A 56,472-nucleotide genomic window follows, 5' to 3' on the forward strand; every position below is an offset into this window, starting at 1 on the left:
AAGCCAGTGAGGAGCAGGGTCCATGCAGGTGAGTTTGGAGGCAGATCCCCCCCTCACCCCACAGTTGAGCCTTCAGGTAAGACCACAGCCATGGTCATGTTCTGACTCCTGGCCCACAGAATCCATGAGCTAATAAATGCTTATTGTTTTAAGTTGTTAAATTTTGGGAAGTTACAGGTTAATATCATTCGTGAATAGAAATGCAAATGTCTTAAACGAAAATTAGTAAACTGGATTGAGGAATGTGTGAAGAACCCATGATTCAGTTAGATCTATTCTAGGTGTGCAAGGCTGAATCGGCATTAGAAAATAGACAGAAAATAGATCATATTAACAGCTTTGAGGACACTGTGAGACTTTGGAGGGCACTTGTGGGGAGAAGCACTGGGTGTTATATGGAAACCAATTTGACAATAAGCTATTAAAAAAATAAATAAATAAATAAAAAATAAAAATAAAAATAAAAAACCTTTATCACAAACAAAAAAAAGGACACAAACCAGATGATCATCTCAGTATGTGCCAAAAAGCATTGATCAAATTCAATTTATGGCAGAAGCTGTCAGCAGCTATGAAGAGAATTTCCTGAAGTTGACAAGGAGTATTTGCCCAAAACCTGTACCAAATATTTTATTTAATGGTGAAATGTCACATCTTTCCCTTTTCTAAAAAAATTTTAATGTTGATCTATTTTTGAGAGAGAGAGAGAGAGAGAGAGAGTGAGCATGAGTCAGGGAGGGGCAGAGAGAGGGGGAGACAGAGGATCCCAAGCAGGCCCCATGCCATTAGCAAGAAACCCAATGTGGGGCATGAGCCCACGAACCCCAAGATCATGACCTGAGCTGAAGTCAGACACTTAACCAACTGAGCCCCCAGGCGCCCCAATAAGACAAACAGTGTTAATCACTGTTTTTATCTAACACTTTTCTGGATGTCTCAGTCAACAGAGAAAGTAAAAAAATAAATAAAAGATGTAAATTTTAGAAAGAAAGGAATAGGAGTGTTCTTGTTCACTAATGATATTCTGGTCCACACAGAAAACCTAAAAGAATCTGTGGATGAAATTATAATTTAGAAGTTTTCAGATTTAATAAGGGAGTTTAGCAATTCTGCTAGATGTTATGGACTGAATTGTGTGTCTCCCCCCGGCACCTGCTAATTCCCATGTTCAAGTCCTAACGCCCAACGTGATCATATTTTGGAGACAGAGCCTTTAAGGAGGTAATTTGCGTTAATTGAGACATGAGGGTGGATCCTGATCTTGTGTCCTTATGAGAAAAGGAAGAGACCCCAGAGATCTCTGCACGTGTGCACAGACAAAAGGCAATTTGAGCACATCGTGAGAAAGCATCTATATGGAATCAAGAAACCGTGGCCGCCGGCACCATGATCTTGGACTTCCATCTCCAGAACTGTAAGGATATGACTTCGCATCGTTCTAAGCCCCCGAGTTATGGCCGGCTGCAACGACAGGCCCGAGCAGCCTGATACACTAGGTGTCAGAGCAACATGTACATATATTCATCGCATTTCTACACATGAACAATGAACAGTTAGGAAACGCAACAAAAAACTACCATTTGCAGCTACAATGAAAATTAGGGTATCTTGAAACAATTCAAGCAAAATAGAGCAAGTCAAAGTAGGAAAACTTTAAAAATGTGTAGAAAGGCATTAAAAATATCTAAATAAATGATATATAACATTTGCATGGCTAGGAAGACAATATTTTATAGATGTCCATTCTTTCCAAACTGATTTATTCAATGCCATTTCTATTAAATTTCCAGGGGTTTTATTTTTCCTTATTTTTTAAAGTTTATTTATTTCGAGAGGGGGGTACGGGGAGGAGCAGGGGTGGGGAGAGAATCCACAAGCAGGCTCCATGCTCAGTGCAGAGCCTGACATGGGGCTCCACCCCACGAACCATGAGATCATGACCTGAGCCAAAATCAAGAGTAGGACACTTAACCCATGGAGCCAGCCAGGTGCGTCTTCCCCTATTTTTTGGGAGGAAAGTTGACAGCTGATTTAAAATGTATACAAAATACCCCAAGGCCAAGAATAGCAGAGACCCTCCTTAAGAAGAAACAGGAGTTGGGATGACTTGCCCCGGCAGGGACTGAGAATTTAAAAGTGAGTGTGATTAAGACACTGTGCTGTCTGTACAAGGACAGAAGAACAGGAACAGACCAGATATTCAGAGATATGTTGTGCAGACCCCGTATGGGACAAGTTGGCAGACAGATAGATGGAAAGAATGGCTGGGGTGCTCAATAAGTCAGGCTAGAATGGCTGCTCATTTATATCAGGGAAAAAGAGACAGATTCCTACCTGAGGCCATGAAAACAAGAAATGTCCGTTGGATCAAGGACTTGAACGTGACAGCAAAAATTCTAACATCTGGCCTCGGCTGCATCAGTTTCTTGCTCAACACATCTCCGGAGGCAAGGGAAACAAAAGCAAAAATGAACTATTGGGACCTCATCAAAATAAAAAGCTTCTGCACAGCGAAGGAAACAATCATCAAAACTAAAAGGCAACTGACAGAATAGGAGAAGATATTTGCAAATGACATATCAGATAAAGGGTTATTATCCAAAATCTATAAAGAACTTATCAAACTCAACACCCAACAAACAAATAATCCAGTGAAGAAATGGGCAAAAGACATGAACAGACACTTCTCCAAAGAGGACATCCAGATGGCCAACTGACACATGAAAAGATGTTCAACATCACTCATCATCAGGGAAATGCAAATCAAAGCCACATGAGATGCCACCTCACACCCAACAGAGTGGCTAACATCAACAACTCAGGCAACAACAGAGGCTGGCGAGGATACAGAGAAAGAGGATTTCTTTTGCACTGCTGGTGGGAATGCAAACTGGTGCAGCCACTGTGGAAAACAGTATGGCGGTTCCTCAAAAAATTAAAAATAGAACTACCGTATGACCCAGCAATCACACTACTAGATATTTATCCACGGGATACAGGTGTGCTGTGTCAAAGGGGCACATGCACCCCAATGTTTATAGCAATGTTTACACACACACACACACACACACACACACACACACATACACACACACACACAATGGAGTATTACTCGGCAATCAGAAAGAATGAAATCTTGCCATTTGCAATTATATGGACGGAACTAAGGGTATTATGCTAAGCGAAATTAGTCAGTCAGAGAAAGACAAATATCATATAACTTCACTCATATGAGGACTTTAAGATACAAAACAGATGAACATAATGGAAGGGAAGCAAAAATAATATAAAACAGGGAGGGAGACAAAACATAAGAGACTTAAATATGGAGAACAAACAGCATTACTGGAGGGGTGGGGGAAGGGGGGAGGGGCTGAATGGGGGAGCGGCGTTAAGGAATCTACTCCTGAAATCATCGTTGCACTATATGCTGACTAACTTGATCGAAATTTAAAGAAATTAAATGAATGTATAAAGAAAAAAAATTCTAACATCTGGAATAAAATTTAAGATATAATTTTGGTGAAGTCACAGTTACTAATATTTCCTTTTAAGGCTAGTGATTTTTGGGGGGTCATCTTTAAGAAATCTGTCCTTACCAAAAATCCATAAAGATAAGAGAAGTTCTCATTATCAAAACACTCCATGAAAAGTGAAAAGAAAAGCCTCAAATTATAAAAGATATTTTGTAAAAGATAATGGATGAAAGAGTAACATTTATAACAGTCCAAAGAAACATAATGGAAGACGCATATGCAGCTATAATTTTTGGTAGTTCCAATAAAAAAGGATACACTTAGTTTTAATTAATGTTAATAATATGTAATGGCTGAGAAGGTGCTCAATGGAGTATCATTCACGCTGCCTCAGTTTAATTAAAATTAAATAAAATTAGGGACATCTGGGTGGCTCAGATGGCCTAGTCCTGATTTCCACTCAGGCCATGACCCCAGGGTCATGGATCGAGCTCCCCAGCATGGAGCCTGCTTAAGATTCTCTCCCTCTCCCTCTGCCACTCTCCCAGGCCCCTTCTCTCTCTGTTTCTCTCTCTGTCTCTCTCTCAAATAAAAAAAGTAATAAATTAAATTAGAAATTCAGTTATTTGGTAGGCATTCCCCCCTTTGCTCTCCATTGTCTAAATGTCTGGCTTTGGGAACAAAGATTACATTAAAAATTTTTTTTAAATATTTTTTATTTATTTTTGAGAGAGACACACACACAGCATGAGCAGGAAAAGGTAAGAGAGAGAGGGAGACACAGAATCTGAAGCAGGCTCCAGGCTCTGAGCTAGCTGTCAGCACAGAGCCCGACGCGGGACTCGAACCCACAAACCGTGAGATCATGACCTGAGCTGAAGTTGGACTTAACCGACTGAGCCACGCAGGTGCCCCCGAAGATTACATTTTTAGCGATTCAGACACATATCCTTTCTCAGTTTCCTGTGCTTTGAGAAGAACAGGGTGATTTTACTTCTGGAAGTTCAAAATTGTATTGTTTTAAAGCAATATAGCCACTATCAGAAAAACTTGAACAGAGAAAAAAATATGACCTGTAATCCTCCCTGTCCTGTATGCACCCTCCACACCACACACACGGCACGGGGCCCACCAGGTGCACGTGGACGCACACACACAGCCCCACCGCTGTGTTGGCTGAGCTTACACCCAGCACTTGCCTTCCCGGAGCCCCACACTCATCCTGCTCAGCATCACGCACACAGTAGGTGCTCCATAAATGCTATTATATAAATAAGTTTCCTACGTAGCCCCGTAGATTCTCCTCTTTAACATCTATTGGGTTTTTTAAGGTTTATTTATTTATTTTGAGAGAGAGACAGAGAGAGAGAGTCGGGAGGCACAGAGAGAGAGGGAGAGAGAGAGAATTTCAAGCGGTGCTGACAGTGCATAGCCCAATGTGGGGCTCGAACTCACGAACTGAGCTGAAGTCAGACACTTAGCCAACTGAGCCACCCAAGGCACCCCAACACCTACTGTTCTAGTAAACCACATTTCCAGTTTGTGGCATTGACTTCCCGCCTGGGGACTGAAGCGCACCCAGTGGGGCATTTACTGCACATACTCTCCGCAAGGAGATTCACGCGTGTCGTGCTCACAGACGGCACCGCGGGGAACATCTCTCTGCGTACGGATTTGCCTTCTGCTGAGTTAGGCTGCCAGCATCCATCGCCAGGGTGGCCATCCGGGGCCAGAACCTGGGGTCATCTTTGCAGCTCTTGGGATAACATTGCCCAACTGCTTTCCAAAAGGGTCATGCCAAGTCCCTTTGCCAGCAAGCCCCGGGTTACACCAGAGCGTTGCCAGCAATCTGGGTCCTGTTAAAACGATTTCTTTTGCTAAATAGAGTGTACTGGTTGTAGATTGCGTTGGGCCGAGCGTTGATATTTGAGTTCATCAGACTCACCTGGCTTTTCCTTTGCAATTTTCCCTTTGGTTGCCACGGCTTAGAAAATAGCTTCCCCTCCAGGAGCCTGACACACATTTCACTGTAGCTTCTGCTAGGCTTTTCGGATCATTTAACGTTTTTCTTTTTTTTTTTTTAAATGTAGGCTCCACGCCAAGTGCGGAGCCCAATGTGGGGCTTGAACCCACGACCCTGAGATCAAGATCTGAGATGAAATCAAGAGTCATGTCTAACCGACTGAGCCGGCCAGGCACCTCTGGATCATTTAATGTCTTACGCACAACTCTTTTGTTGGGAAAAAAAAAGTAATCTAACAATATTGCGTACAATTGAAATAAAGCAAAAAATGTTCATACACGATGCCGCCGCCACCCCGTCAGAGCTACTAGCATTTTCTCGTAGCCCTTTTTAGTACTTTTTCCACAGGCGGACATATTTTACATAGTGTTAGTCATGAGCAGGGGCGAAGTTACATTCTGCTTTTGCACTTAACAGCGGAGCGGAAGCTTTCCCATGTCTCCTCCTACTCTCCTGAAGAGAGGTCTTGTTGGCTGCGGAGTGTTTTATCCAGTGAATGTAACCTATACCTTGACTAACCAATCTCTTCTTTTGGGATCCTTCAGTTGCTTTCTACTTTTTGCTGTTAAAAATAATTCAGCAGTAGGTGCTTTTACATCTGAAGGCTTTCTGGAAAGAGTTTGGAGCCACGTTCTTGGTAAAGGATATCAGCCCCCAGCTGCCTTCACCCCTCCTCTCCCGCCCTTATCCACAGAACCTCAGGTACCTCTCAGGGTAGCAGTGTTCTGGCTTAAAAATACTTTTCCCAGGGCACCTGGGCGGCTCAGTCGGTTGAGCGTCTGACTGCGGCTCAGGCCATGAGCTCACATTTCGTGGGTTCGAGCCCTCTGACAGACAGCTCAGAGCCTGGAGCCTGCTTTGGATTCTGTGTCTCCCTCTCTCTCCACTCCTCCCCCACTCACGCTCTGTCTCTTTGTCTCTCAAAAACAAACAAAACTTAAAAAAACAAAAACATGTCTCCCAGATTCCCTTGCAGCTGGAGCAGCCCTTTGACGCCACAACGAGTAAACAGCAGCATGTAACTCGAGGTCCACGGGAAAACTATGGCTTTCCAGTTTACAAAAGGGCCCGGAGAAGAGAAGCCGCTTTTTAAGCAGGTAGAGCAGATGGAGAGAAGCGTCCTGGCCGTTGGGGACAGCATGGTTGTGGTGCATCAGCCCCAGCTCCTGCCTCTGGGCTCCTGGAATATTTCCCACTAGTCTATCGATGAGAAGATATTTTAGAACAGCATATCAGAATTCCTGGTATTTCCCAGACCGGGTAGAAGATGGGGGATATTTAAGGGAAAAAAATAGGAAGAGCTAAACACCTCGTGGGCATGTGCCAGGTGCCCTGCCTGCAGTATATTCATCCTTTCCTCATTATGGGCAGCTGATGACCTACGTTTATTATCCCCATTTTACAGATCAAGAAGTACGGGCCCAGGCAGCTTAAATAACTTTTTTCCAGGTCTCCTCACTATTCTGTGGCAGAGTTGGGACCGGAATGCAGATCTGTTTAACTAGAAGTCTCGCGACCTTTCTGTTTTGAAGGGAAAACTCTCTGGAGAGTGGGAGGGAAGGTGAACCCCTCTCATCCAGAAAGCAGATGCCGTTGGGATCAGAAGGAAGGCGAGCCGAGCAGGGGCTGGCTGGCTTTGGAGCCAGGGGACCCTGTTTTCATCTGGGGTCCCTGTCCCGTACAGTAGGTTCTCATGTTCGCAACTGCGTTCCGCTTCTGGTCTGAACAATGCCCTTCTATTTGGCTTCTCCCTCCCTGATTTCAAGAGCAATAAATGTTTGCTCCAAAAAATGTGGACAATATAAAGAAAAAAATTAAAATCATCGCAAATCCCATTCCTGGAGTTAATCACCATGAACATTTTAGTGCATTTTTCTTTCCATTGTTTCTTCCACATTGGTATTATTTACCTACTTACAGGCAATTTGGCTTCCTAATGCCTATCATATTGCCTGGACTGCAAGCCTTCAACAAACACATATTCGGAGAATGGATATGAAAACAGATGATTTTGCCTCCCAAATCTTAGCAAAGTGCCAACCTACCAGGCCATCAGTAAATCTTTGCTGGTGAACGCATAGGGAAACAAAGCAATACTTTTAATCTCTGCTCCTAGCCTGGCACACAGTAGCTTCGCATTAAAATTGAAGTAATAGGGGCACCTGGGTGGCTCAGTTCAGTTGAGCATCCGACTTCAGCTGAGGTCATGATCTCCTGGTTCGTGAGTTTGAGCCCCACGTTGGGCTCTGTGCTGACAGCTCAGAGCCTGGAGCCTGCTTCCGATTCTGTGTCTCCCTCTCTTTCTGCTCCCACCCCACCCATGTTCTCTCTCTCACTCTCTCTCAAAACTTAATAAACATTTAAAAATTTTTTAATTAAAAAAAGCTAGCCAGCAATATGGAGTGACTGCCTCTTCCTTCAGTCTCTCCCTGCCCTCCAAGTCTGGGGGCCAGTTTTGGACTATACTTAGGAAGCTCCTGGGGAGATTTTCAAACCAAGAACCACTTTGTCTTGACTGGTTCCCTACTGTTGGATATTTAAAGAGTTTACATTTTTTCACTATTGTATATAAAACACAATGGTTAACATCTACGTGCATACCTTCCTGAACATATTTTAAGTAGATGCCTCAAGGTGGAATTATTGGGTCAAGGGTTTCTGATACATTCATACTGGTGTGATTCTGTTCACAGATATTGTTCTGATCTGTGTCCACATGAACAAGGCGTGTGCATGTCTGTCTCGCTTTATGCTCAAAAGCCCTGGAGACCGCCATCAGTGCTGTTTTCATCACAGTTCCATTTTGCTCACAGCTAAGCGTTATGAGAAGTTCCAGGATGAGCAAGATAGGGAAAACCCACGTGATTCTTTCAACAATGGGGTTAATTGAATCCTCATAAGCAAGTGATGGTATGTTTGGTTCAAGGGTTCAGTATCCTCTACACAATTAGAATCACAAAGGAGAGAGTCTTTGTAGTTCTTTCCAGTTCTGGTGGGCTACAGTTCTAGAACTTTCTTGGGCATCCACCGGAATGCGGATTCCTTTCCTGTTCTGCACTGGTTCTTTCTGTCCAGCACAGACTTGTTTGAGAGTTAATTACATGGTTTCATTAGGCTTAACACTCCCCTGGCTCAGCTCTGACAAGGAGAACAAATAAATAACATTCAAAGACTTCATTATAATTTTCAAATCAATGTCACATGCCTCAGTTCCTTTGAACCTCAAAACACTGCTGAGAGAAGGAAGGTATTCCTATTCCACCCATGTTTGGGAGAAACGTGAGGTTTAAGGTGCTCTTGAGATCACATGGTCACAAACTGGGAAAGCCAGAGCTTGAACTCAGGTTTTGTGTCTCTGGATCCCAAGATTTTTCTACTGTCCCAAGGATTGACTAAAATTTCACAGCCGTTCAGAATGAGCAGTCCCTATGCCAATATCTGGTTCTTTTTTCTTTGTGGGCATATGGAGATCATGGAGACAGAGTCACATGACTAGTGTTGGACAACGAAGTGTGAGCAGAAGTGATGTGTGTCATTTCCAGGCTGAGAGGCAAGGAAGTCCTTCCTCTCTGGACTGAGGTGATAATGGAGGGGACCTATGTTGAGATGACAGGGCCACCCAGAAGAAGCATCCAGAATCCAGAGTCACCACATGGAGGATGGCTGCCCTGGAGGATCACCCAGAGCTGTATTGTGTGGGTGAGACCAAGTTCTGGGTTAAGCTACTTGTTGGGAGCCGTTTTCTGAACTCACTAAGTTGGGAAAACTCCTCGTGAGGTAAGGAGGGTTTGCAAGGCCTCTTGCCATCAGGTGTGACTGATATCCACCCCCCACTCAATTATTTTTGCTCCAGCACCGACCCCCAAGGCGCCTTGTTGACTGGTATCAGGAATGACTAGCCCCCTTATCCTAAAATATGCTGATTGGACCTTGTGAAGGAACTTATTGTGAGAACTTCTTCTTTTGTGATTATGGGAGCAAATGCTACATTTCCTGAGAAACCTGTTTTACGTCCCCTCAAGAAAACAGGCTATTGACCCCTGCTCATAAAGAACTAACTCTTGCCTTTGCTATGCTATGTCTTGTATTTGAATGCTGAAGATACCTTCCTTCCCCAGATGATAAGCATCTAAATCACCTTCATCAATCACTATTGATAAAGATTATGCATGAGTCTTCTACCAATCTATGTTCTGGGAAATTTTTACATGCCAAAGAAGTTGGTCATCAGAAATCATTGTCTAAGGCAAATGCCACTTTTGTGCTGGCCCCATACATTTTTTTCCATAAATAAAGCTGACTCTCTGGTCAGTGCAGAGATGTCTGCCTAGTGATCAGAAAGAAACTTGAGGCTCTCTCACTCCCCTTTCGCCAACACTGTCCATCCTTTAGGGAGCCCTGGACCTGCTGGAGCTGGACTCTGGCAGCTACTGAGACTTGGGGGACTATTTGTTACTGCAGCTTATTCTAGCCTCTCATGACTACTACAAAGAATTCATACTTAAATGGATATACTCAATGAGGACCATCCCGTTGTGTGGTGGAAATTGGCTTCTAAGCTGAAGTCTGTCCCTTTCTTGCTTTGTGACCTGGGTCAAGTCACTTTCCCTTTCTGATTCCGTTTTCTTCTCTCCAGGGTTAAGTGATTGGATATCAGCAATATGCAAGTGTGTTTTGTTTATTTGTTTGTTTGCTTATTAAGCAAAGAGGCCATTTTGGTTTAATAATACGTACCTTGTATAATTTAATGAATAATCTGATAAAATTACAGCTTTACTGCCTGGCTGGTGGTGGACACTAAGGGGGGTGTCCTGTTTGGCTTTCCTTCTGCTTGACTCTCCCCCCCAGTTCCCTGAGGCCACTTGACACCCCCCTGCGATGTCTTGGGGCTCTTCAGAGCCCAGGACCAGAGAAAAGTCTGGGTTATTTTCTAGTCTCCAACTAGCTTTGGAGACACTGGGCGTAGATGCCAGACTGGGGGCTGTGCAAATGTATTCACATCAAAGCAACCCTTCCCTTCAGAAGCCAAGTGACGGTCTTCACAAAATCCAAGCTCATTTTCTGCTTTTGGGAAATGTTTCCTGAGTGTCTGCTAAGTGCTAGGTCTTGTTCTGAGCCCTGGGGTTCCAGAAATGACTAAGATATGGTTTCTGTTCTGAGGAGTTATTACATAGTGAGAAGAAGGGGGAAGAATTGGAGGTAAAAGCATATTTTATTTGTGATGACCACACTTATAATCACTAGTTTCAAGTTCTATTATGTTCTAAGCACTTAGGATAAGTTTTTTTTGGATCTTCATAGTCACCCAGGATGTCCCAAGTATAGTAGAACCTTCAATTGTGAATAACTTATTCTGTGAGTGTTCTGCAAGATGAGCAAATGTTTCTAATAAATTTTAAGTTGATAAACAAGTGATGTGTTGCAATATGAGTAGTCTGTGACACCAAATGTCACATGATCACAACTGAGCCCATGATTCTCTCTCTCTCTCTCTCTCTCTCTCTCTCTCTCTCTCTCTGCGGGATTGTGGGTGATCGTCAATGCAATGTCACATTTCCACAAAATCTTCAAAAGGAGGCAAAAGCAAGTGTCATTGGATAGGTTCCTTGTTCACGTTGCATGAAAAGAAAAAGATTCCACTGAGCCGATAGATCACAGCGCTTCCGTTAGTGATCGTGCAAGTCGTCCTACACAAGAACGCTCCTCTCTCGTCCCCTTCACACCGGCCACGGAGGTGTCAAACGTAAGTGCAGGTTAATTTATTTTTCTTTATATTTTCTACTTCCTTTATTATTTTTGTATTCTATTATAGTAGTGTAATCATTTTTACGTGAATATCTTTGGGTTATGGGATGAATCATCTGAGTTTCCATTTTTTTTCTTGGGGGGAAATTTGCTTTGATATGCAAGGGCTTTGGATTACAAGCCTGTTTCCAGAATGCATTATGCTCGCAAACCAAGGTTTTACCGTGTTAGACTCCCAGGTGTCCCTTAGTCCTGTGCTTGGGTTGCTGTCCCTGTTAATAGTTACAGGAGGAAGCATCGAACCTCTTACCCCATGTGTGACGGGGCCTCGTCTTCAGCCTCCACCCACTTTCTCTGGACTCTCTTGCAGATGGAGTCCCTTCTCCTCACCTCCACCAGCTAGCTGTAAGATCTGTTTCCACCCCATTCTCCATGTTGCCTCCCTCTCTCCTCCTGGGGTCTGGCCCATTCTCTGTGGTCCACTTCTTGACCTGTGTTTCCCCAAACACCCCCAGAAAAGCAGGTGCGGGAGCTTGGGTACTTGGAGGTTTGGCCCTGGCAGCACAGTGATGCCCCAGGTAAGATGGGGCATCAGACCCGGGGGGAGCAGATGCCCCCCCGTGAGCCCCCTCGGGCCACTCACAGCAGCCCTCCTCCATCTGGAGCTCGGTGAGGGCCCCAGAAGCCCCAGATTATCTTAGGTTCAATTTCAATCTCTTTCTAGAACTTCTTCCCTCCTCCCCACTTTGTGGACGAAGCCTCTCGGCCCATCGTTGTATTCGGGTAAACAAAGTGCGAGAGACGGTATCTTAAAATTCATTTTCCTCGCATCTAGATCAAACTCTTTGTCATGCCTTTGGTCCCTCCTGTCTCTGTGGGTGACAGGGAGCAGTACTTGACATTTCTTTCCCTGATTCAAATGGGACTGAGCCGCCCACCATTTCCACTCCCTTCCCTGAAACCCCAGTTTAGAAGGTAAAGTAGAGATTGTCAGTTTTGTATTATTTAAAAAAATTTTTTTTAATGTTTATTTGTTTTTGAGAGAGAGCGAGACAGAAAGTGAGCAGGGGAGGGGCAGAGAGAGAGGGAGACACAGACTCCAAAGCAGGCTCCAGGCTCTGAGCTGCCAGCACAGAGCCTGACGCGAGTCTTAAACCCATGAACTGCGAGATCATGACCTGAGCTGAAGTCGGATGCTCAACCGACTGAGCCACCCAGGTGCCCCTGTTTCGTTTTATTTTAAAAACAACCCCTTGTCATGCCTGTAGAGTTGACCCTCATTGTTCACAGATTCCGTATTCATTGACTCTCCTCCTCACTAAGATTTGTTTCTAACCCCAAATCAGCACTCCTGGAGGTTTTTTGTTTTTGTTTTTGAAGTCACTCACGCACACGCCCAGAACAGGAGCACTTGGGATGTGCATGTTCCCACCTGAGGTCAAGAGCAGGGGGACGCTGTGCCTTCCAGTGTCCACTCGCAAGCCAAACAAGGGTCCTTGATGCACTGTGGTCTATTTCATACTAATTTTTGTTTTTGCATTTGTGCACTTTTTGTTGGTGATTCTCTGTTATCAGGGCCCCCAAGCTTAATGCTGTCTGGCTCAAGAGGCTGTTCCGTGTCTTATGGTGAAGATGTGTGTGTGCTCTCCAGCCAGAGTCTCGGGGCGGTGGCCTGGAAGTTCCCTGTTGATGAATCAAAGTCATGTATTCAACAAGATGTCTCTAAGCGGAAACGCACACCCAACAAGCTTACGTATTGATCAGTCGATGAAAATGTGATCAGAGAGGCTCACATGTGCTCCCCTTGTGTTTCTCCAGGCACAGCCACTCTGCTCGGGCCAACTCGGTGTTCTTGGTGACTTTCTAGGACACAGCGTCCCTTTTGTGCACAAGGAGAGGGGCTCAGACAAGCCAGATGCCAGCTCCGTGCCCAGTTTGGCCCTGAGCCCTCTGCTCTCTCCACCCACGTTCTTGTTCCCTGGTCTCCCAGCTAAAACCTTTGAAACGTGAGGTTTATTTTCTATCCCTTAAGGGGTCATGGAAAAATTGCCCATCCCCGCTTGTCCCCTGCATTTTAATTGTCCCAGGAGGGTCTGGGGGCTCTGAGTGGTAACCCGCTCCCCCCAACCCACACACTGGATTCTCCCACTCCCAACTTTGAAGCTTAATGGCCTTAAAATCTTACAAGTTGTAAAAACAATTAAAGCAATAATCTTAAAAAGAAGCAGAATGCTGCCTTCAAAGGAATGTGAGCCATTCACACTTCGTGGTTAAATGCAGCCTGTGGCCGGCCCGGGCCTGAGAAAACGCAGAGACGCCCTGTGAATTTGTTGATGCCAGTTTGGACAGACTGTTTATTTTCATGATTTCATGGAAGAATTTTAATTTAATGAGTGTTTTATACTCTAATGTAAAGCATCGTTCGAGCCCTGTAATTACTGTGTCAAAATAAGCCTCCTTAAGCGGCAGCAGCTTGAAGCCCAGGATTGTGACTCGAATCCGAATCAGTCCGATGGAAGGCGGGGAGGGGGTTGCTCCGAGCTGATGGGCTTCTTGATGGAATCGGAAATGAGCGCCACGAAGGGCGAGGGGTGGTGAGTTGATTCTCCCCATTGCGCAGCCTCAGTGCTCAGCCGATGGGCCTGGAGACCAGTACCTTCTCCTCCCTGGTCCGCCAGAGCCTTCCCCTAACTGAGAAATAGCTTGTTTCACACAACCTGTCTCCACGGGCCGTGTGGGCAGCAAACTTCAGACACCGTGTTTCATCATTGCAGCCCCTGAGGACTCCCCGTTTTTTTCCCAAAGGAGGATGTTTTGCTTTTTGGCTTTATGCACGAACCTACAAAATGTACTCTTCCTCCCATGTATTTTAGAGCATGGAAGAGATTTTCAGGCAGCCTCACAGAGGAAAGGCTGGGGCTCCTGGTCCTCCAGCTCCAAGTTTAAGGCCAAGGGGAAACCTCTGGTTTTAGTAAATCGCCTGTCCCTGTCTGCGGCCCGAGGTTTCTCTCTCCCCGTCCGCTCTCGCCGGGACCAACATTCCCGGGCCTAGCAGGCTTTTCCCGAACGCGGCACAAAATGGCCTTTCCAGACGCAGACTGAGAACCTCATCTTCCATCACAATCCCCTCCTCCCTCAACAAGCCACTGGAGCGTCTTCTTGGGGAATTTTTTTCATGCTGAGCTGCCCAGATCTGTGCTGGTTGTTTCCATTCCAAGAATCCGACGACGCAATCCAATGACTTCCTGCTTCCACAGCTGCTAAGAAGTCCATGTGTAGTTGAGATGCTGCATTCTTTCCTTAGCACGGGAGGAAGGGCCTTCTCTCCCTCTCGTGATGGAACAGTCCCTGGCCCTTTGCACTTGACAGCCATCGACAGTTATGACTCCACAGCAGCGGTTCGGGGTTCGCAGCGTCCCCAGCCCCGTGGGGGTCCTCAAGAGGGTTCCTCCCCTCCTCTGTGACTCAGGCCTGGCCTTGTGTCACTGCAGGGCAACCGGAGGCTCCGGGAGGTGAAGTGCGTTACTAAGGTCAAGGAGGACCTCACCTCGGGTCTTTTTTGATTCTCAGTTTTAGGCTCTTCCTAGTGAGGATTGCCAGATTTAACAGAAGAGGGGGAAGAATGATACCCGGCTAAGTTTCAATTCAGATAAACAATGAGTACTTTTAAAATACGCCCATATGATCACTAGGGCATTCATGTGCTAAAACAATGACTCCTCCGAAGTTCAAAGTCACCCCGTCTTCTATCTGCCCACCCACTTTCCAGTTCATCAGCTGCCTTCCTTGAAATGTATGAAAACTGCTGGCCCCCGGCTGAATCCCCCGGCGGCTCAGTGTGTTTTTGACTGATGGGTTGGAAGTTTTGAACTGGGGGGATTTTTAGGTGGACCAGATGCTCTTCGGCCACCGTGAGCCCCAGCCCCCCTCATGCGGCGCCGGCAGCTTCCCGCGTGAGGGCGGACCAGTGTTCTGGGCTCTGGAGTCTGCACCCCGTTCCGGCCTTCCCGGGCCTGGCTTCAGTGTGGAGCTCCCCAGCGGCTTCAGGAAACCCTGGTGTGAATCATCTTTTGAAGAAAGGAAAGGAAATGTATCAATCCATCACAGGGTAGAGACACTACTTTACTAACTGTGGTCTCGGTTGGTTCTCGGGACACCGGCATGGTCACCCCTGGGGCTGCCAACAAGGATTTGGAAGATCAGAAAAGAGAGGGAGGAGATTCAAGCCGGGCTACCTGACCCGACGCCACTCTCCGACCTTTCTACCCTCCGTCCGTCTGCCTGAAAATTCACTCATGCATTTCCATGGCCACATTTGTCGAGTGACAGTCGTGTGCCTGGCAGTGCTGGGGGGATGGCCCGGCCGGCTCTTCTTACTCTGGGAAGAACTAGGTCTGAAATCGAGACGCATCTGAGAAGTTCTTGGGCCGTTTTAATCCTGCGATACAGGGACGGGTCTGGGGTTTTTATGTCTTAAGAACACCGCATCTTGGTGGAAAACGCTCCTCTCGTTTTGCGCCTGTGATGCCGCTAAATTGTCCCCTGGATTTATTTCAAAGCGAAAAGAAGCAGCAAAGATTTTGCACTCTTATTGCTGTAGTTGCTCTTTTTAACTCAATTACGTTTTGACAATTCGGAATGAAACTTGGGGGCATGTCTTTGTTTAAGCCATGGGCCCTGCATTAGAATAGTCAGCTCAAGGTATATGGCTAGTGTCAGGACTAACGATCTTTGACAAGGGCATTTAGCGGTTGTAATTCAAATCTAATTCAGAACATCTTAGCACCGGACCTGTCAGGCCCTTAAAATGCACTGTAACTACAAAACCAAGGGCAGGCGTCCCAAAGCCAGCTCTGTGCGGCCTCAAGCCAGTATGTCAACAAGCGCGGTTATAATTAAGGGTTCTTTCAAGCATACTAAACTAATTTACAGTACTCTGGAAAAGTGGGAAAAGGACCTGAGGCTTAAAATCCCAGGACTTCTAGATTTCAAATCCACAGCACATAAAAACACAATTAGAGTTCAGCACCGAAAAGCGTAGGCTGGAGTCTGCCCCTTGGTTCCATGTGTACTTTCTGCTCTTAAAAATAGATACGCTTAAAAATGCACGCATGTGTGTCGTTAAAACTAAATAATACGAGTTGACTCTCAACCACTTAAAAAAAAGAAAAGAAAAGAAGAAGAAGAAGAAAAAAAAAAGCAACCCTTGTCAGGTCTTATTAGGGTCATGTTGAGGGTTTGTTGGGCCCTAAATTGGCAATGCACCTATTTATTATTTGTGGATGTCGCTTGTAATTGAATCTGGCTTAATTGGGGAGTGTTTCTTCTCCATGGGGATCCGCGTTGGGCCACAAAGCACCCAAAGTCAGTGTGGCCTGGATAAGCCTGAACAGGGACAAGAAGCCAGGCGGAAGGGAACAGGATTCAGAGCATGGCCAGTCCCTTGGACACAGACGGGATTATGGTGACCAACGTGTAATTTTACCATCAAGATAAAATGGGGCCCGATGTTAAAGCACCCTGGTGATTCCGGGCAGCTGTGCGCTTTTAAGAGGCACGGCCTCCAGGCAAGGACAGAGGCTAATGGGAATGTTTGCAGATTTTTACTTTTATGATTTATCTACTTTTTATGCACAACAATATAGACCCTTCCCTCGGGGGACTCATAAATGTGATTTTACTTCCCAAATTACAAAGCTGCTCAATTATTCGGGAATGAGTCATTCATTCAAAAGTGTCAGTAGTGTGATGTGTTAACCATCAGGAAATTTTACACCAATTGGAATTATAAACACCAGATTTAAAAAAAAGAAGAAGAAGAAGAAGAAGAAAAAGAACAAGAGAAAATCTTAGCCAGCGGTCAACTCTCTTTGTGAATGGAAACTTCTGTTAGCTACTATGCATTTGGGGGAAGGCAGAGCTGGGGAACATAAAGGTGGATTTTCTTCCCCTCTTGTCTCTTCATCCCTCCTCCCAAAGCTGACGTTCCTTGAATACCTGTCTGCGAGAGAGAGATGGCTGGCACCATGCCCTGGGACAGAAGGGAGGCCGACAGAGGTGGCCGGGGGCGGCGGACTGGCGCTCGGGCTCTGGGCGAGCCTTGCTGGCTGTGGGAAGGGCTGGGACCCTGCAGTGGAGGGACCAGGGCATGGGCTGAGCTGTTTCCGTGGAGCTGGGTGAGCTGCCCACACCACCCGCTAGGACTCCCCCCTTGGGTCTGGAGGTGGCCGTGCTGGTGCTGACCCCCGCAGCTTTGGGTTTGATCTCCACGTCTGTAAAGCCCCAGTGGGTGGGCCTCTTGGAAGATGGCAGTGTGGCATCCTTGGGGGAAGTGTAATCAGGAAAGATTTCGTTTCCACTGACCATAGTGGAAAGTCGACCAGGATGCTTGGGCGGTCCCATTCTGAAGCTGTTTCCTAGAACACTAGGATGAGTCAGGGCTGGGCAGCCACGGCGTCAGGGCTGGGCACGGCCCTAGGACCATCTCACCCTGGTGTCCCGGAGGCCCTTGGGGCTGTGTGTGCCCACGTGACCCACTCACCCTCTCTGATGCCTCGTCCAACCCCCATAGCCCAAGCACTTGCCTCCTTAGAGGCTGAGCAAACAACTCTGCTTCGAGGTCTGTTTCTGGCTGTAGAGTTTCTGGATTTCTCCCGAAACGACCTTCACTGTTTCCCCCAGGGAGCAGTGAATGTCAATTCCTGCCCCCACAGTCTCTTCCTCTTCTGCCCCCAAACCGGGGGTAACATCTGAGGCCCACGGACTTTCATCATTGACTCAGTGATGGCCTCTGTCTTGTGCCTTGGGGAGGAGAGGAAAAGCCAAGTCTCACCCCGGCTTGCCCAGTCAGCTGAGGACTGGGTCAGGATTCGAACAGCATGTGAGTTACTTACCCCTTCACTTCTTCCCAAGGGATTGAGGCAGCTTGGAGCAAAGGAGTCTGGTCAATTCATTATTTCAATAGCAAGTTGCGGTGCTAGTTTCTGGGTCTCCGTGGGGGCCTCCGTGGTCTTTTCAGTAAAAAGCAGAGTGTGATTCCTTCCTCTTGCTCTTCACTGAAACGGCCTTGAGATGGAGAAATAGGGAGGATCAGCTGGTGGGCAGTGGACAGGGCCACGCATTTCTCCCAAGTGGATTCCAGCGGACAGAGGACAGATGCCAAAACGCTTTTTCAGAAAGTAGCATAACTTGTAAGAAGAATCCTGGGCCCCGTGGGGACCTTTTATTTAGACGGACATCGTTACAAGCAAATCACGTTGCGTGTTTTTTCACCTACGGTACGTAAGTAGAATTTGAAGGCAGCTGTGGGATTATTGCAACAGTACTTCTGTATTTATTAAAATGCACTTATTATATAATTGCACTTGTGTGATTATGATTACTTGCTGAGCTCTCTCCCTCCCTCCATGACCATCCTCGCCCGTCTCTGAGTCCTGGGTCCAAGCACCACATCTGGCCTACAGTGCACACTCATTCAAGACGTGTTGAATAAGTAAACAAAAAGGTGGTTACCCCCAAATAAGCTGGAAATGAAGTGAAATACAGCTTCTTGAAGGTATGGGTGGCATCAGTTGCGAACAGAAGATTCTAAAATGGCACAGACGCTTTCCCAGTCATTAGGGGCCGAAAAACCAAAGCAGAATAAAGAATAAATCATTGAATAACGGCTTATAAAATGAGGTAATGAAAAAAGAAAAATATCTTATGACAATAAGAGTAAACGGGTTAAACCCTGTGCTTATCCTAGATTGGACTTAAAAACCCAAAACCCAAAACCAAAAAAACTCCAGCTGTGTTCTGTCTCCACGAGATACGTGTAAATAAAACAATGCGGCTCAGAAGTCTGATGGAGAGGGGCGCCTGGGTGGCTCAGCTGGTGGAGTGCCCAACTCCCGATTTCGGCTCAAGTCACAATCCCAGGGTCATGAGATTGAACCCCACATGGGGCTCAGGCTGGGTGTGGGGACTGCTTGGGGTTCTCTCCCTCTCTCAAAATAAATAAATTAACATTAAAATTTTTTTTGAAGAAGTGTTTTAAAGTCCTTTCCAAGGACTTGGGAGGTAAAATAACAAAACAAAACAAAACAAAACAGAAACAAAAAAACTACAGAGGACGCATTGGGGGTTGCTAAAGGTTGAAAACACCTATGAAGAAAACAGAACAATCACAGTTCTATGGGGTGGGTTACATAGTATTAACATCTAGAAAACAGACTGCTCATGCTACAAACAGAAATGACCACAAACATAACAGGGCAGAAAGTTCAGCACACATCTCTCAGGTGTTTAGACCGAGTAGGCAAACGTAGGACCAGAGGCGATGCCAACAGTAGATCTATGTATCTCCTCTTGTCAGTTTCTTTACAACTTTTCTCAGCCCATGTGAAAGGATGCAGGTCTGATTCAGGCTTCCCCTGTACTTAAAGGCCAAGGTGCCGGGTTCTCTGTATCATTGGCCAATGGAAGGGCGCACATTGTCCAGGGAAGGAGGGACAACTCTTGTGGCACCCAATCAGGAGAGGCCGGCTAACACCTTTGACCTTTCTAGGGGCGGGCCTAAAGATTGAGGCTATAAGGTAATCACCTATTGCTTAGTCACGCCCTACATGAGGGTCCTGGGCCCACTCTGTGATTGGTCGATGCTCTAAATGTTGTGATTGGCTCCCACTACTGCTAGTATTGATAGGGGGTAGGGAATGGATCGTTGTGCCTGTGTTGTCATTTCCTGTAACGCCCTCTTCCTAAAAAAGCCCCTACACCACCATGTTGGGGGCTCTCCCTCTCCATGTGGCCAGTGGGTTGGTGGAGTCTGTGAGCTGGTGCTTATAAGCCCGTAATAAAGCCCTTTGCCTTTGCATGCGTGACTCAGTCTCCCTGGTAGTCTCTGGTTTCTTTTGGGGTGCTATTGGAAACTTGGGCATAACACATGGAACGTTAAAAAAATTCAACATTAATTTTGCTGTGATAAAGATATGGATATGTTCAAAAAAAGCACAAGCCAAATGTGGAGGGCCAGCAGTAATACCTGAATCAGCAGCAAGAGCAGAACCTGCTTCAAAAGAATGGTACCATTGCTCACTCTCTCCCTCTTAGATCAAAAGGTAACTAAAAGCTGCAACGGGAGCTCACCCGGAAACACTGATGATGACTTCCCAGTGAAGGGAAATCCCTGCAGCCCCGACAAATCTGCATCAGGGTGTTAGTTTCTTGCAGCTCCTGTAACAAATCAGGCTGGACTCGGCCACGCCCCCTCTGGGGCTGGAGCTGCCGAGGCCACCGGCCGCCCTGGGCTTGAGGCTGCATCCCTCAAATCTCTCCTCCTGTGTATGTCTGTCTCGAATCTCCCGTGTCCGTCTTAAAAGGCTACAAGTGGTGGCATTTAGGGTCCACCTCGATGATCCAGGACAAACTCCTCTTCTCAAGGTCCCTGACTTTGACATACACGCCATATCACCTGATACTGCCTCTTTTGCCATATAGAGTACTAGTCACAGCTTCTGGGAATTAGGAAGTGACTACACCTTTGGGGAGGTCGTTTTTCGTCCGGCCACAGATGCATGCAAGTCCGTAGCATAAAATGTTTTAATTATTAAATAAGAAAGAATACAAATCCGTGAGCCCAATGTTGAAGTCAAGACTAAGAGCCCTCAGCACAGTTAAGGAAATCAAAAAGAGGAGAATTAATAGAAAAAAACAGCTCATATTCTGTTTAGGCTTTTGGAACTATAAACGTGAGGATGTTAAGGGATAATTTAAAAATTTTCAAATACAAATCTAAATATAAATAGAACATTAAATGAACCCCTTTGAGATTTTAATTAATTAGTTAATGAACTAAACCAGTAAGATGTTATAACTGTCTCAAAAAAAAATTCAAGAAGGAGAGACATGGGGCGCCTGGTGGGTCAGGTGTTGAGCTACTGACTCTTGATTTAGCTCAGGTTGTGATCCCAGGGTTGTGGGATCGAACCCCGCGTCCCCACGTTGGGCTCTGCACTTCACATATAGCCTGCTTGGGATTCCCTCTCTCTCTTTCCCCCTGCTCCTCTCCCCTGCCTCTCTCTAAATCAAAAGCAAAACAAAACATAGCGCAGAGATACATGCAAACCAGGAAATGCAGTTACAAACAGATACAAGCTAACGCTTTCCAAGGCAGAGCCGGGTTCAAGATCCAGCCTCTGGATCAGGCTCAAACGGGTCAGAGGTGTCCTGTGCCATGTGCCAAGGGCCCGGGTGATGCTTACTCACGGCTTGGGGCAATGTCCACCTAGAGCTTGCCGTCAAGCCCTGGCAATCAGGCGGATTTCATTAGGGACAAGCCTCACCTCCCTTTCTGCCACTGTCACCTTAGTAATTGATCATATGGTGCTCACAGATTGGAAACAGCAGCCCCTTAGCCACATTGTAGGCTGTGGCCCCTGGGTCACCCCATCTCCAGGGTCAGCTCTTTCCAGTCCCTCCTAGCCCTCCTGGAGGGGGATGCATGTGTGGCCACTTCCCATGCTCCCCAGCAAGGAGCGAGGGGCAGCTGCTTGAGCCCACGGCTGAGGGGTTCTGGGAGCCCAGCAGGAGGGGTTCTTGTGGAATAAAACGGAGACACGCTGCTTTCGACATGGGTAACCTGCTTCACTTTATTTTTCCTACTGTCCTTCCCAGAGCCCTTAGTACGCTAATGCATGGTGTGAATTTCCCAAAGGGAAATCTACTATATCTGTGTCCCAAACTCTTTAATTGCAGAGCCCCTTCTCTCCTCCTTCCCTGGAAGGCAGCTAGAGGGATGTGGGGCAATTCCTAGGAGCATCTTACAGAACCTCTGTGTTTCAGACCAACTGGTGATTGGGTCCAGCATATGAGGGGCAAAGAGGGGCTATCCCAGACCTCTCCCCCTTCCCCACAGCTGTGATATCGTGACAGGGCTCAGGAGCCGCCCCCCTCCCCCCAAGTGCAAGTTGACCCACGCCCACACAGCCATTTTACAGGGAGCAACTCCGGGAATAAGTATAACACAATGGTCAGGAGAACTGAGTTCAAGTCCTGGCCTTTGGTTGAGCTGGGTGGCTTCGAACACATCGGTTAACTTCTCCTCGCCTCAGTGTTCCCATCTGTGAACTGGGAATTATAAGACCCAGCTTGTACGTTGCAGCTGGAATTCAAGGTGACAATATCCGTAAAACTCTTCAGCCCAGAGGCCGCTCATGGTGAGTGTGCAGGCAGCCGGGGACCGGGCGGCGGGTGCTGTCATCACTTCTGCACCCTGGCGGGTCGGCTTCCTGCCATTTCTGTCTGAGTACAGGTGCCTGTCCCACCTGGCATTTTATCCAGAGATGCCTCCCGCCTGGCGGTGCTGGCAGCAGATGTAGACTTCTGAGATCTGCCAATCGTAAGCCCCTGATTCCAGAATGTTTATTTAGAATCCAAGGGATTCCTTTTACAGAAGCAAAATCCAACAGTGTGACAAAAGCCTGTGTAGTACGTACCAATATGAAATTCTGGAGAATCTGTAACAATGTATCAATGGTTGGAATGGGTACCATTGTTGATCCCTCCAAGAACACTCTCTCTGTATCTAGGACTTCGCTTAATAATGAAGTTATGAGAGAATGAACATGGTTGGGGGGAGTCAAGCCTGGTTCCATCCAAACTGAATTTCCTTTCTGGATCAATGCAGCCGCCCGTGTGCATGAGGCAGAGTGGAGATCGCCCACTGCCCAGATTCTGGCTGAATCATCGCCCAGCGGACTTTCGAAATCAATTCTTAGCCAGACCCTGGTTCCCATCCGCCGCCCCCACTCCCCCGTTATTGATTGCATCATCTCTTTCTTTAACCTTTCTGAGTAATTTCTGAAGAGGTGACGCATGCAGAGGGTTCAGAATTTAAAAGTACAAAGCATGCATAAAAAGTGAGGCACCTCCCCTCCCTGTCCCCAAGCCCCACAGGTAACCCCTTGGAGACCCTGTAGTTAGCAGCCGCTTCCAAAGACAGTTATGAATATAATATAGAACATTGTAGTTACCTGTCCTACATCGATGACAGCACCTTAGTGCGGGGCCTTACACCTTGCCCGCACCTCTTCAGTATATCCTAGGAGTCACCCCATTTCAGAGCATGAGATCCTTTCCTTTTTTTAATGTTATTTTTAATGTTTATTTCTAAGAGAGAGAGAGAGAGAGAGAGAGAGAGAGAGGCTGAGTGTCCATGGGGAAGGGACACAGAGAGAGGGAGACAGAATCTGAAGCAGGCTCTAGGCTCTAAGCTGTCAGCACAGAGCCCCACGAGGAGCTCAAACCGACGAACTATGAGATCATGACCTGAGCCAAGGTCAGACGCTTAACCGACCGAGCCCCCAGACGCCTCTAGATCCATTCTTTAAGGCCTGTGTGGTATTTTACTGTTCACACCTACTCTTCATTAAAAATGTATGTATTTATGGTTAGTGAACACCGATATTTTAGGAGCTGGGCTCCTATTTTAAGAGCTTTTCAGGCATGTATTCACGTTGTCTAAACACAGCCCCATGAGACATACTGTCTTTCCATTTTAAAGATAGGAAAACAGAGGCTCAGAGGAGTTAAGTAATGAAGACTACTCAGCGAGTCAGTGGGACAGCAGGGATGCTAAGTGGGCAGTCCAGCCGCCGAGTGCGTGTCTGTCGCCGTTTCCCAGGGATGCCGTGATGGGCTGCCACAAACTGGGCAGCTGAAAGCATAGAATGTATTCTACCACAGCTCTGGGGGCTGGAAGTCCAGGATCAAGGTGTCCTGGGGCCATGGTCCATCGGACACTCTGCATAGAACTGGTTCCATGCCTCGCTCCAGGCTTCTGGCGATGGTGGGCGATCCTTGGTGTTCTGGGGTCTCCAGCTGTGCCCAGGGGCCACCTCTGTCAGCATGTGGCTGTCTTCTCGGCGCATCTCTTCTTGAATGGTGGTCTCCCTCTGTGTCTTGCGTCTCCTTATTAAGGACACTGGGATTATTAGATCATGGGCCCACCCTGCTTCGCCCCCTCTCACCTGCTTACATCTGCAGTGACCCTGTTTCCAAGTAAGTTTACATTCTGCAGTACAGGGGGCTCCACACCGGGCCCAAGGACTTCAACCAATCATTTTTCAGGCACATACCCATCCGTGAGTTTTCCTAACCATCACCTGTCAATGGACTTTTGCCATTTCTTCTTTGTTTTTTACTTTTTTAAAAATTTAATGTTTATTTTTGAGAAAGAGTGAGAGCAGAGGAGGGGCAGAGAGAGAGAGAGAGAGGGAGACACAGAATCGGAAGCAGGCTCCAGGCTCTGGGCTGTCAGCACAGAGCCCGATGTGGGGCTTGAACTCACAAAATGCAAGACGTGAGTTCTGAGCTGAAGTCGGACGCTTAACCAACTGAGCCACCCAGCTGCCCCTTCACAGTTTTAACGTGTAGGCAAAACCCACTGATTCTTCCAGGAAACTGGTTCTCAAAGTGTGGGCCCTGGGCGGGCAGCATCAGGACCACCCAGCAGCTGGTTAGAAATGCGGTTTCCCTTCCCCGCCCAGACCTCCTGGGCCTGAAACTCGGGGGTGGGACCCAGCGGCCTGTACACGTGCGAACCCCCGGGGACCTCGTGGCTGCTCGACGCGGGGAGGCCCCCAGGGCACAGCTGCTCCCTGGCCCTTCTCCAGGGGCTGTTGAAGTTTCCAGCATCTTCCGATTCTTCTCTGATCGTCTTACGGGGACGGCAGGCAGGGGTTGATGATAACAACAAAAGAGCGGACGCGGGTCCCCGCTGCTGCTGAGCTCACAGAGACAGCCCCCCACCCTTGGTCATGTGTGCCGTGTTCCCAGATGGTGACGGAGGGGAGGGGAGAGTGTCCTCCACATCCCTTTCCGTTTGGTCCTCACCCTGCGCTGCAGAAGACGGCCACTCTTCCCTGACTCCGGTCTCCCCGGAGCCCAGATGTTTTTAGTTCCTGAGAAGTTAAGTCCCCCCATTGCCAAGGCCATGTCCCGAAATATCTTCAGATGACATTCCAGTAGAGGTCTCTGGAAGGAGGAGGGGATGGACCTGGTAGGTGTGACCTCCACAGGGGGGCTGGGCTCTCACTGTCCCTGCTCCGATGCGTCACCAACCCGGGCTTGCACTGCGGTTCCCTGCACTGTGGGTCCCAGCGGTTGAGAAAGTCCTTCCGGCGACAGGATTCCAATCCAGGCAGGTCTGGCCCAGATCCCATACCCGGGACCCCTGGGCTATGCTGCCCCCGGGGGCCCGTGGGGGGGGGGTGGGGCGAGTTCCCTCAGAAATGGGAGGAAACAGTGTGGCATCAACGGCCAAGGCCAAAGCAGGTTGCAGTTAAAGGAGCATCCCGGGTGGGAGGGTCCTGTTGGCAACGCAAGGGGGAGGAGTCTGTACTTCCGGTTTCGGGAAACAGCCAATCAGAAGAGGAGCACCTCGGTCGGCCTCTGTGCGTGCATGTGCGTTCGCACTAGACTCAAGGTCTCGGCCATCACCATCGCAACACATTGGAGCGTGTGCACATGGGACTCCTACTGGTGACTTCTGCCCACGGCGGAAACAGGGCGGCTGAGGCTTCAGTGTTGGGGGCCAGGGCCGGGGGCTTACGGAGATCCCCGCGTCAGAGGCCCGAACTTGGAGGCGGAGAGGCGCCCTTTACGTGCCTACTATGTCCGCCCCTTGGATTCTGGCTCTTGTCCTTCCAGAACATCATCTCTATCAGGAATGTTGCCATATCCATTTGACAGAATTACATACCAACACTCTTCAGAAGTGTCAAGGTCGTAAAAGACCAGGAAAGATGGGACCGTGTTGGAGACTGCGGGATGCTGGTGTGGATCCTGGAGTAGAAAATGAAGACCCTGCGGGGAACTGGCGATGTTCAAATAAGGTCTTTCGTTCGGTTGATAGGATTGTGCCAAAGTCAGCTGGTTTAGCCTGGCTTTTCACGACTTCGCAAACTAGGTGTTAACTTTGGGGGATGCTGCGTGAGGGGTCTGCAAACACTCTCTGTGCTGTTTTTGCAGCTTTTCTGTAAGTCGAAAATTAACTTAAATTAAAAAGTAAAAAAAAAAATGGCCACCCTTGAATGCAGGGTTTTCCCTTCGGACCTCCGTCCTTCTTCTGTCTTCTGCTCATGCATATAGTTGTGCAAGCGACTCTTTCCAAAGTCTTTGTTAACGAGGAGAACAGAGGTGTGGAGAAAGAGGAGATGTGGGTAATCTTCAGTTTCTTTCTGTTTGACTTGGGAAGGGGTTTTCAGGTGACCCAACACCTCACTGAATGTTTGCCCAAGTTCATTGTGTGTTTTGCTTAGAAATTTAACTCTTGGAACTAAAGGTGATTTATTTGGGAACCCCTCCAGCAACCTGGGAGTAACTCACTAAATGCTTTTTAGGAATTTTGTGAACATATTTTGGTTTAATTAAAAAACACGTATTGATTGCTCGCTATCCTATGTCAGGAACAGCGCAAGGTGCTGCTTCCTAGTGACCCAAAGTTGAACAAGGCACAGACTTAGTTTTTGGACTCTCAGGTGTCAAAAGAGACAGGAACCTGAATACCCCAAGTGTCTCCTACAAGAGATATGTCCAGAATGTGACAGAAATGAAAGTTTGGTTAATTCTGTGTAGGACATCAGTGATGGGCTTTGCAGAAGAGGTGATATTTGAAGGGTGAAGAGAATAGGGCCTTGGAGGATGAATAGGAGTTCAGGAGGTAGAGAAGGAAGAGCAGGAGAAAGGGCAAGGAGGGTTATCTACACGATGACTGGCGTCCCAACCTTCCTTCTGCCAAGTAGGTACCAAGTGACTGTGCTTGCCAGTGGGGTGTGAGCATCTGGCGGACATGATTAAGGAAGGGGTATATTATGACCTTGACCTCTTCCCCTGTCTGACCGGCAGGATGTAGAGCATCCTGAGCTCCCAGGGATGACAGAGTCACAATAGGGAGAAAGGACCTGGATCATCACATGGAAGAAAACTGTTCACCAAAGGGAAGCGCTCACCTCGAACCATTAAGCGAGATGTAAAGTTCGAATGCGCTCTGCCACGGGGCTTTGGGGTTTATTGGTCACAGAACCTCCATCGCTTACACAGGCACCCAAGGAGGTCCAGTGTGAGGGGGTGAGGGGAGGAGGGAAGGGTGAGCAGGTGGTCCAGAAGGGCTGGTGAGATCTGAGAGGAGCCTTGAATGATGCCCTATGGAGTTGGAATACTTACTGGACAAGTTGTCTTTGGGAAGTTCGTGGACCAAGCAAGGGCGGGAGTGGAGAGAAGGAGTTAAAGCCTGTGGATGGGGCTGGAGAGTTTGCTCCCAGAGATCATTAAAAGTTGAGTGTAATCATAGCCTGATTTAAAAATGCCCTAAGCATCTTGTTGGCGAGCTGGATCGGCAATATTTTAGTGGTAAAGGAAATCTCTCTCCCTACAATTTAATTTCTTTCAAAGTGCCCTGAATGGCTTCATATTCATGAAGCCCTTTGAGCTCCTCAATTCGCTGTGACTTAGGAATATTAGTATTTTAATACATTCCATGCAGGCCGGCTTCTCCACTCACTGAAAAGGATCGGCATTCCCTTCCCATCTCGTTAGTATGCACGAATACGGTTTTCATTTGCAGGCATGGGATAAATGCCTGGCAGAAATTACCACCTCGCTTGTAAGGCCATTTATGTATTTATTTTGGAAAACGCATAAAGAATTCCGGAGTTTTGCAAACAGATGAAAAGGTGATGTAGGAAACAACGGGAATGGTTTGGTCCCTCGCTGAGAGGCAGGTGTCGGTCTGAGCTCGGTGGAAGCTTGCTCTTCGACTTCCGGCGAAGTCTTTCTTTCCCATCTTTGAAACAAGGGCCATGGCCCTAGGCCAGTATTTTCCAAAGTTAGGTTGATTCACCGCGGGCGGGATAAGAAATCTTTTTAGTACGGGGACAAATGTTTTTTAAATTATAAGAATTATATATTTATATTGATGTTTAAAAAAGCAACACAATTAGCACACCACGCCCATGATTTTGTGGGTATTATGCAACACTGTGATTTCCCTTTAAGTTAAATTCACAGGGGCACCTGGGTGGCTCACTTGGTTAAGCATCTGACTCTCATTTTTGGCTTGGGTCAAGATTCCATGGTTCATGGGATCCAGCCCCATGTTGGGATCTGCGCTGACAGTAGGGAGCCTGTTTGGGATTTTCTCTCTCCCTCTCTCTCAGCCCCTCCCCTGCTCATGCTCGCTCTCTCTCTCTCTCTCTCTCTCTCTCTCTCTCTCTCTGTCTCAAAAATAAACATTGGGGCGCCTGGGTGGCTCAGTTGGTTAAGCCTCCAACTTCAGCTCAGGTCATGATCTCATGGTCAATGAGTTCGAGCCCCACGTCAGGCTCTGTGCTGACAGCTCAGAGCCTGGAGCCTGCCTCAGATTCTGTCTCTCCCTCTCTCTCTGCCCCTCCCCTGCTCACACTCTGTCTCTCCTCCTCTCAAAAATAAATAATAAAACATTAATTTTTTTTAAAGAAATGGACCCAGATTGGACCATTCCCATCATCATCATACAGGACAGTATTTTTAATATTCAGCTTTCAGATTATTCTCTTTGGTCCTTGGGGCGCTAACTCTCTTATTTGCCCTCAAGGCAGTTCATTTCTTCGGGAGCTTTGTAATTTTTTTCTTGCAATTTCATCTCTCAAGGACTAGTCCTGCATGGGAATCCTGGTCACTGTGGATTATAAATTGTTTCCACAGAATGGCCTTTCAAGTTTCACCTCTCCTGGACTAGTTTTTAGGGTAATATGCCAGTTTAGGGTTCACGGTTTAGGGTTCAAACGCTCCTCTTGCGAGGAATAAAATGTTTGACTTGGGTCACCACATTTCAGAAGGACTTTTTTTCCTGTCCAGGGCTGTGGCCGTGTGTCAGCTCCCTGGCTGTTTTCCTGCTGTTGGCTTTCTCAAAGTCTCCATTCCTACTTCCTTACACGAACCTGTAATAGGCAAGTAACTCTCCTAGCTCCTCGCACACTAAGATCTCTGCTTTTGGGATGAAGGGAGCTATAGATGGTAAGTCGCTGGTATCATGGGAAGTCCACCGAGAGCCATAGATCTGTCATTCATCCATTCATCCATTCATCCATTCATCACAGACATTTACTGAGCGTGTGTAATGTGCCAGGCCCTCCGAGGGATACCAAGGAAGAGATCTTCCAGAACTTATCTTCTAATAGGATCAGAAATAAGATTTTTATCTCTCCTGCTTACTGTCCATCTGTTAACTTTGGGCAAGTTACTGAGCTTCTCTGAACTTTGATCCAGCCACACAAGGTGAAGCAATGGCTGAGATCAGAGCCCAGACATTCATTTTGTTAACAAGAGGGAAAGCAGAGTATATGCATATAAGTCGATTGATGGATTTCACGGAGGGCCCTGTAAGAATTCTCTTCTGATCGCTTCAAATTTGTTCCAGTGAAATAATGTAAACGTAAGGTCATCGGTTGGCAGTTTGAGGAGAGGGAAGGCACAGCAGAATCTTCTGGGCAAGGGATGGCCAGGAGAAATCGCAAAGGATTGCTGGGTGGTCCCCAGAGACCCCTGAGGGTTGGGTCATGAGCTTGATGGGAGCCTGTCTGTGTGCCTTTCACTGGCCTCGGTGTGGATAGCGGGTGTATCTCATGAGATTTTAACACGCGTTGTCTCATCAACCCTTGTGACAGACCCGAGAAGCTACTTCATGGCCATCTCACAGCCCCATAGATTGACAGGTGACCAGGTGAAAGGACTTACCCGAGATCACATTCAGGAGGGGCACCACCAGGACCGGAAGCCAGGACTGGCCCCACAGTTCACCCTTTTAGTGCTGTAGTTTGCTCACGGAGCTGCCCCATGTACCTCCTGAGGGAGCTCTGGGTGATTGTGACTCTTTCCTCAGCCAGAACCTGCTCTGTGCAGGGGCCAAAGCAGACTGTCGAGGTCTAGATTCAATTTGCTTCAAATTCAACGGTAGCTCGGGCCACACAGCTCCCCTCTGTGAGTTTGGCTGTCCTCTCTAAAATGGGGAGGGAGGGGTTGGGGCCACTTCCGTTCCTTTTGTGCTCTTTATTTATTTTAAAGTGGTTTATTTTGAGGGGAGGGAGAGACAGAGAGAGAGAGAATCCCAAGCAGGCTTAGCATGGAGCCTGACATGGGGCTTGAACCCACAAACCGCGTGATTGTGACCTGAGAGAAGTCGGATGCTTAACCAACTGAGCCACCCAGGCGCCCCCTTTTCCTGCTCTTTAATGCAAAGAGTGTCTCTCCCTCCCTCCCTCTCTTAGAAACAGGTTGGGATAAAACAAACTCTTGGAATCCTGCAGAAGTCCAGCCCCGCATACACTTAACGTCCTTCTTTTATTGTTTTAAAGTTTGTTTATTTATTTTCAGACACACAGAGAGTGTGTGTGCAGGGGAGGGGCAGAGAGACAGGGAGAGACAGAGAAGCCCAAGCAGGCTCTGCGCTGTCAGCACAGAGCCCGACGCGGGGCTCGAACTCACAGACTGTGAGATCTGGACCTGAGCTCTAGCCAAGAATTGGACATTTAATGGACTGAGCCACCCAGGTGCCCCTTGAGGTCCTTCTTGTTCGACACGAACACATCTGGGCATTCTATCTTTTCTGACGACAATCTCCAAAATCTGGAGCCTATTGAAAGCGACCACCATCTGGAGTGGAAATCAAGCCACGCCGGACAGAGCAGCGGGTCAGGGCACTGCCGCCTGTCTCACCACGGCGTTTGCGAGCCCCGTCAGAGGCGGGCACTTGCTCTGTCCCTGTGCTGTCCCTATAATTGCAATAGACTCTTCTGTTATTAAACAGACCCAGCCCAAACAAAAGGGATACTGTTTCTTTCATGAGTAATGTGCTAAGTCACCCCTGAAAAAAAAAAAAAAGAAAGAAAGAAAAAGTTCAAGTCCAGGGAAGGGACTGAGACAGCATAAGATTTATTACGAAGGTTACAGAAATTATTCCTTCTTCACAGCACTTAAATTGGCTAATTATTCACAGCTGTTTCCAATTTGCCTCAGGTTGTTAATTAAGGGGTGTGGGTCCTCCCCCACTTCCAGAGGCGGCCACCTGAAGCCTCCCGAGGCGAGGAGCTGGGGCGGAAGAGGGTCCGGGGACTTGCAGGAGGTCCCCTGCACCGTGGCCAGGTGGTGGGGTCCGTCAGCCTCTCGCCGAGATGGAGCTAAAGCCTCCGAGGCACTCACTTCCCTCCTGCAGGTGAGGGAGGCTGACTCAGGGGGCTGCCTACGGAGGGAGACGCCCGAGTTCTTGACCTCCTCTGGGATCCAGGGGTCCTCTGATCACCTCGCCCCCCTTGGGAGCCCCGGGAAGAGCATCGTGGTGGATCGATGAGTGCATCTCTCCAGTCCTGGCTGAGCCCAACACTCAGAAGTGGTGAAGTCGGACCTTCCAACCCCCTCCTCGCACCCCATCGACACACCCCTCCCCTCCGCAGTGTTTATTCCCTCTGGGCCTCTCTTCTGTCCCCCCATACACACCACTTGTATCTCCTTGGTTCAGGTATCCTTTTCTGCTTTGATTTTGAGATAGATGATTACCGTCAACCAACGGACACCTGTGGTGCTAGGAGCAGAGCACTGGGGTTCTAGAAAGGAGTAAGCTGTGTCTGATTCCCTGGTGAATCAGAAGCTGTAAGAGACAGCCATAAGGAACACCTTGCATTTTGTTCTCCCTGGTGCCAGCAGGGGGGCTGGTATACAGCAGGTGCTCACTAAAAACATGCTAAATAAATCAATGAATCACAGAATATTCCAGCTGGAAGGGACTTTGATGATAAATAAGCCCATCACTTCGATTTACAAAATATTTTATGGGGCGCCTGGGTGGCCCAGTCAGTTAAGCGTCTGACTTTGGCTCAGGTCATGATCTCACGGCTCGTGAGTTTGAGCCCCACATCGGTCTCTGTGCTGACAGTCCAGAGCCTGGAGCCTGCTTCGGATTCTGTCTCCCCTTCTCTCTCTGCCCCTACACACACACACACACACTCTCTCTCTCTCTCTCTCTCTCTCTCAAGAATAAAAAAACAAACATTAAAAAATGTATTAAAAAATAATATTTTAGGAGCTCCCATCTGGCTTAGTCAGTAGTACCTGTGACTCCTGGTCATGAGTTCGAGCCCTGTGTTGGACATAAAGCTTCCATAAAAAATTAAATTAAAAAAAATGTTTTAAATGTTCTCTGGAACATTCATTTTAGAAAAAGTAGAAAATAGAGAAGAAACTAGAAATCACCTATAATCCAATCTCTAAAACATAACAATTGTTACCAGTTTTCATAAGTAGTTTCCAGTCTTTTCTCAAAGGATGTCATGCACATTTTTAGGTAACACTGGGATCCCATTATTATACTGAACTAGAATTTGTTCTATCATTACAATTTCATTATAGTAATAACACATTAGGGACATTTCCTATGTCATTCACTTCAACCGCATCATCTTAACAAATATACAATGTTTGCTTATCTACTTTCACTATAGTTTCTTTCTTTTTAATTTTTTAAATGTTTTATTTGTTTTTGATACAGACAGAGACAGAGCATGAGGGGGGAGGGGCAGAGAGAGAAGGAGACACAGAACCGGAAGCAGGCTCCAGGCTCTGAGCTAGCTGTCAGCACAGAGCCTGACGCGGGGCTCAAACCCACGAATGTGAGATCTGACCTGAGCCAAAGTCGGAGGCTTAACCGACTGAGCCACCCAGGCGCCCCTCACTATAGTTTCTTCAGCCAGTTGTCAGACTGGTAAAAGGCTTAGAGTTGCTTTCATTGTCTTTTTCTTTTGCGACTGCACAGAATGCTCAACTGAACATCGGCCACTTTTCAGAAGCAAAAACTGAGAGCAGAGGGGCCATCGATTTTCCCGAGGCAGCCATGCCAGTAGTTAGGTCATTGTTGCACAGCTCAAACCCATTCTTCTAGGTTCTTCTATGTGATGCCAGGATGGGTCATCGTAAACCACAGTTCTGCTTTTCCGTCATAGAATGAAGAAAAGGACACACGAGAAAATGAATGCGGGGAGTGTCTGAAATGGTTGCTAAGACATACTTCTGAGTGGGCTCTTTGATGGCCGAGGGCTAGGGGGGCCTAGAAATATCTATGTGTGACTTTGAAAGAGAAGGGAAGGCTTCAGTTCTCTGCACTGTCAGTTATGAATGTCACGTTTTTCTTTTTTTGAAATGGGGCAATTATGTAAAGACAGCTGGAGAGTGAGGAAAAGCAGAGGCAGAGTCTCGAAGGGAGTAGACACTTGGAGGAAGGAACCGCATGGGGTGAATTTCCTATTTACAAAGGCTTTTCGCCTGAAGGCAAACCACAGTGGACACCACAAGAAGCAGCTGAAGTGCTAATTTCCAAACTCCCAGGACGACATCAAAATGAGAAGTGTCTGCACGGTGAAGGAAACAGTCAACAAGAGGCAGCCTACGGAGTAGGAGAAGACATTTGCAAATGACACATCCAATGAAGGGTTAGTAATCAAATATATAAAGAACTGATACAACCCAACACCCAGAAAACAAATAATCCAATTTAAAAATGGGCAGAAGCCATAACAGACATTCCTCCAAAGAAGACGTCCAGATGGCCAACAGGCACACGAAAAGATGGTCGACATCGCTCATCCTCAGGGAGATGCAAATCAAAACCACAATGAGCTATCACCTCGCACCTGTCAGAAAGGCTAAAATCAAAAACACAAGAAACAGCAAGTGTTGGCAAAGATGCGGAGAAAGAGGATCTCTTGTGCACTGCTGGTGGGAATGCAAACTGGTGCAGCCACTGTGGGAAACAGTGTGGGGGGGGGTCCTCAAAACATTACTAATCTGTGATCTAGGAATCACACTACTATTTACCCCCAAAAGTACCAAAACACTAATTCAAAGGGATACATGCACTCCCGATGTTTACAGCAGCCCTACTTACAATAACCAGATTATGGAAACAGCCCAAGGGTCTGTCGATGCGTGAATGGGTAAAGAAGATATTCTTCAGCCATAAAAAAGAATGCAGCCTTGCCATTTGTGATGATACGGACGGAGCTGGAGAACATAACACTAAGTGAGATACATCAGTCAGAGAAACACAAATACCACAAGATGTCACTCATATGTGGAAGTTAAGAAACAAAGCAAATAAGCAAAGCAGAGAGAGAAAGAGAGACCAAGGAACAGACTCTTAACTATAGAGAACAAACTAATAGTTACCAGAGAGGAAGGGGGGGGGATGGGGGAAATAAGGGAGGGGATTAAAGGGCACACTTATCATGATGAAAAAAAATAAAGGAAAATGATAAAAAAATAAAAACATACTGAATTAAAAAAACAAAGTGCTAACTTCTGACTTTTATGGAAACGATGTCAACATAGACTCTCCCACCTGATAAGCAAGAGAGCTTCTGAAATAAGTTTGTGTCTTCTGTTGCACAGAGAAAAGGACTGTGGTTTCCATAGGGGAAAAAGAATAGCTCTCATTTACTGAGAGTATCCTGCGTGGTGCTCGCTGAAACTTCAGTTAGCTTCTTACGCGTCTTGACAATAACCTTACCAAGCAGGTGCGCTTCCAGCTGGAGAAACTGAGGCCCAGAGAGCCCAAGGAATTCGCACAGGCGCCCAGGAAGTCTGTCATCAAACACAGAACTCACTGATGCATCAAGCGGTGGGGAAATGCTGTGCATTCAGGGCTTGATCTACATTTACCACCAATGAGCGGTGCGACCGTGTGCTCCTTCAAAAGAGGCGTGTGTGTGTGTGCACACACGCGCGTGTGCATGGGCTTGAGAGGGAGCCCGGGCTCAGATCTGGCCGCGTGAACCTGGGCCTTGTTTGTCTCAATTATAAAATTGGAACAGCAGTTAAGACCCACCTCCCAGATTTGTCGTGAGGACTGAATAAGAAAAAACGATGTCAAAGGCTTATGATATCGCCTGGAAAGCAGTACGGGCTCCTTAAAAGTTAGCTACTCTCCCTGCAGGTCAGAAGAGCGCACGTGTGCGCTGCCCTGCCCTCCTCCCCTCCGCCTTGCAGGGTTCACCTGCCGCTGGCCCCGCCCCACGCTGTCGCTGTCCACACCCACATCTCTGCCCCTCTGCCCCGGAACCTTCTCTTCGGGCCTGGAATTCGCTCTGCAGGCAGGAGAGACGCGCCGGAAGCGGTGGTGAGTTACCAGCTTTGGAGCAACCTGCCACCATGGTCTAAGGGAGGTCGGGGTGTCCCTCCCCCCGCTCGCGCCCGCTGGTCCCGCAGGGGTCATCCACCCTCACCGGCTGCTCTTCCCTTCTCCGCCGCTTCTTACCGTTTCCTGGAATCGCCTCCCTAAGATCACTGGCGCCTGAATTCTTGCCTGGGGCCCTGCTCCTGTGGGAACAGCCACGAAGAAGTCTTGAAGCCCCGTCTGTGTGCCCAGAACGGTGCTAGACACTTGAACCCAGTCTTCCGTTCTCCTCCTTTGAAAACGGAGGTGTGGGGGCCTTTATGACTCTCATTATAGTCAGAGGAGAAACCGAGACAGAATGGCTGTAGGATGCGCCCAGTCAGGAGGGGGAGGGGAGAGATCCCACCGCAGGTGTCTCTGCTCTTCCCAAACCTATTTCTCACCCCCGCGCCCCCCGCCGTGGAACACAAGGGGCTTAGGAAGAGTTTACCGTGGGGGTGAGTACGTTTCAGGACCTTCTCCCAGTCATGATCTATCGAGAGGAAGGGAAATTCAGCCCTTGAGACCAGGAGGGACCCAGAGTCAGGCTGGCCAGCAGGAAGATAGGACAGGGTGTGGGCGGGGTACATGGGGACCCAGGGTCTGGCCAGGAGGAAGACACGACTGGGTGTGGGTGGGTTGTAGGCGGAGCGTGGGCGGGGTGTGTGGGGCCCAGGATCTGGCCAAGAAAAGACAGGACCAGGGGTGGGCGGGGTGTGGGCGGGGTGTGTGGGGACCCCGGGTCTGGCCAAGAGGAAGACAGGACCAGGGGTGGGCGGGGGGTGGTCCAGACTTTGGTTCCCGCGCAGCTGTAAGACCTTGAGCCGGCCCCATCCCATCTCTGGGTTTCAGGTGTTTTTCAAATGGGAAATGGCCGATTTGGTCCAATCACACACACAAGTGACTTAAAGGCTGGTTGTGAATGGGTGAGTGGCCAAGTGTAAGCCCGCAGTGGGGGGGGGGGGGGGGGGGGGGGGGGGGGGGGGGGGGGGGGGGGGGGGGGGGGGGGGGGGGGGTTGTGGCACAGCGGCCTAAAGGCAAGGAAGGGAGGGAGGGAGGAAGGGGAACATGCTAGACAAAGCATACTTTTCATTAGAGATGGCCTTGGACTTCTTTGACTCGTTTGGACTAAATGTCCTCTATGTCTTGATTTTTTTCATTCTTCATGAAATGCTGTAGATGCCAGTCATCAGATGGAATTGTGTCTCTGTGGATCACGTATTTCCTTTAAGTAAAAAATCAGGGGCGCCTGGCTAGCTCAGTTGCTTAAGCGTCTGGCTTCGGCTCAGGTCATGATCTCACGGTTCACGGGTTCAAGCCCCGCATTGGGCTCTGTGCTGACAGCTCAGAGCCTGGAGCCTGCTTCTGATTCTGTGTCTCCCTCTCTCTCAACCCTTCCTGCTCATGCTATCTCTCTCTGTCTCTCAAAAATAAATTACAAAAAAAATTTAAATAAAAAAATCAACAGCTTGAGCAGCTGCGTGTGAAATGGCTTCTAGAAACCGCACCCTGAGATTCCTCGCTCCATCTCACTCCTCTGCTGAAAAATCCTTTATTTATTCCCTAATTTATTGAGACCCTCCTGTGGGCAGACGCTGTGCTGGACGCCAGGGACCCCTCGGTCACCAGACCCAAGCCTGGCTCGGGAGAGGCATATGAGACCAAACTTCCTCCATAAGGTCAGTAGTGACGAGTGCCCTGAAGGAAACAGACACTGGGTGAGGCACAGAGCACGGGTGGGTCTGGGGGGTCAGGCCCCACCGGGGCGGGAGGGGAGGCAGGAGCTGAGGGGCTCTCCGCGGAAAAGCAAGATGACCTCAGGACGCAACGGTGGCTGGCACTGCCTTGGGGACAAGGCCCGGATTCCTTACTGTGACTGTCCACGCTGTCCTTCTCTTTGCTTCCTCATTTGTGTTTCCTCCTTGATTTTCTGATGAGCCCCCCAAGCACCGGCCATGCCGGGCCCCCACACGCTCTGTTCTGTCCCCTTCTTGCCACGTTGGCTCTGCTCCTGCTTGGGAGGGGACGGGGGTGAGCCCACCAAAGGGGCGGAAGGGACTGGGACGGGTGAATGGACAACGGAGACCCTCGCCTACTGAGGTTCAGGGCGGCATGGCCGACCAAAACCCAGGTGGTGAGGGAGGGGACGCACAACCGAAAGACTGTGAAAGCGTCTACCTCCTGCGGATCTAGCGTGTCACCCCGCGGAGGTGGGGGCCGAGGGGGGGGGTCTCATCTTTACTATGTGCACTTGGGTCACCAGCTCAGGGTTTTCTTAATCACTTTGAGAAGCACTGCATCCTGTACGCCCCTATGGAGCATGTCAGCACAATAAATGCTCTGAGAAGTCCTGTAGTAAAGAAATGTGTGGAGCTTTCTTTCTTTCTTCCTTTTTAAGTTTATTTATTTTGAGAGAGAGAAAGCACGAATCAGGGAGGGGCACAGAGAGAGAGAGAGAAAATCCCAAGCAGGCTCCGTACTGTCAGCACAGAACCCCAGGCGAGGCTCAAACCCACAAACTCTGAGATCATGACCTGAGTCAAAGTCAGATACTCAAACAACTGAGCCACTCAGGCACCCCTGGAGTTTTCCTTTGAACTGGCATTTTCTGAACCTGTTTGACAGTAGAAGTCTTCCCCCAGGGACCATCTAGCCAATGCCCTCAGGAGTATGTGGTGCAGGGCACCAAGCTACCCACAGGGCTGCCCAGAGCCGGTGTCAATGGCGGTCGTGAACATTTGAGTAGGGCACGATTGTCTGAACCCGTATATTTGTATTACTTAAAATTTTGACCCATGTTGGAATGGCCACCAAAACACCCTCTCATATATATAGTGGCAAATATTTATGGTTAACTAAGGTCTGTAACCCTATATGGAAAGAAGGCATCAATGAGGATTTGAGACTCTATTCCCCTTCAAAATTCTTCTTACCTTCTACCATGGTCACTGCTAAAGGCTTAGCCAGCTCTCTGGCTCAGTGACCGTGAGACATAACATTCCTGGTGGCAGCTCCCTGACATCCAGGTCCAAGTTCCAGGGGGTCACAGGGCCCCCTAAAGGAACAGCTTGAGTGGGGAGAAGGGCATGGATTAGAAAGAATCTTCCCGGCATTCTCCCCAACCTCTAGGAACTGTCACTGGGGACCACCTCAAGGGTAGGCTATGTGGTAACTCCTTTGTGAGTTATATCTGTCTGTCTGTCTCACGGGCCTGGCAAACAGTAGGTGTGCAGCAGAGATCTGTCGAATTGATGATTCCCTCTCTGACTCTTTTTTAGGTGATTACTTTCCTGACTCGATTGTTCATTCACTTGTTATGACATATGTACACGGCCCCTACCAGCCTCGGGGCTAGGGATGACCAATCCCTAACCTCTTCCCTATTGAGTTCACAGGCTAAGTCCTTCCGTTTTTCCTGTGATGTGTCCCCTCTAGCCCTGGATTCTTCCGCTCTAAGATTCTACCATTTTATCGTTCTAAAACTCTGTTATTCTAAGATTCCGTGATCTCATGACTCTCCTTGTGAGCCCTGGACATCTGCCTTTATTTTGGATCCTCTCGGACTAGTTATCTAAATACAGATCTTCTCAGTTCATTTATTTGTGAATGTATATCAAGCGTCGATGAAGAGGTCACCTCTAAGAAATTTGTAGATTCAGTTCAAGGTCAATTGAAGCTAACTGTATTAAAGCAAGATCTTATCAGTTGCCGTGAAATATTAGCCGTGCTTTTTGTAAAAAAAAGAATTAGGCCAAAATAGTTCACATTAAGGGGAGGGGGGAGGACTTCATTGCTGCATATATTTAAGCATATGCTCATTTGGTGGTTTCTTCTCTTAATTATGAACAGAAGGCAAAGATCTAGGGTCATGCAGAGGGTACGTTGCGTTTGGACTTGGCCGCTGGCAAAGTTTGCCGAGGGCAGCCCCCAAGAGCTGGAAACAGGCAAGGAGTGCACTGAGATGGCTGCTCAGTCACCTGGGCTCCCACAGGAGGCCGGGGCCCGAGAACAATCCCAAGCTGGCTTCTGCCTCCTGGTCCAGCGCTCTCTCTGCGTTCTGAGGCTGCACAGGCAGGTGGATGAGATCCAGGGATGGAGTTAGGACAGCAAGGGCACACACAGGCTCTGTCTCCCCACGGGCCCTGTCTAATGCTGAGAAAATAGCTCGTCTCCGCTTGAGGGTGACAGTCGACATGGTAGAAAGACACTGGGCTGGACCTCCATCGGGTTGGGTTCAAATTCCCCACCTCCTGTGGGCTTGGGCCAGTCGCTTCCCTGGTCCAAGCTTGGTTTCTTTAACTATAAATTAAGGATGTTAAAATCAGTGATCTCATAATTGAATTGCTGTGTATCCCCATTTATGGTCATAGCGGTTATTATGCAACTATTCTAATGATACAAATAATACATTAATACATTATATGCAACATGATCTATCTATAAACATGAATATATTCAAGGCAAAGTTGAAGTCCTTTTTGGTGCCTTCTCCCAATCCAGTCTGGTCCCTGTTCCACTTTCCAGAAGAAATCCTAATCGGCTTGATTTGTATCCATGCATCTCTACACCACACAGATGCTGTGTGATCTCATCTCCGGGGTGTGGGTGTCTGTGTGTGTTTCTGTGTCTGCGTGTGCACGCATGCCTACATGGTTTTTGTGGTTGTTGTTTCTTTGTTTGCTTTCACCATTCCATACTTAGCTTTTCACTCCATGTGTCCTCGATATCTTAATGCATCATTTTCTTTTAATTACTTGCAATATTTTGGCCATTTCTATGTTGATGGTTGTTGCTGTTGTTTATTTTCTGTTTCCCTAAATAATATTGCAATGAACAAGACCATGCTTGCTCTCCTTCTTGTCTCCTACAATAAGTGAGGACATACCCTTCTGGCGGAGGTGACCACCGAGAAATGGCTCTGGATTTTTACGCCAGCGCTATCCTGAGCAGGTTGAGTGGCCCAGGAATGATCCATTTCTGGCTGCTGGGTTTCTCTCTCCTCCTCCTTCTGCCTCTCTGTCCTCCTCCTCCTCCTCCTGGATCTCTGAGATCTGTAACAGTCAGGACTCTTGCAGAAAAGTGTCAGGAACCTGACTCATGCTGGCTTCAGCAGAAGGAATTTAGGCGGCTCTGCCTGGATCCCAGAACTGAAGGATGGGTCACCAGCACAATAGGGCTACCAGGACCCTGTTTCTGTCATTATTTTCCTCTTCCCCTTTCTCTGCCCAGCTTTACGGATACCTGACAGCAGCTCTAACATCCTATTGCTTCTAGCTCTTGGAGCAAGGCTACATCTCTAGCTCAAACTCAGAAATCCCAGGGAAGGACTCTGATTGGTTGCACTTGAGTCACGTGCTCTCCTTTGAGCCAATCCTTAATCTGTAGGAAGGAGCTACTATGATTGGCCAGGTCTCGATCACATGTCTGTTGTCAGGCAGATGGGAGAGCTCGCCAGGTTCACCAAAGCATTAGCTCCTCCATTTCCGGAATGTCGCTCAGGGCCCTGATAACCCGGGAAGGCTTGGAAAAGCGGAAGTCTTCTTTTCTATTGATCAAATCTTCCTATAAAAGCAGAGAGGGAGTAATACTAACGTTTTCTGAGCAGCTATGCTGCGTGGCACTGGGCTAGGTGTTTTGTTTTAATTTAATTCTGTCAACTGACACATGAGACAGACACGATGAGGTGAGGAAACTGAGGCTTGGAGGGGTTTATTGACTGGTCTGAGGTTGCCAGCTAGTAAGGGAGGACGTGGGATTTGAGCTAACGTCTGTTATCCCGTGGGTCCAGAGCTGAGCTCAGGCTTCCTCCGTTCTGGGCTCCAGACGCACCTGCAGGGTGCCACTGTTTCCCCGTCGGGAGCAGACCAAATAAACTCGGCATCTGTGCTGGCTTGTCCCCAGACGCGGCCGCCCGCAGTTCCCCCACCCCTCCAGCTAATGCTGTTCCGCGCATCAACCTCTCTCCTTGCTTGCGTGTCTCTCTCTCTCTGTTTCTAGAACTGGCCCGGGCCCTGGACTGCTTTGACCAATTGCCTGTGGAGAGAGCAATAGTGTGCCCTGAGAAGGCTGGCAGCATCTGGCATGTTGGGCGGGGGGGGGGGGCTGCACCTGCAAAGCTAATTGACTGAATGAGGACAGGACCCGTCACAGACACGCATGCACAGGCGGTGCACGCGGAGGAACGTTCGCGGGCCGGACACACTCGGTGACGTCTGGAGCGCCCCCTGCCGGAGACGTCTGGCTCAGCGATCCCTCCGACGGCTCAGCAGAAGAGCCGCCCGCCCGAGCCCTGCCCGAGCTCCGGACCCACAGAGTTATGAGAGATAATGCATCGTTTCTGTTTTGAGCACTGTGTTTTGGGGTGCTTTGTTATACAGCATTAGAAAATCAAAACGGAAGTGTTGCTAATGTTGCAGGTTTTCTTCTTTTGACGTGTTTTTTAACTTTATTGAGGAATAACCCATTGACGAATGTAAGTGTATATATTGAGGGTGTACTGAGTGACGACTTGATGGGCATATCCATTGTGGAATAATGGACAAAATCAAGATCAGGCGCCCTCCACCTCACAGTTAACTTTTCTTCGTGGTGGTGAGAACTGATTTATTTTAACTGTAGTCCTCCTGCTATGCATCAGACCCTTTGCACTTACTCTTCTCCTAACTGAAAATCTGTGCCATTGACGACATCTCCCCAGGGGCCCTCCTTTTAAGTTCTCTCTGCTTAGTGCCTGTCAGCTAGTCCTTCTGAAGCCTGACTCCCTGGCACTCTTTGAAGGGGCACGTTCTCCTTTTTAAGTGTTACTGCCTCTGAGTTATCCTTTGACATCCGTAACTCATCAAAGGACAGATCTGACTTTCTACAGAGGTGCGGAAGGAGACTGCACAGGGTGAAGGGGCTCACCTTACCCTTGCTTTCTTATGCCATTTAATGTTTCAATAGCGTTTCTGGATATAAAAGCAATATATACTCTCTGTAGAACATTTGGAAAATGCAGAAAAATATAAATGAGAAAATCGGTAGACAGAGATCACTTCTTATTCTTCCATTATAAGGAATGTTAAGGATCCCTTAAGGCATAAGGAATGTTACCAGTGCAGTATTTTCCTCCAACATACAACACACATGCACACGCACATTTTACACAGTTGAATTCACTAATGCACAGTTTTTGTGTTCTTTATTCTTCACATTCTAAGTGTTTTTCCTGTCTCATTAAAAATTCTTTTCAAATATCAATTTTTTATTTTTTAAGTTTTTTTTAATGTTCATTCATTTTTGAGAGAGGGAGGGAGAGAGAACCTGAGCGGGGGAGGGGCAGAAAGAGGGAGACACAGAATCTGAAGCAGGCTCCAGACTCCAAGCTGTCAGCACAGAGCCCAACGTGGGGCTTGATCCCATGAACCATGAGATCATGACCTGGGCTGAAGTCGGACACCTAACCGACTGAGCCATCCAGGTGTCCCCTGCAAATATCCATTTTAATAGCTGCCTTGTATTGTACCCTCCATGTTACTATGCTTTACCTAACCAATCCCCCACACAGAGAAGGCTTCTGATGTCCTGCTATTGTGAACCCAGCGATCATGGCCTCACATGTCAGGGTATGTAACTCTGGCTGTGGTCAGGTGCAAAATGGCGTTTTCTAAGAGTGATCTGGAGACTGACCTATTTGAGGTGTCCTTCTAAGGCATCTGCCCTTCCCATGCTGACGTGGTGTATTTTGAACCCCCAAATTCTTCCTCACCAGCATGTTGCCAAGGATTCATGCTTTTTCTGGCTTCTACTGACCCCTTTACATGCACCTTAGATGCACCTTATTTCTACTGGCCAGCAGTAAAATAGCACAAGTCCTAACTGAATCCTTCCATTAATTTGTTGTGGGTCAGTGGGCATCCTCTGGGCCTCTGACTCCTTATTGGTACAAAGACGAGGTTTGACCACACGACTTCCTGCCCACTCTTAGGTGTGAGCACCTTCCTCCTGCCGGCCACTGAGCTAAGGGCTTGAATATCTCTTAAACCACACTATTATTAACCCATTTTATAGATGAGGAAGCAGAGGCCAAGGGAGTGTAATTGTACCCACAGCTCCTCAGAGGTTTGTCCACTGACCCGCTGTAAGGAAGGTTTGAACTTTGAGTCCAGGATGACAGAATAATCCATGGGATTCGGATTCCACTCACCACCAGTGCTCATATTTACCAAGCCCCTCCCCCGTCCACGTGTCATGACAATGTCAAGTGCTTTTCTCGAAAGTATTTCATAAACCCCACAACACTTAATTCCATGACACATACTATCTATTGTTTCCAGGTGAGGAAGCTAACGTTCGGAGAGGTGACTCATCCAAGGCCACACAGCTTGGGAGAAACGGAGGATTTAACTGTGAGTTCTGCCCTTTTGAAACACCAGACTACCTCCCCCTGCCAGGCCAGCAGTGATGGACAGGAGATCCGTGACCTTTTGTCAGCACGGTGCCGTGGCTGAAGAGGAAGTCCATTCCCTGCTCTGGTCTCCGGAATGCCTGGACCACCTCCTGGACCTCCGTGCCTGCCTGTCTCTGCATCTCCATTGTTCCCAGCCTCGCGTCTGGCAGCCGACGTCCCCACGTCTCCACCACGTAAGCGGCTTCCTTCTGTTCTGAAAAACCCACCCACTCTCCCTCCATCTCCTTCACTCTCTCCCCCCCACCCCGCCCCCACAATTTCCTTTCCCTTTCTCTTGCAAAATACAAAACCAGAAATGAACTGAACACAGAAGTCTGTAAACACGCCGGCCTGGCTCCTCCGAGGCTCTGGGCTCCTGGACACAGTCTTGAATCCTAATTAAGCCGTTATATAGAAAGGCTTGTTGCTGGCAACAGGGTCGGAGAGAAATAGTTTCCATCACGCAGTCTCTGGAATTGGAATTGGCTAGAAGGCGCTCGCTTGCTGCTTTCTGTACCTAATAGGCAGAATCTCAAATGTTATTAATCCAAGTGAACCGTGCGAGACACGGGGAGGGGGCCGTGAGTTGAGTTATTTGATTTTAAGAAAGAAAACCAGGCACAGAACGTTTTGTATTCGTGGCATCCCGGGTCCCCTGCAAGGGCCGTTAGATGAGAAGTTGGTCTGTGGCATGTGGCTTGGGGTTTAATGACACAACAAGGTCACCTGAGACACTCGGGCCAAGGTGAGGACTTCTGACACACCCGCCTGGAGCCGCGTGCCCTTCGGGGGACTGGGCTCTGAGCACAAATGCGTTCTCGGTGGCGGGAAGGGAGAGAGTGGGGTGCGGTCAAGGTCAGCAGGGGCTGCGCGCACAGGCGGGCTCAGCCCTGAGCCGGGGACCCAGCCGTCTTGTTGACAAGCCTCCAGCCCCGCTCCCTGGAGTCAGCCCCCGCACCCTCTCACCTCCAGTCCGCTCCAGCCCAGTTGACAGGGTTGCTTACTGCCCAACGGCCCTGCCCCCTTCTGCCTCGCTATCCGAAGCTTGGTTTTGTTTGGGTCATAAGGTGTCCAGCCTTCAGGGTGGAACATAGCTGGTCTAAACCGGTCACACCCCGCTGTGTCAGTGATGGGTCTAGCTGTGGCAAGTGGCCTCTTCCTGGTCAAGGAGTCCTAGGGGGAAGACAGATGGGGGTGGGGTGCTTGCAAGACAGATTATCTTTTTTGATAACAGAGGGGACTCGCATGAGGGGAAAGCTCTTTTGCCTTCTTCCTTCCTTTCTTACGTCATAGGATATAGGGGCAGGATGTGATGTCTGGAGCCGTGGCAGTCATCTTGTGTTTGTGAGGTGGTACCTCGAACTTACTTTTACATAGCCTAAGGGCTGGATCTTTTATTTTTAAACAGCACGAGTGCTACATATAAACTAATTTCATAATAATTTGTATTCAGTATCTTGAGGATGGCAGAACAGAGGATAGAAAGAATCTCGCTCTTGATGTCATTGTTGAGTCAACAACCCAAACATGAGACATGTTCCAGTAAAGACTAGGTGTTAGGTATTCTGTTTCTTGCAGCCAAAAGCCAGTGCCAGGGATTGTGAGATGTTTATCCAATATCCATCCCCACGTTCTTTAGTTACTGACCTCTGGCATACAGCGGGCAAACTGCTACTCAGAGCAGGGACTATACTTTGGCTACAAGTCTAAATTCTGGCCAATAAGATGTACAAGAAAGTTGTGAGTGGGACTGTGGGAAGCTTCTTTAAAAGGAGCTGACTGTGCTAGGAGTTGTCTCCTTTGTCTTACCTGCATTCATTTGCCCTGCTGCCTGGAAGACAGATGTGAAGGCTGGAGCCCCAACAGCCATTTTGGACCATGAGGCAAATATGGGCGCCACATACAGAGGTGAGTTGAACAGAAAGAAGGAGGCTGGGCCCCTGGGATCTCTGCAGACCTGCTCTACCAGTTCTGGACCACCTGCCTCTGGCCTTCTTTTCTAGAAGAGAATAAATGCTGGTGTATTTAAACCACTGTTATTTTGAGTGTTCTACAAATCAGAGATGAGCCAAATCCTAAAACTGAGACTAAAATTAGCCCAAGAGTACTTTGCTTCCAACTCCCTTACCACACTGGAGGGAGGCATTCTGTCGGCAGCATCCCTCGGCCCTGGTCTGAGGGAGGAGGGCTGGAAGCCCTCAGGTCGGGTTTGTTGGCTTCTCAGAGTGTCCTTCCTCTTGGAGAATTCAGCACTAGCTGCATCCCCAGCGTTCCATTCCTGGGGCCCCCACAGCATTGCTGGTGGGTCCTAGGTGAGCCGATCCCCTGAGGGGGAGGCCAAGCAGAAACCGGGGTGGGGCAGCTCCAGGGAGCTGGGCTCAGGCGATGGCCTGGAAGGAACCAAACGGCTCGGGGTCATTCTTGCCCTTGCTCAGCGCAGCCTTGTGCCGGTGGGGCCGACTCTCGGCCTCAAATCTCTGCCGCAGCCCGAGCTGCCACACGATGGTGGCGAGTCACCCACTCTCCTCGGGCTTCGGTTCCCCCCTTTGCACGATTAACAGTCATCTTGCCAAACGTTGGTAAGCACCCAGTAGGTGCCAACACGGTGCCCGACACAGGGGCGGGGGGTGTGGAGATGAAGCAGTGAACACCACTGACCCAAGACCAAGCCCCTTCCCTGCAGAGGTTTCGTTTGCGTGAGAGAGAGAGAGGAGACAGGGGATAAACTTGTCTGTGGATGGCATGTCGGGCAAAGACGCTACGGTAAAACTGAAGCAGGCAGGGGATTGGTGTTTTACATTTTTTTAAATTTATTTATTTATTTTGAGAGAGAGAGAGAGAGAGAGAGAGAGCACAGGCAGGGGAGGGGCAGAGAGAGAGAGAGAGAGGGAGAGGATCCCAAGCAGGCTCTGCAGTGTCAGCACAGAGCCTGATGTGGGGCTCGAACCCGCGAACCGCGAGATCACGACCTGAGCGGGAACCAAGTTGGACGCTCAGCTGACTAAGTGACTCAGGCGCCCTGATCCGTTTTTGTTGTCGTCGAGTGATGTGGGCTGGCCAAGCACTGAGGGCGCTGGTTGTATTTGCCTGTCCCCTGCTCCCCCACCACCCAGAGGGGAACAGCCCAGAACAGGGTCCGGGTGTGATTCACCTCTGACGCTGACTCCAGGATGGTCCAGGACAGAGTTCCGAAGAGTTTTCCGTAGAACCATTACGAGGTAAAGATTACAAAAAAGGGTCTGGGGCCAAAGTTTGGAAGGTGCAAAGCTAAATAAAACAAAACAGATGTGTGTGTGTGTGTGTGTGTGTGTGTGTGTGTGTGTGTTGTTGTTGTTGTTGTTGCAGGACTTCTCAGAGCCTTTACAAACTAAGATACATTGTGACTCTCCAAAGTGGACCAGGCAGAGGGCAGCTGCCTACAGCAGGCCGTGGCTCCCAAAATCACCCAACTCGGGAATCCCTATGGGGACTCACTTTAGAAATGCTGTTTTAGAGGGTGTTGCCCTCCAGGGCCCTGGTCCAGGACCAAGTTTACCGGTGGCATCTGGGGAATCCATGAGAAGAGGGGCCCTGAAGTGTGGTGGAGACTCCTGTCGACGGTCTAGGTGCTCTCCTTCTTTTTTTTTTTTTAATTGTTTAACATTTATTCATTGTTGAGAGAGAGAGACAGAGCACAAGTGGGGGAGGGGCGGAGAGAAGGAGGCACAGAATCTGAAGCAGACTCCAGGCTCCGAGCTGTCAGCACAGAGCCCGACGCGGGGCTTGAACCCACAAACCATGAGATCATGACCTGAGCCGAAGCCTGCCGCTTAACAGACTGAGCCCCCAGGCGCCCCAGGCACCCTCCTGTCTTGAGGCCTGGCTGCAGGAAGGGGCAGCTCTCCCTCTCAGGGGTCGTGCTGTCTTCGGATTGTCACAGGGAGGTCCCCCAGCCTCAGATGGGTAGGTGGTGTCCCAGCCCTGCGAGGTGGCTGGTGGGGAAGGGACCAAGGGGGATCTCAGCGTCTTCACAGCCCCCGTGTCCCTGGGGGGTCCACAGCCTTCACATCCCTCCCTCCAGGAGGCGTGTGACCGGGCTCCCTGGCCTCAGAGTCCAGCCTGGATCCTTCCCCGCCCACCTTGGCTCTGGGGTCCATCCTGGAGGCTGGGCCTGGTCGGGGGTGGGGGGCGCGGAAACCCAGGGCCCTGCTGAGTGACGGACGCATTTCTGTCTCCCGCAGCTTGGGCCGGATGCCCTGCTTCTAGAGCCGGAATAGAGATCATGCAGTCTCGTATGGGCTCCTGGGGCTGCTCTGAGCTAAACTGGGGGTAAGGGGGCCAGGGGGAGACCTTTGGGTGGAGGAGCCAACCGCAGAGTCCAGGGATGCTGTGATGGGATGTCTGGCTGGGCAGGGCCAGGACTGGGGTGGGGGCTCCGAGCTGCAGGAAGGGAGGGGCTCCCTGGAACCTTCTCCCACCCCCCGGGGTGGAAAGAAGGTGCTTGGGTTCATCCAGCTTCAGGGGAAAGTGTCCTGAGTGTCACCCCGGGCCCAGCAGAGCCCCAGGCTTCAGCTTTGGGGCTCAGAAGGAGAAGGCCCATGTATATGCCCAGGGTTCTGGGGCTTGGCCTGTCCCCAGAGCTCTGAGAGCTGAGCAGGGTCTGCTGGGAGAGGCCTTGAGCCCCCGGGGGGGACGGGGCCCCGAGGCCAGGAGTGTGGGCACCAGGGCCTGGCACTCAGTGCTGTTTTCCTCCAAGCACTGGAGGCCTCTGTTTGCAGCCTCCGCTCAGTGAGGTTGGTCAGCGGCAGGAGTGAATGAACAGACCGTGGCTCCCCAGGCCCATCCCTGAGAAACACCTTCCACGGCCCTCCTTGTCCCTTCTCCTGCATTCTTGGGAGCCACGTGCTGAGGCCTCTCCTGAGATCAGCCTCCAGGAAGGGCTCCCAACTCAGCAACCAGACTGTTGTGTGGACCAGAAATAAGTTAGGCCATCACGGCTCAGAGATGCGGTGTTCACTTCTTTTTTCCCCCAAGTTTATTTGTTCATGTTGAGGGAGAGAGAGAAAGCATGAGCAGGGGAGGGGCAGAGAGAGGGAGAGAGAGAATCTGAGCCAGGCTCTGCCAGCTGTCAGCGCAGAGCCCAATACGAGGCTTGAACCCATGAATCGTGAGATCACAACCTGAACTGAGATCAAGAGTCAGACGCTTAACCAGCGGAGCCACCCAGGCACCCTGCAGGGTTTAGGCCTCACCGCGATGTGGCCTGTCCTGTGCTGTCCCCATGACTCCAGTGTGGTCCCTCTCACGGGCTTCCAGGGTGATGGGGACTCCGCGGGGTGTCTGGGCCGGGCTTTGGGCCTGATTCTGTTCACTGCTCCAAGAAGACGGGCTCTCAGCCCAGGAGAAGCAGTGTGGCTTTGAGTTTCGACAGCCCCCTGTGCAAACCCCGCAGTGATTTCACTTATGCTGTGTGTCATCCATTGAGTACGCTACCCTCTCTGGGCCTGTTTCTTCCCTGGTAAAATGGGCACAGAGGTGCCAGGGGACAGTGTGGCTGTGGAAAGAAAGAGTACACACAGCATCAAGCATTTTGCCTGACACTTGGTAAGTGCTCTGCAGAGATGAATAACCGGCTTCCCTTCCCTGGGGCCCGGCCTTACAAAAGCTTGCCGGTCAATCCCTTGTTCCTACAACAGTATTTATGAAGCACCTACTAGGCGCCAGATTCCGGTGCGGGCACAGGGCATATCACCGGGCACACTACAGACAAAACTCCCTGCCTCCATGGAGATGTTCTGTTGGAAGTGATGGAAGATCGATGGCCCGTGAGTCTCCACCCGTGTGCGCATGCGTGCGCGCGTGTGCCCGTGTGCCCGTGTGAGGAGAAGCATGGTCCCCGGGGACCCGGCCGAGGATTTCCACCTCTTCCGGCCCTGAGATCCCACCAGCCTTCTGAGCCCCCGGGAGAGAGGAGTCAGGGCCCGGAACCGTGTTCAGGAGAGGTTGCCCGGTTCCATGGGCCCCAGGTGACAAAGAGCGAGGGAGAGAAGCGTCCTCAGGCGGCCGGCATGAGCCCCAGGGACGCTGGAGGACTCTGGTGGCTTATGGAAGGGCACAAACTGCCTGAGTCCCCGCGGCTTCCGGGCAGCGTTTTCACCAGTGAGGTGTCAGTGAATCCAAACCCGGGAACAGATCCCCACAGGAGCGCCCCCTCCTTCCAAGATGGAGAGAAAGCGGCTCCGCAAGGTGTGCTTCGGGTGCTGCCCAGACCCCGGTGGTCGGGACAAATAGCTTTCCACCCCGACTCCCCTTTGGGGACCCCAGACGCCAAGCGGTGCACATAACGTCCAGGGACACCCAGACCGTCAGGCGGAGGGGACTGTGGCACAGCTGTCTGCTCCCTGTTGGCCACAGAAGGGAGCCCCTGTCAGCCAGGAGCCCAGTGCGTTCTGGCCTCAGGTCCTGACAGCTCCTGCAAACGACGCTGGAAATGCCACCAGAGGGGTTCCAAGAACCTCTCTGGGCGCAGAAACGGTGTGATGCACAGGCCACGAGGCCTTGTTGGGGTCACTGTCACACTGCCAGCCCCCAGTGTGGCGTGGGGCACGGGTCTAAGAGTGTTCAGATGCATGAAAGAATGACCTGATCCTTTTTCTTCCTTATCGCAACCCACGCAGTGGGTACAAACATCCTGGTTTTCCAGTTGAAGAAACCCGAGCTCGGTGAAGTGACTCGCCCAAACGTCCACAGTAGGATTATAGATTTGGACCCTGGCTCGACCCTGAGTCTGTGTTTTGTCCGCAGCCGCGTGTCACTGAGGACTCAGAGAAGCAAGAACATCTCCCACTTCAAGGAGCTGGAGATTCTTGTGCCAACTGAGGAGTCGGCCACAGGACATTGGCTTCACCTACTCTCTGTTACTATTAGAATAGCAGCTAACGTCCATTGAGCACCTACTGTGTACTAAGCACTGCTCTCGGTCCTCATGTAATCTTCACCGCCTTATGGGGCTGCTGCTATGAGCATCCCCTCCCCCTTTAGTTCATAAGGAAACGGAACCTCAAGAGGTCCAATGACCAGCCACGGGAATGGCAAGTGACCCTGATCAGGGGCCCCCTCGCTTCACCCAAGGACCACGCAGGATGTGCAACAGGGAGACAGCGGAAGGCCAGGCCAGCTCACCTGACAGGCAGAGGGCTCCTGGGGGTGGTGACTTATGCGCAGGACCCGGAGGCCCCGTTGTGAGGCTGGAGGAGGGAGGGGACACGCGGTGACGGGGGCAAGCATGGACTTGGGGTCCTGTGGAGCCCTGGGTTGAGATGGAGTCTCACAGGTTTGGCGGGAGGCCCGGCCTCACTCTCTGTGGGGACAAGAAGGTGCAGCAGGACCCGGTTTCTAGCTGGATTAATTTCCTTTCTGTTACAGGAAAGAAAAAAAAGATTAGATGTGCCAGCGAGTGGTTGGCTGTCCGTGTCAGGTGGTGTAAGAGTTTCCACGTCCAGAGGCAGCTCTCGCGTGGCGAGCCAGGACCCACGCAGCAGGTCCCCCTGAAGTCCCAGCCCCCGGCAGCTCCGTGGCCTTGGCTCCTGTCCTCCTCTCCTGTGAGCCATGGGCCCTTGGCTACAAAATGGGAGACGGACACGACATTCCCCAGGGAGCTGTTGGGTTGATTCGATGACAGCAGGTTAAGAAGACCCCCGCTTCCCCAAACAGGACAGCGATAACTCAGGGACACTGTAGGCATCAGCCCAACCTTGGGCTGGTCTCCTCATCTGTAAGATGGCGGTGACAGGAGTGCGTCGCTCACAGGCAACGGTGAGGATCGAACGGTGACTTCTCCAGGGCAGTGGGCACAGTGCCAGGTGCACAGAAAACCCGCGGCCGTGTGTCCGATGTGCCAGAACTGTCGCCATCGCCCCAGGGGCCCCCCTCACCCGTGGGTTTGCTTTCCGAGGTCTCAGGTACTCACGGTCAACGGTGGCCCTGAAGCAGGCGATGGATCCCCCTTCCGGGGTGTGGTCAGAGGGTCACTCATGCCGCGTCACAGTGCCCACGTCACTCCGCCCCTCTCACCTCGTCACGTGGCCACGGGACTGTCTCCCATGGTCCCAAGAAGGGCGAGGACAGGGCAGGAAGGTGCTTTGGGAGGCGGGCCGTATTCGGTGAGCCTGTGCTACAGCGTACTGCTGTCATTGGTCTGTGGTCTTATTACTTGTTGCTGTCAATCTTATGGCGCTTCCTTTATAAACTCGACTCCATCATAGGGATGTATGTAGAGGAAAACACATAGTATACGTGAGGTTCGGTCCCGTTCGCGGTTTCAGGCCCCTTCTGGGCGTCTTGGAACGTATCCCCCATGGACAACGGGGTGTGACTGTGTTCTTCCTATTAGTAGGAAGCCGCACGTCTCACAGCGTGAAATGCCATTTTCATGGTCAAGGCAGGTTTAGCGCAGGATGCTCCTTCCGCCTTTCAGAGCTCCATCCTTCTCTAAGGCCCTGGTCCCTGAAGGCAAGGTGGGTGCCTGGGCGCCCCGGGCCCCGGATCCCCACACAGACGGTGCGTCCTACCAATGTGGGAAATAAACTTATGCAACGTGAAACGTCTACAACGTCCCCAGAGTCATGGGGCCAAGTCCTCCCAAAACCTGCCATCTTCCTTGCCCACGGGTGTGGTGTGGTGGATCGAGCATGTGCGAGTGTGTGGGGTGGTGTTTCTTTAAAGTAATTGAAATGCATGAAAAAGCATTTGCATTGAAAATGATGGGAGACCATGTCAGTTTGTTCTTGCAGAAGAGACAGCGGCACAGCAGGTGTCTCCTGCCCGGACAGTTCAGCCCAGTCCTTGTTTGATGGCTGCCGGGCTTGAAATTTTGTGCCCTGCGGTGCCCTCCAGGGAAAAACGGGTTTCAGGTGCTGGGCAATTCATTCCATAAAACGATCCTCGTTTTAGAGATCGGGAAGCTGGGGTCTGGCGAGGTGCAGGGGCTTGGAGCCTCCTGGTGAGCAGCGAGAGCCCAGGGGGTCTGCGAGCGCCCGCGCCATGAAGTGCTCATGGCTGAGTCCGTTCCGAACGAAGATGCCGGGCAACCCGGGCCGGGAGGGGCCCCAGCCAGGAAGTCGTCGGGACCTCCCCCGTCCTCCTCCTCTGGCGTGTCTCCCGAAGGAAGCAGGTCTCACCGCCTTGCAGCCACCTCTGCAGGCCAAATGTTCCCAGAGAGACTCAAGTACGGGCCATAGGACCCTTCTCGAAAGTTCCTGAGGTCACCCAGAGCTCCGGGAGGATCCGGGGAGATGCAGGCAGGAGGGGGAAGACTGGAAGCTGGTGGGGGGTCCTCTCTGGGGGATGCTGAGGGCGCCCCCGAGGATGATGGCCCCACTGCCCCTCGGCGGGGCGGTGGCCGTCCCCCCAGCCTGCGCCCGCCGTGGATGGAAGGACACAGTTCCCCCGCCGCCCTCGCCCCTCCCGGCGGGCGCCCCTCAGCAGCACTTCGAGGGGCCTGCAGTGCATAAGCAGCCACTTCCTACCCCGCTAAGCCTTCTGCCTGTCATCATGGCCCTTCCTGAGACACCTCTGGACATTCGTCTGGCAGGAAGCGCCTCTCTGCCATGGCCCCGCTCCCTCGCGTTCAGGTCTGGGTCTGATGCTAAATCTCGAGCTGACGTGACACTGTTTCTAGGATTTCTCAGAGACTCCCAGGGTTATCTGGGGATCGCTGAGCCCGCCTCTCGCCTTCCACTCCAGTTCTTGAGACGTGCACCGGGCGCGGGGGCCTGGTGCAGCCCGGGGGGCCTGGGGCCAGCTGGGGTCTGGGGTGACGCTTCGGGCCGCCAGCCAGCCCAAGACCGCCACCGACCACGCCCTGCCCTGGCCAGTGGGACCCGGGAGGACAGGGGAGCTCAGAACAGGCTGAACTGGGTGCAGACCGAGCAGGGAGGTCCCACCAGAGGGGCAGGCAGCCCTGAGGGGAAGGTGAGCATCGTTCAGAAGACGAAGGGACCCAGGGCGGGAAGGGAAAGGGACTTCAGCATGATTCACTCGTTCGTACTTGCACTGTTCATGCATGCCCGTGCTCGTTCAAAAACCTCTGCGAGACTTTGCAGACCACCGGCCCTCCTGCAGAGGCATCAGCTGCTGCCTCAGTGCCAGACCCCAGGCTAAGGGATTTCTACACGTCTGCTCACTTGATGCCCATATCAAGCATCAGACAGGGAGCATTTTTCTCAGTTGACACACAAGAAAACAGAAGCACAGAGAGGTTAATTTATCCAAGGCCACACAGCATTGGCAGATCCTAGAATACCCACCTCCCCCGCCAGGTCTGTCTGAAACCCCTCTGTCTGTGCTCCCAGCACCGTGCCGTAGACCCAGGCAGAGAGCAGAGGAAGCAATGGAAGGTGGGAAGAAGGGATCGGCATCGCTTCCCTGGATCTCAGAGGAGGGGGCGCCATGTCCAGTTCCCAGGGCTGGGCACTGCCACAGCTTAGGGTCTGCGGCCGTGTCCACCCTTGCCAGAGTTCGACCACATGCTACTGGATTGAAACTCTCAGCTGTTGTGTTTGGCAGCAGAGATCCAACTTGGTTTGAGTTCTGGGTGGCCGTCTGGGCATATCTGGTGGGGTTTTCTCTTTAAAGAGATGAACAATCACATGACGTTACCGCCTTTTCAGGCGAATCCCAGGGCCACTGCTGGAGCCCTTGCTGGGATCCAGAACCACGATGAGGGGGCCGTCTGCATTTCCTCCTTTAACCCCGTGGACTGCCATATTGTCCCCATTTTATAGGAATCCAGAGGAGCGAAAAGGATGGTCCCAGGTCACCCTCCTAATAAGTGACACCATGATGGCTGCAGTTTCTCGGGAATCTGCAGTGGGGGGTACTGAACCAGGCCCTTTCTGCCCGTTCTCTAATTTTTACACCTCCCCTAAGGCCTCACCTAGAGGGGGACCAGAGTAACTTCACAAAGGAAGGGCCGAGGGCGTCAGGTCCCAGTCAGAATTGGAGCCCAGAATTGAGTTCCAAAAGAACTTCCAGTGGCCAAATCTGGGACAAGTTGAGCAATGAAATTAGGACTACACTATTGGATTAAACCCCAAAGAACCCATGAGTCCACACCAATATAAAGAAGTGACTGAAAGGGCAAAACTTGCCTCCACCCTCGGACTGTGGCTGCCTTCAGCTTCTGCATTGCATTCTTTATACAGCTTTTAAAATTTTGTTTAGCATTTATTTATTTTTTGAGAGACAGAGCACAAGTGAGGGAGGAGCAGAGAGAGAGGGAGACACAGAATCCGAAGCAGGCTCCAGGCTCTGAGCTGTCAGCACAGAGCCCAACATAAGGCGCGAACCTGTGAACCATGAGACCATGACCCGAGCCAAATTTGGGTACTGAACCAACCAAGCCACCCAAGCACCCTTTCAGGGTTATTTTTTTTTACCTTGGTGTTTTTTATCTTTAAATAAATTTTTTGGGTGCTTACATCCCGATCTCTGCTTTCTCCTTTATTGCTTCAATAGTGCCAGGGCCTCTGGTGGGCACTGGGGAAAAGACAGGAGGAAGGCACAGACGCTAGTCTCAAGAAGTTTCCAGAAATGGGGAGACTTTGCCATGGTGGGAGGGGTGCTGGAGTTGCAATGGGGGGCAAATCCGTGGGCCCCTCCTCTGCAGGATGAAGATCGCACCAGAATTTTCCTCCGAATCTGGGCAGGAGTCAGTGTGCAGGGACTAAGCACTAAGCACTGTGATGCCTGGCCAGTGGGGCTGGTGCACTTGGGGATGGTACACTCCCCAGAGCAGAACGAAAAAGATTGTCTATTAACTTGTTTATATATACATACTAATATTTATATGTCACATTAGAAATATAACAGATCAGAGTCAGAAAAGGCCCTAGAAGATGGAAAAGGTCATCTGGTCGACCTCCTGCTTTACTGCAAGTAATTTATTTAAAAAAACTGTAGCATCGCCAGCCTGATAGAAAAGCGTAGGCTGGTTAGGTTTTGTGTATCAGCCAGTGTGCTTTCTATCACTCTCTATTCCATCATTGTCTAATCTGTTCTATAGCAGTAGTTTTAGTAAATTACGTGTACAGTTGGTGACAGGCCAAAAACCCCATTTTAGAAGTGATGATTCGGCCACCAGAACCGAGCTTGAGTCTCTTTCGTGGGAAAAGAAATAGAAATGTAAGAACGCACAAAAATGTTCATTTTGGGCTTGTGTATATTTGCAAATCACAAGACTTAGGTAAGCTATGTTCTTTCCACGTGGCAGAATGTTACGTGAACATTAATGGAAAAGTTAAATGAATAAAAGGGATAAAAAATATATATAGTTCTAGGTGCTGGCGAGGGTGTGGAGAGACGGGCACCCTCCTGCACTGTTGGTGGGAATGTAAACTCGTGCAGCCGCTCTGGAAAACAGTGAGGAGGTTCCTCAAAAAACTATCCATAGAACTCCCTTATGACGCAGCAATAGCACTGCTAGGGATTTACCCAAGGGATACAGAAGTGCTGATGCATAGGGGCACATGTACCCCAATGTTCATAGCAGCACTGTCAACAATAGCCAAATCATGGAAAGAGCCTAAATGTCCATCACCTGATG

The 56,472-nt window shown here is 49.7% G+C and overlaps 1 long non-coding RNA gene across 2 annotated transcripts; it reads left to right on the forward strand.

Moving 5' to 3' along the window:
- Positions 1 to 35,338: 35,338 nt before the first annotated feature.
- Positions 35,339 to 45,903, forward strand: LOC115302533. Of its 2 annotated transcripts, none has more exons than XR_003913520.1 (4): positions 35,339 to 35,425; positions 37,054 to 37,140; positions 43,777 to 44,083; positions 45,732 to 45,903. It is a non-coding gene; the product is annotated as an uncharacterized LOC115302533 (long non-coding RNA). The 2 variants fall into 2 exon arrangements; XR_003913521.1 differs by having other exon boundaries at positions 35,387 to 35,425; positions 37,038 to 37,140.
- Positions 45,904 to 56,472: the final 10,569 nt, after the last annotated feature.

The sequence above is a fragment of the Suricata suricatta genome, chromosome 9 (genome assembly GCF_006229205.1).
Source record: "Suricata suricatta isolate VVHF042 chromosome 9, meerkat_22Aug2017_6uvM2_HiC, whole genome shotgun sequence".
NCBI classification, from domain to species: Eukaryota; Metazoa; Chordata; class Mammalia; order Carnivora; family Herpestidae; genus Suricata; species Suricata suricatta.